The sequence below is a fragment of the Pongo pygmaeus genome, chromosome 20, assembly GCF_028885625.2.
Source record: "Pongo pygmaeus isolate AG05252 chromosome 20, NHGRI_mPonPyg2-v2.0_pri, whole genome shotgun sequence".
NCBI classification, from domain to species: Eukaryota; Metazoa; Chordata; class Mammalia; order Primates; family Hominidae; genus Pongo; species Pongo pygmaeus.
Genome location: NC_072393.2, coordinates 33,850,182 through 33,922,270, shown reverse-complemented (window position 1 = coordinate 33,922,270; position 72,089 = coordinate 33,850,182). Strand labels below are relative to the sequence as shown.

Here is a 72,089-nt window from a genome sequence, read left to right as displayed (position 1 = left end):
CTACACTGTTTCACTAAGGATAATGGCCTCCAACTGCAAAGGACATAATTTCATTATTTTCTATGCTGTGTAGTATTGCATGGTATATATTTACCACATTTTGTTTATCCAGTCCACTATTAATGTGTACCTTGGTTGATTCCCTGTCTCTGCTATGGTGAATGCTGGTGTGGGCATACATTCTGGTAGAACAGTGTATGTTGATTTGGGCATATACCCAACAAGGAGATTGCTGGGTTGACTGGATAAAATTATCTAGTGAAAGAACAGAGACATAAAAGAAGTGAGGCCATCCCTGAAGAACACTAACATTTATGAGTCTGGTAGGCTCTGAGCTTTTCTTACTTTTTCTTTTTAAAAATACTTTTTTTTTTTACAGCAAAATTAAGTGGAGAGTACAGATAGTTCCCTTGTATTAATACATCCTCTGCAGCCTCCCTCATTATCAATATTGTCTGCCAGAGTGGTACGTTTGTTACAACTGAGCCTACATTGCCACATCATTATCACCTAAAGTTTATAATTTATATTAGGGTTCGGTCTTGATGTTGTACATTCTATAGGTTTTGACAAAGGTATACTGTAATGATATGTATCCGGTATTATAGCATCATACAAAAAATTTCACTATAAAAATCCTCTCTACTCTGCCTATTCATCCCACTTTCTGCCCGTAACTCTCAGCAACCACTGATCTTTTTACTGTCTCCATAGTTTTGCCTTTTCCAGAATGACGTATAGTTGGAATTATACAGTATGCACACTCCGTGATTCTACATATATGAAACCTGGTGAAGACAAATTTATAATGATAGCAGATCAATGATTACCAGGGGCTGGAAACAGGGGTTTTAGGAGAAGGCGGCTGACTGGGAAGTGACACAAGGGACTCTTTTGGGATGATGAAAATATTTTATATCTTTGTTGTGGTGATGATTGTACAATTGTATATGTTTGTCAAAACTTTTAAAGTGTACACTTAAAGTGACTGCATTTATGTAAATTATAAGAATAAAGTTGATGTTAAAAAATAATACAGAGATTTCCGCTCACTTTGCGTTGTTTCCTCCAGTTGTAACATTTGAAAACCATAGTATAATATAGTATACATTAATATATACTATACTATAGTGTATATATAATATACTATAATACAGTATAACAGATACTATGTTATAGCATAGTGTTATGCTGCCAAGGATACGGAGAAACTGGATCACTCAAACATTGCAGCTGGAAATGTAAAATGGTACAACTACACTGAAAAGCAGTTTGTCACTTTCTTAAAAACAAATAAAACATATAACTACCATGTGACCCACAACTGTTCTCCTGGGCATTTATCCCTGAGAAATGAAAATTATGCTCATTATACACTATAATATAGTATAATATAGTACCTATTATACCAGGATATTGACATTGATATAATCTACTGACCGTGATCCAATTTCTCTAATTTTGCTGTGCTCATTGTGTGTGTGGATTAAGTGTTATATTATTTTAGAATCTGTATAAATTCATGTCTTCAACACCACAGTTCAGATACTGGTCAGTTCCAGTATCACAAGGATCCCTTATGTTGTCATTTCATAAACACACCCTCCTTCTTCTTCTTCTTCTTATCTACTCCCACCTCTTCCTCCCACTCTGGCTACCACTAATTACTCTTGTATTTCTAAAATTTTGTCATTTCAAAAATGTCATATAAATGGAATTATACAGTACGTAACCTTTTAGAAATGGCTTTTTTGCTGAGCAAAATTCACTGGAGAGTCGCCCAGTTTCTTATGTATAGCAATAGTTTGCTCCTCTTAATTGCTGAATATGGTGTGATGGTCAGTTTTAAGTGTCAATATGATTAAGCCATAGTACCCAGTTATTTAATTAAACACTAATATAGGTGTTGCTGTGAAGGTATTTTGTAGACATGGTTAACATCTATAATGAGTTAATTTTAAGTAAAAGACATTACTCTCAGTAATGTCGTGGGCCTTATATAAATAGTTGAAGGCCTTAATAGAAAAGACTAGTTTTCCAAAGAAAAAGAAATTTTGCCTCAAGACTTCAGCATCCACTCCTACCTGCGTTTTCAGTCTGCCTGTTTGGTCTACAAAGTTTAAAAATGCCAGCTCCTACAATTGTGTGAGCCAATTTCTAAAAATTTCCCCCTTCTCTCTCTCTCTCTCTCTCCCCCTGCCCCCGCTGTATATAACCTTATATTAATTATCTTTCTCTGGAGAAGTCTAATTTATGCACACGGCTTGAAGGCATCACAATTTGTCTGACAGTTCACCTATTGAAGGACGTCTGGGTTGTTTCCAGTTTGGGGCTATTATGACTAATGTTGCTGTAAACATTCATGTACAGGTGATTGTATAAACATAATTTTCATTTCTCAGGGATAAATGCCCAGGAATACAGTTATGTGTCTTATGGTACTTACATGTTTCCATTTTTTTTAGAAAGTGCCAAACTATTTTTCAGAGTGTTTGTACCATTTTACATTTCACCAGCAATGTTTGAGTAATCCAGTTTCTCTGTATCCTTAGCAGCATTATGCTACTTCTGTTAATTTTTATTCTAATCATTCTGATATGTGTGTAGTAATATCTCATTATGGTTTTATTTATTTATTTATTTGAGATAGAATCTCGCTGTGTCACCAAGGCTGGAATGCAATGGCGCGATCTCTGCTCACTGCAACCTCCGCCTCCCGGGTTCAAGTGACTCTCCTGCCTGAGCCTCCTGAGTAGCTGGGATTACAGGCGTGCACCACAATGCCCGGCTAATTTTTTTGTATTTTTATTAGAGATGGGGTTTCCCCCTTGTTGGCCAGGCTGGTCTTGAACTCCTGATCTCAGGTGATCCAGCAGCCTCAGCCTCCCAAAGTGCTGGCATTACAGGCGTGAGCCATCAGGTTTCATTTGTCATTTCCCTTATGTTAATGAAGTTGAACATTTTTCATGTACTTATTTGGCATCCTTATATCCTCTTCAGTGAAATGTCTATTTATGTTTTTTGCCTATTTTGTCTTTCATTGTTTGTTGTTTTCAGAGTTTTGTGAGTGCTTTATATACTTTAGATAGTTGTCTTTGAGGGGTCACCCCTCTGGCTTGTCTGAACTCCATGTCTCCCATCCCTGTGTGAATTGTGGTCATCGTTTAACTCTTGGCTCAGCCCATGCAGTTTCACCCTAGTAACATGTGGCTAAGTATTCAGAATCAGACTAGAGTGGCAACCTTCTAAAGATTTCTCAAGCTCTTTTTGAAATCAGCTCTTTCTCCTGGTACTTCTTTTTAAAAATTCCAGCCATTTCTGTCTCTCCAAACTCTGATCTCTCTTTCCCTAACTCGGTGAGATGTTGTGCTCTGTTCAAACTCCCCCTTCCAGTTCTGCAGTCCAGAGGTGCCTGCAGGCAGAAAGCCAGGGGGATTACAGTACTCACAACTTTTGTTTGTCTTCTCTTAGGGATCACAGCCCCGCCGTGATCATTGTTTAAAAACTGTTGTTTCATATATTTTGTCTGGTTTTCTAGTTGCTTATAGTGGGAAGGTAAATTTAACTTCAGTTCCTCATCATAGCTAGAAGCAGACACATTGACCTGCGTTCTCTCCATAGGCCTAATAAAAACATAAACACTGGGTCGTGCAGGGTGGGTGGTGCCTGAGTCTTGGACTGAGAGGGCAGATCGTTGGGCATTGGCACTTCTCTTCTTAACTTTCTTCAGAATTTTTCAGTTGTATCCTAGACTAGTTTCCTAGGATACATACATTCAGACATATGGAATTAAACACTTGACCTGCTTGTACAGGCTTGCAAAGACTAGAATATGAACATAGTTTTACATGATTTGTACATACATATTTTATATATAGTACTTTACAAAGTGTGCAAGATTTATTTTATTTTGAAAGTTTAAGCTGCCCTCTAGTGGAAATTACATACCAAGATTTGGGCCTGGCTTTTCTTTGGTTTTGTTTTCATTATGAGGAGCCCTAGATACTCAAATCGGTAGCAGTGAGCTAGTATCTCTTCTCTCCCTGAAGCCGATGGGAGTTGTGGGCTACCTTTCTTTCTTATGGAAGGTGCTCAGGCCCACCCTGGGCCCATGTGGAGCTCCATACAGCTGCAGATAGAGAGACAAGCCTTACCCCAATGGGACCCCTCCTACAATCAGGGGCCCTCTTTCCCTTTCTCTACTGTTCAGAATATGTGTTGTCTGTCTGGTCCATATCTGCTCTCTGAAATTCATTCACATGAATGTCCAATAATGACTTACAGTAGTGCTTGTCTCCTAGGGAATCAAAGCCCTTAGCCACGCTCTTAGTTACCACCCGAAAGGCTGTTCCTGTTCTTAGGGAAGCTGTTGAGATCATTTGCAGGCAGAGGAGGGTCACCAATACAATCAGTCTTCACTGACCCTGACTCGGGTAATGATGTCAATGTTGAATCTGCTTGCTGGAAGCATCTGGGCAGAAGCAGCCAGCATGGCCTCAGCCCTGGCTGCTGGACTCTAAACCCAAGTTATTCGGCTAATGACATTGTATTGTTATATATAAAAAGAACCATAGGCAAACCACTATCTGAAAGGTCCACTAGGGGTTAGAGACCATGTTGGTGATGAAAAGAGAATGCAAAGGAAGGAAGGAGGGAAGGAAGGAAGGAAGGGAAAACAAGCAGTAAATTAGAGAATCTGGTAATGATGAAGATGGCAGATGAGAGGCTTTCCACATGCCACAGCCACAGGGAAATAGAAAAATAATGCTTAAAGATCAACTCTGTGAACTTTCACTCAAGAAGGAAGACAGGAATTCACCAGACTAGTGAAGGACACACCAGACTCTGGGGAGGGAAAGATGCACAAGCAGCTTCCATGACAGCATTCGGCTGATCAGTGAGTGAAGCCCTTGTCTGCAAGGGTGGCAGCCTGTCTCCCTCTGTGTCTCACCCTTCTGCTAGGGGTCTGTGCAACCCAGGCCAAGACAGAGCACCCCTTTTTTCTCAAGCCCTGGAGCCAGCTTGGGGGAGGCTGAGAGATGGAGGGAGGGAAGACACTGGGAAAAGCTGCTGGCATTTTCCCAGACTTGGGACTGAGAGGATGATACCATTTTTAATCTGGGCTCATACCAAGGCAGTCATTGTGTGGCAACCTGGCAATAGTGTCTTCTGCAGACATTTTAGTCTCAGGCCAGAGAGTAGAGCATTTGCCCTGGAGCAGGGGAAGGGCCCCCACAGCCAGAATTGAGTGGTGAGTCTGGAGACCACCCCAGGAGTAGGCAGTGAAATTAGACTCTCTTGTTACAGGGGGCTGCCACAGGAGGAGAAGTGCTGAAGAAGAGGTTTCTCCTTAGCAGGAGGACTTGCAGCCAAGGACAGCTTTACGATCTGGAACTAGTCAGTGTGTATCCTTGCTGGGTGCCCCAGTTTGCTCCCTTGATCAGCTGGCAAAGTGTGACCCACCAACTTTGAGGAGTGGAAGGGAGGCGCCCTCCCCCTTTCCTGCCCCGCACACCTGCCCTGGAGACCTAACCCTTGGTGAGCACAGCCTTTAAGGGAAGTAAGAACACAGCCTGTCAAAGCTTCCCTTGGGTCAAAGGAAATGCAAGCGCAGTGCCAACCACTGGAGGGGGTAACACCAAAGCCTACAAACTTGGAGAGGAGGTCGTCTAATTGCCCCTGTCTCTCCTAAGTGCACTGCTGTGGATGCAGCCACAGAACCTATTGGTTCCCGGGAAGCGTGGGCTGAAAGAGGCACTTCTCGAGCTTCTTAAGGGCCTCTACTTCTGCTGAAGAACAGCAGTGCTAGGGGAGGGTGCTCTCATATGTCTCTATTGCCTCTACCCCTGCTGAGGGTGAGCACAGGCAAAGTGAGACCCTCCTGCTGGCTCTTGCCCTGAAGTGCCATCGACTTGACTGCACTCTGAATTATAGCACCAAATGAAAACATTGCTACACCAAGCAGTTTCCAAGAAAGCCACCATATGAATCTGTCTGCAACCAAGGAACCCAGGCCCTCTGATAGCTCTCAGACATAAAGCCAATTGATCATACACAACATAAACCACAGTCAAATCCTCAAATGAAAAAACAATAAGAAATCAAAATGCCCCATCCAAATGATAGCACATTTGAAAAATAAAGCGTCAACTTTCTCAGGTGAGAAGAAATCAGCACAATAACTCCAGTAATACAAAAAGCCAGAGTGTTTTGTCACCTCCAAAGTATCTTACTAGCTCCCAAGAAATGGATTCTAACCAAAAAGAAATGTCTGAAATGACAGAAATATAATTCAGAGTATGGGTGGCAAAGAAACTCAACAAGATCTAAGAGAAAGTTGAAATCCAACACAAAGGAAACAGAAAAGTGATTCAGGATTTGAAAGACAACATAATTATGTTGTGAAATAAACAGAACTTCTGGAATTGAAAATTTTTAAAATTCCCTACAGGAACTTCAAAATACACTGAAAACCTTAGCAAGAGAATAGTCCAAGCAGATGAAAGAATCTCAGAGTTCAAAGATTGGTTCTTTGAATCAACCCTAACAAAAATAAAGACAAAAAATGTTTAATGAACAAAGCTTTTGAGAAACTTGAGATTATGTAAAGCAATAAAAATCTAAGACATATTGGCACTCTTGAGAAAGAAGAGAAAGTAAGCAGCTTGGAGAATATATTTGAGAATATGATTCAGGAAAGTTTCCCCAACTTTTCTATAGAGGTCAACCTGCAGATATAAGAAATCCAGAGAACTCCTGCAAGATAACTATAAAAGACACCTATCCCCAAGGTGCATAGTCAGACTATCCAAGGTCAGTGTGAAAGAAAAAAAATCTTAAAATCAGCTAAAGAAAAGGGTCATTTTAACTATGAGGGGAAACCCAGCAGATGAACAGCAGACTTCTCAGCAAAAAACCTTGCAAGCCAGAATAGATTGAGGCCCATATTTAGCATCCTTAAAGAAAAGAAATGCCAGCCAAGAATTTTATATGCCAACAAACTAAGCTTCATAAAGCAGAAGTAAAGTCTTTCCCAGACAAACAATAGCTGAGGGAATCTATCACCACCAGACCAGGCCTACAAGAGATGCTTAATGAAGTTCTAAACATGGAAATAAAAGAATGATACTACCAAACAAACAACAACAACAACAAACAAACAAAAACAACTACTCACCAAAAAAAGCCCTGGACTACAGCTGAATTCTACCAGACACATAAAAAACAGCTAGTACCAATCCCACTGAAACTATTCAAACAAAATCGAAGAGGAGGGATTGTTTCCTAAAACATTCCATGAAACCAGTATCATCCTGATATCAAAATCTGGCAAAGACACAACCAAAAAATAAAACTACAGGCCAATATCCCTGATGAACATACATTCAAAAGTCCTCAACAAAATAGTAGCAAACTAAATGTAGCAGCACATCAGAAACTTAGTTCACACATGATCAAATGGGCTTTACTTCTGGAATGCAAAGTTAGTTTAATGTATGCAAATTAATAAATGTGATTCAACTTATAAACAGAATTAAAAACAAAAACTATAGGATTATCTAATAGATGCAGAAAAACCATTCGATAAAATTCAGCATTTGTTCATGATAAAAACCCTCAAATAACTAGTCATCAAAGGAACATGCATCAAAATAATAAGAGCCATCTATGATAAAGCAACAGCCAACATCATATTGAATGGCCAAAAGCCGGGACATTTCCCCTAGGAACTGGAACACAACAAGGATATTCAGTTTCACCACTTTTATTCAACACAGTACTGGATGTCCTAGCCAGAGCAATAAGGAAAGATCAAGAAGTAAAAGGCATTAAAACAGGAAAAGAAGTAGTCATGTTTTCTCTCTTTACTGATGATATAATCCTGCACCTAAAAAAGCCTAGACTGCACCAAAATATCTCTAGACCCAATAAATGACTTCAGTAAAGTTTCAGTATACAAAATCAGCATACAAACATCAGTAACATTTCTATACACTAATAATGTTGAAGCCGATTACCAAGTAAAGACTGAAATCTTATTTACAATAGCCACAAAAAAATAAAATACCTAGTAATATATCTAACCAGGAAGGTGAACGAGCTCTACGAGGAGAATTACAAAACATTGCTGAAAGAAAGCATAAATGACACAAACAAATGGAAAACATTCCATACTCATGGATTGGAAAAGTGAATATCATTAAAATAGCCATACTTCCCAAAGCAGCCTACAAATTCAACGCATTCCTATCAAATTACCAACTTCATTTTCCACAAAACTAGGAAAAACTATTCTAAATTTCATGTGGAACCAACAAAGTGCCTGAATACCCAAAGCAATCCTAAGTAAAAAGAACAAGGCCAGAGGCATCGCATCACCTGATTTCAAACTACTACAAGGCTACAGTAACCAAAACAGTATGTTACTGATACTAATGAAACAGAATAGACTAATGAAACAGAATAGATAATTCAGAAATAAAGATGCACACCTACAATCAACTGATCTTCAATAAAGGTAACACCAACAACAACAAAGTAATGGGTAGAGATACCTTATTCAATATATGATGCTGGGAAAACTAACCATAGGTAGAAGAATGAAACTGGACCTCTATCTATTACCACATATAACAATTAGCTAAAGATGTATTAAAGACTAAATGTAAGATCTCAAACTAAAAAATTCCTAGAGAAAACTTTAAAAAACACTCTCTGGACATTGGCCTGGGCAAAGAAATTATGACTGAGACCTCAAAAGCAAATGTAACAAAAACAAAAATTGACAATTGGGACCTAATTAAACTAAAGAGTTTCTGCACAGCAAAATAAACTATTAACCGAGTGTACAGAATGCCTACAGAATGGCAAAAATATTTGTAAACTATGCATCCAACAAAGAACTAGTATCCAGTATCTATAAGGAACTTAAATGAATCAGCAACAACAAATACCACCCCATTGAAAAGTAAGCAAAGGATGTGAACATGAACAGACACTTCTCAAAAGAAGACATACATGTGGCCAACAGCATATGAAAAAAATGCTCAGTATTACTAATCATCAGAAAAATGCAAATCAAAATCACCATGAGAGAACATCTCATTCCAATCAAAATGCTATTAATTAAAAAGTCAAAAAATAACAGATGTTGGCATGGTTGCAAAAAAAAAAAAAAAGAGAGAACATTTATCCACTGTTGGTAGGAATGTTTGTTTGGCCACTTTGGGAAACAGTTTAGAGATTTCTCAAAGGACTAAATATAAAACAATCATTCAACCCAGCAGTCCTATTATTGGGTATATACCAAAAGGAAAAGAAATCATTCTACCTAAAAGACACCTGCACTCGTATGTTCATTGCAGCACTGTTCACAATAGGAAAGACATGGAATCAACCTGGGTGCCTATCAGTGGTGGACTGGATAAAGATAGTGTACTGCATATATACCATGGAATATTACACAGCAATAAAAAAGACTGAAATCGTCCCCTTTGCAGCAGTATGAATGCAGCCAGAGGCCATTATCCTAAGCAAACTAATGCAGAAATAGAAATGCATGTATTGCATGTTCTCACTTATAAGTGGGAGCTAAACATTGGGTTTACATGGACATAAAGATGAGAACAATAGACACTGGTGACTCCAGAAAGTGGAAGAAAAGGAGGAGGGCAAGGGTTGAAAAACTACCCACTGGGTACTGATATGGTTTGGCTCTGTGTCCCCATCCAAATCTCATGTGAAATTGTAATCTCCATGTATCAAGAGAGGGAAGTGGTGGGAGGTGATTGGATCATAGGGGCAGATTTCCCTTTTGCATTCTCATGATGGTGTGTCCTCACAAGATCTGGTTGTTTAAAAGTATGTGCTGCTGCTGGCCTCCTCCTCCTCCTCCTCCTCCTCCACCACCTCCTCCTCCTCCTCCTCCACCTCCTTCACCTCCACCTCCTCCTCATCCTTCTTCTTTCTCCTTCTCCTTCTTTCTCTCTCTCTCCTGCCAAGTAAGATGTGACTTGCTTCCCCTTCGCCTTCCTCCATGATTGTAAGTTTCCTGAGGCCTCCCCAGTCATGCAGAACTGTGAGTCAATTAAACCTCTTTTCTTTATAAATTACCCAGTCTCAAGTGGTTATTTATAGCAGTGTGAAAACTGAAAAATACAGGTACTATGTTCACTATTTGGGTGTCGGGATCAATAGAAACCCAAACCTCAGCATCATGCAAAATGTCCTTGCAAGAATCCCACATCTGTGCCCTTGAATCTAAAATTTAAAAGAAAAAGGACAGACACACACACAGATACAAACAGTATTCATTTAGTTTTTCCCTTTACTAAATCGGTCCTAGTGGTAGGTGCCAGCAACGCAATGAGGAACATGACACGTTGCCTTCAAAGAGTGCACAGCCTCTGTGACAATGCACCATGCAGACTAAGTCTTAGATGTCTCAAACTGGTGGTCTGCAGATAGGTTTTATTTGGCGGGCATACTGTTTGAATTTTTAAAAACTAGATGTTAACATTTTAATATGGAAATTGTCTCATTACATTTAGCTTTATGGCTTCTCTTGGAAGGTCCACGTGGCAACATTGTCTCATTTCCTGCCCACTGGAGAAACAGCAGCACTCACCTCTCTGCTTTGTGTCTTTGGTCTAGACTTTCGATATTGAAGTTTGAGACCCCTAGACCAGGACCAGCAAGAGGAGAGCAGTCAATTCTGAAGGGCTGGGGCAGGTGGAGGCTTGAGTGTGACTTCCTAGATGCTGTCCCAGCAGCCCTAGGGGAGATGGTGGCAGCCCACACAGGCCATGGTCTGGAGTGGGACATGGTGAGAGACATCTAAACTGGAGGATGGGCTGTGCTTAGGCGTGGCTTTGCAGGATTGTGGAGGTGGAGGTGAACCACAGGTAAGAACCCCAGGTCAAGTTTTCCAGCAGGAATATGAAAATTAAACAGCCTCAGGAGAGACATGAGTTCTGATGGCCTTTGCATCAAATGTGAATGATGTCACTTGGGGACTGTGGAACTTGTCGAACACAGATTCTGATCCAGCAGCTCTGGGGGATGGGTTGGGGAGGGAGGGAGGGGCTCTGTATTTCTAACAAGCTCCTGGTCCCTGGACTACATTTTCAGTAGTTGGAGCTTGGAACAGAAATTGCAATCTGGTGGGCCATGGGCCAATTTGGCCCAGGAAGTAAAGTTTTTCTGGCTTACATGGTATTTAATTTTTTAAAAAATTAGTTGCTAACAGTTTAAAATCAAGTGTTTTGCATAAAATCTGAATTTGTTCCTCCTTCATTTTTTGTCACATCATTGAATTTTCTTTTATTTTTTGCATTTTTTATAATTGAAATTTGCTTGTGAATTCATTTTTTTTTTTTAGTTTTTCATCATGTGCAGGCTGGGACATTGGGTGTCTTATTTGCCCTGTTACCCTAGAAGGTAGAACAATGTCTGACACACAGTCTATTCTATATATATATTTATTATTTGACAAATAAATGAGCAAATCTACTTTCTTGCATGAATCACCATAACCTGCACTAGGCCTTCTGTAGCATATGCCCCTGGGAATCACCTAGGTTTAGAGAATCTGAGAGACAGGAAGAAAAACAAAGGCAAGAAAGAGTACAGTAGTGCCCCCTTATCCTTGGGGACACTACTGTACTCTCACTGTGCTGTTCCAAGACCCCCAGTGAATGCCTGAAATTACAAATAGTAGCAAACCCACCAAACCCTATATATACTGTACTATGCTTTTTTGATCTGATAATTGAGATGGCCACTGAGTGATATTGGGGCCCAGAAACTGATACCCCAAACCACAGTGCTGTGTCATGGTGAGCTGAAGAAGCAGCCTCAAGGTCTCTCTGACCTTCACTATCCTGTCTTCCAATCCTCTGTCTCTCACAAAGCACAGATGAAGTTCTCTGAAGTTCCCTTTTCTGCCTAAAGCCTGAACCACCAAAGAAGGAAACAATTACCTTGGGTTTCTTCCCTGAATTTTAATTAACTGAATTTATATTGCAGGAAGAAAGACGGGAGTTTTTCAATACCCCTGGACGGACTTTTGTCATAAACCATTGTCTGCTCTGTGGGCTCAACAGACTTTGTCCCAGGTCATTGTATGTTCTTTAAGCCCATGGAATTCTCCCCCCATACCCCTCAATCATCCACACTTCCTCACCTCCCTTTGCCCTAAGAAGAATGGTGTACAACCACCTCTACCCCACTGCCTGGTGCGGTCATCCTGTGTGATATCCCCAACCCCGTGCATGTGAATACATTTGTATGCCTTTTCTCATATTAATCTGCCTTTTGTTGGTTGATTTTCAGCAAACCTTCAAGGGTGAAGGAGAAGTTTTCCTTTGGCCTTGACAGTGACTACCAGATGCGTAGCGTATACAGTGTGGGCACTTGTGGACGAAGGAATGAGTCTTGCTACTCAGAACAGCTCACAATTTGAAACTTATAATTTATTTCTGGAATTTTCATTCAATCCTTTCAGACCACAGTTTGACTCAGGTACTGTAGTCAGAGAACTAGAATGGAGATGAAGAGAGAGGATGCAGAGGGTAAGGAAGGAAAGAGCACAGGTGGTTGGTCAGCCAGGTCAGTGCTGTGGGGTGGAGGTCGGGGGCCTCAGGAGGGGCTGCTGGCCTTCAAGAAAGCAGGAGAGGGAGGCACTGTACTGAAAAGTCTGGGGCTACCAAGAAGGGAAGCAAAAGGGCAGTTTCTCAGGGTTGAAGTTGGGCTTTGGGAAGGTTTTAGGGGGAGCGCAGATATTTGTGAGCCTATGTTTAAACAGAGTAAGGACCCAGTAGTGATAAAAAGAGCAAAGATATAAAAAAGACGGAATAGCAGTAGGTGATGTCCACCTTAGGGTGAGTAGAAGGTTGTGATAGGCTACAAGGGAAGAGATTGAAAAGGAGGAAGAAGAAAAATCCTTTCTTTAGGATATGGAGGGGCAGGGAAAGAAAACTCCCAAGAAATATGTGCTTCTAACAGGTCTCCACTCAGGGAGAGACTCTAAAAACCTCTGACAGAATCTGAACAAGTAGGGAATATGTGGCGACACCGGTTTGGAAATGAGAAGGGCTGTGTCTAGCAAATGTATCCCATGTAATCAATAGTTTCTCCTTAATGGAGTTTGCAATAGCATTGGTATTTTGTCTGACCCTGTTGCCTCCTGTTTCTTTCAAATAATTTTCTAGAAGCACTGGTTTGAGTCATATCTTGATGTTTGAAGAAATATTTGGTAATTGAATAAGAAGAGAGCTCTGTTCGCTCCAGTGATGATGAAAATGGTTAAGGAGAAATGCTGCCACTTGTGAGGTTTATGGGCGGGAGGGTTAAACGGGAAAATTATGAAAAAGCTACCTTAGTCCTCAAGGCCCGTTGTTAGTCCTAATTTTATTGTTTTCTGTGTTTTCACCTTATGGTGCACAATAAATATTTGTTCAGTGAACAAATAAATGTAAGGTCGGACTCTGCACAGAAGTCAAAGAAATCTTGTTTCCTGGCAAAGCTAGCTGAATTAAGTGCAGGTTTCCACAATCACCTCTCCTGGCTCCGTTTTATTTCAGCTGTAGGGGATCTGAGAGACTGTAGCCCAGGTTTTCCATCAAACCAGTAAGTGGAAATATTTCCCTACGAGAAGGCTGCACTGGGTGTCATGTCCAGGCTCCTGGCCTCCTGTGGACTCACCCCGCCTGGTGTCCTGTTGACCTGGGCTATCTCAGGTTGCTCTCATCAGCCTGGCAGTGAGGGCCTGACAGAGGCACTAAAGGGTTTCTTCTGGAGTCTGGCTGATTTCCCCTCCTGGCTTTGCCTAGTTGGATCGGAGAAGTCACTTCACTTCCCGTTGACTCCATTAGTTCTCTGTAAAATGGGTATAATAATAGTTCCTCTCTCACGGGATGGTTTTTGAAGATTAAATAAGATAATTCAGGTAAAGCATGCAGGAGGGTGTCTCGCACACAGGTACTCGGTAAATGTTAGCCATTATTATTGGAAGATTATTGGAAGCTGTAGCCTTTGATCAATAATAAAAAAAAATACTACATTTGACATTCTTTGAAAATACACCGTGCGTGTGCGTGTGTGTGCTGAGGAGAGAGAGAGACTGGTTTGGTGGTGGAATTTTCTGGCCATGGGGGGGCCAGCATCCTGACACAGGTGAGGTGCACCTGAAATGGGAAATGATTTGCCCAAGGCAGTGCCCCTAGGAATAGCCGAAGTCCGTCTAAACACCATGTCTTCTGACTCTCAATCCAGTGTCTTTCCCACTCCCCCTCATTTTCAGCCATGGCTTGCTCGTTTTTCAAAAATCATCTCCAAGGATGTCCCAGTTCAACTTCGCCCCAGTTGCTCCAGCGCAGCCCCACGCCAGAGCTTGAGCGAGAGCAGCAGTCCGCCTGCCGGGAGGGGGCGCTCGGCGGGGCGGCGGCGCGGCGGGGCGGGGCTCTCACGGGTACGAGCTCCACCGCCCGTCCAATCAGAGGCGCCGCGCCGTCGCGTTTCTGTCCCGGGGACCGTCCGCGGGAATTTGAAGTGCCTGACTGGGCGGCCGGGAGACGGAGTCTCGGGGTCGCGTGCACCTGGGCGGCCGGGGCGGCGCCAGTGCCCGGGAGGAAGGTGAGCGCCCGCCGGGCCGGGCCAGGAAGCGCTCCCGAGTGAGGCCTGGACGTCCAGACCCTCGGGGGTCGCCCGGGCCGGGGCCTCGGGACCCGGCGGGCCAGGACGTCGGGGTCGGGAAGGACCCGGGGCGGGGCTTCCCTCTCTGCCTCAGCTTCCCCGAGACTGCAGGGAGCTGGGCTGCGCCAGGGGCTCCCCACCTGTGTGGGCTTCAAGGAACTTCCGCGAGCTGTGGAGCGAGGGCTCCGCTTTTCCAGCTCCATCTCCACGGAGATCTGAGCCATTCGCTCTCCCGAAGAAAAAGGCAGCTGGAACCCTGGGCCCACGCAGCTGTCCTGATCGCCCAGGGCAGAGCGACCCCAAGTCGGGCGAGCAGCCTGCGGACGGGGTCCAGAAATGGAACCGGGTCCCCTCGTTCTTTCTGCTTCCTCACTCCTCAGGCAGATTCCTTACCCTCCCCGTTCCCCCCGCCCCCGACATTTTAAACTGGGTCACGTTTTTACTTTAACACGTTCAGTTGTATCGTGTAAAGAGCTGCCGCGAAGTGAGAAGGCATAAGTGTGACTTAATTCCACCACTGACCCACCTTTCCAACTAGCAAAAGTCTCTGGGCCGCAGTTTTCCCATCTGAAGACTGAGCCAGTGGCTGTCCTTGTGGTGAAGACGCAGTGAAACACTGTGCGAAGGGGAATATTTTTAAAATGGCTGTAAAGAAAGAAAAATTCTAAATAATATCACCTATGTGGAAAATAAAGCAGAACTGAGAGAAAAAGAGCAGCGCGGTGGTTGCTAGGGGCTGCAAGTGGGAGAAATGGGGAAGATGTGGGTCAAAGGGTACAAAGTTGAGTAAGTTCTGGTGATCTAGCGTGCAGCTTGGTAACTAGTTAATGACACTACTGTGTACTTGAAATTTGCCGAGAGTGAAACGTGTTCTTAGCGCACAGATGCGAGGTGATGGAAATGTTAATTTGCTTTATGGTGGCAATCATTTCATAATGTATATCAAAACATCACGTACACCTTAGATTATACAATATTTTTATTTACTTCAGTAAAGCTGGAAAAACAAAATAGCTGTAAAGAGTGGTGCTGAAGTAAGGTATATTTAACAAATATACATATATACTGTGTAATTGGCACTGTAGTAAATGGTTAACAAGTAATTTATTTAATTCTCTTAATTGAAGTAGGCGTACTATTTTTATCTTCTCTTTATAGGCAAGAAAACTGAGGCACAGAGAGATTGTCACACAGCCAGTAAGGTGTTGATGCCCTCTAAGGCTCATGCGTGTCGGTGTTTGTGAACAGTAGTAGACCCTTGCCTGCTTTGATCATCTCATCTGTGGAATCAAGTAATTCTGGGGGCCTGAGCCGGGACAAAGGAATGGAAGGAAGGAGAAAGGGAAAGGAGAAAATCAAAGGTGATGGGGGAAGAAAGACTGCTGCTAATTACCGTCTCAGACACCTTACTTGAAACCACCTTCGGAAACTACTCTGCCAGTCTAAGTGCTACCCTCAGCATTGCTTATTTAGTAGTCATTTCGTTTTTGTTTGTTTGTTTGTTTTTTTTTTGAGACGGAGTCTGGCTCTGTCGCCCAGGCTGGAGTGCAGTGGCACGATCTCGGCTCATTGCAAGCTCCACCTCCCGGATTCACGCCATTCTCCTGCCTCAGCCTCCCGAGTAGCTGGGGCTACAGGCGCCTGCCACCACGCCCAGCTAATTTTTTGTATTTTTAGTAGAGGCGGGGTTTCACTGTGTTAGCCAGGATGGTCTCGATCTCCTGACCTCGTGATCCGCCTGCCTCGGCCTCCCAAAGTGCTGGGATTACAGGCGTGAGCCACCGTGCCCGGCCGTCATTTCGTTTTTTAAAAACATCTTATTACACAGAATTAGATATGCCACTGGCTGAATCATGCCTTATGAAACATAATTACATACAGCCCAAACCTAATGTGATTTGCATTTTCTGATCTTTTCCTTAGACACAGTCATTGAAATTAATGAGGAGGAACCTAGTAGTCTTAGTGAAGTAAACCTTATGCATTATTAAGAATCTCTCATCCCTTTTTATTGAGGAGCCATTGGCAGACTGATATTATAGAAAATAAAGAGAGGCTTCAACCCGTTGGAGAGGGAGTATAGGAAATCAACTCTCTCTTTTAATGGTGCTTTATGGAAGTGTTTGGGAGAAAAAAAATAACAGATACTTGACTATTATAACTTGCTAACTATAGTAAAGATAGTTACTTCTAGGGAGAAGAACTTAGGTGGTGTCCACTGGATTAAAAAACAACCTTATTTCTCTGCTTTCACCCAAATCACCACATAACAACAAAAACCTAACTTGTGAAAGATCTTAAGCTCTTACTGTTTTTAAGTAGAACTTGGATTTTCAGATATTTTTTAAGTTTGTAAAGCTGTTTCTTCTGACAATAATAGAGATAAGTAGAGCATTCATACTCAAATCCTTGTTGGTTTGGAATTTCAAGCAAGGATGTGAAGACAGAAGCACTCTACCAGCACTGGAAGTATCTGGGATACTTGTGCCTGCTTATTGTTTTTGTTTTTTTAGGTTGCTTTCAAAATGAAGGTTCACGCAGTGATTCTAACTGTCTTGATAAGCCAGGTTCTAGTTTACAAAGTTTTATTCCAGAAGGAAAAAAGCCACTTCACCTAGAAATTTTGCAAACAAATCAACTTTTACTCTGTGAGTAATCCAGGGCCTATCAAGACTACATTTTAGGTGAGTAGGTTCTCTTTTTTGTTTCTTTTCTGCTTTTTTTTTTTTTTGGTGATAGAGTCTTGCTCTGTCACCAAGGCTGGAGGGCAGTGGCACGATCTTGGCTCACTGCAACCTCTGCTGCTTGGCTCAAGCCATCCTCCCACCTCAGCCTCTTGAGCAGCTGGGACTACAGGCATGCACCACTACACCTGGCTAATTTTTGTATTTTTTCTAAAGAGAGGGTTTTGCCATGTTGCCCAGGCTGGTCTTGAACTCCTGAGCTCTAGTGATCTGCCCACCTTGGCCTCCCAAAGTGCTGGATTACAGACGTGAGCCACTGTGCCTGGCCTTTTTTGCTCCTTTTATCTTTTTAGTTTATAAGTAGATTGTCTATCTCAGTCCCTCAGATTGCCAGTTGTTGGTTCAGAGAAAATGGATCTAAGTGGATTTATTAACTTCCCTCTGCTTTATGCATTCTCACTTCTTCCTGTGTTTTGTTTGTAGCTGACTGCAAGGCCTCTGAGGCACGGGAATTCACAGCTGAGTTCTTGGAGAAGGTCCTTGAGCCATCTGGATGGTGGGCAGTCTGGCACATAATGTGCTCAAGGTGCTGCTTGAGGTAAAGTTAATTTTGTTGTTAAGACATTTGTCTCAAGCTATAAGCACTCTACTTCAGACTCTTAGAGCCAAAGTGCTTATTTTTAATTAAAGTTTATGAGCTGATTGAAATAGCATGTTTTTCACATCTAATTGCCATGGTGTAGGAAGTGTTCCGCAAATTTTAAAGGCAACTGAGGAGGAGCTACCAGGGAATTAAAGTGGCTTAAGTTTCAGCGTCCTTTGACAAGGGGAACTGGATTATAAACCTATGAAGTGGAGGAAGTATTTGAGATCGTTTAAAAAATGAGGAGGCCTAATTATGAAGTCAACAGTTTCCATTAATTTTTTACCTTCTTAGTTGTAGCCCATTAAGTAGCTCAAACCAAAGAGGCATTTTAAAACTATCCCATTTTTGCCTAGTAAATTTGTAGATATGTGGTTAATCTTTTGATAATATGTCTCATTGCAGAAAGTAAGAACAATCTTATTTTTCAACTGACTGGGCCTTTTACATTAAATTTGCACTCCAATTACAGCTGTGAATTTTTCTCAGTGTTTGTTAACTGAACCACAAAAAGTCCTGTTAAGCTAAAATGTTAAACCAGGGGGTGTGAATACAAGTTGTTGCTGCAGCTCCTTTAGAAAATGGCATTGCATACTGCAGTGATTGTGAATGAGGCAGTGGGTTGCAGCTGTTCCTTGTGAGTTTTTAAGTTTTGGATTATGCTGATATCTTCAGTTGAAGTTCAGGCCTTTTCATTGGGTTATGATAGTGCCTGCCCCTCCTGCCCCCATCATTTCTCTAAAAGCAGTCAAAGTCATTGTTTTAAAAGAGAAGTGTGCAATTTCACTGCTTAAAACTACTAATGCATTGCATTTACCAAGGGCCCCGTGTTGGCTTTATGGCTTCTCATTGTGCTGGAGAACATGTAAAATCCAAGCGCCTGATGCTGTATATGTCCTGATGTTTTTGCCTTTCTCTCCTACCTCATCACTTACTGTTTCTCCCCCACTCCCAGTTTCCTCCCTTTGGCTCTAGCAAGAAGGACTGCCTTTCTGCTCTTTCAGTGGCCAAGCCCATCTCGACCACAGGCCTTTTGCGTCTTCCCTGCTCTTTGAATGGCTGCTTCCTTTTCATTCTCAGCTCAGAGGTGACTTCCCCTGGCCATCCCAGCAAAACCAGATCACCACCCCTGCTAGTTACTCTCTGTCACCTACTCATCACTATCTTGTTTATTTACCCCCTTGATTACAATGTAAGTTCCACGAGCTAAAAGCCAGGCCTCTCGTGTTGATCCTTTATGGAAGGATAGAATTCCATAATGGAAGAAGCATCCCTGCCCCTATTGCATGCTTTAAAAAAATCAGGCTGTCAGTAGTGTTTTGTACGTGGAGCTTAATTTTCATTTCCATGTGTTAAGTCACATTATTTTACATTTTAGGTCATAGATGTGGACATTTCAGCCTTGAAGGCAGTGGTGCAGCTTGCTGAGCCATACCTCTGTGAATCTTGAGTGAGCACTTTCACCTTGGAGTGTATGAAAGAGCTCCTCGAGCTGAAGGAACATCAGTTGCCCCTGCAGGAGCTGGGTGGTGTTTGATGATTCTGGAGTGTTTGACCAGACAGCACTTGTAACTGAGCATGTCAGGTAGGAAGGTAAGTTGATAAAAATAACTTTGTGGCCAGAAACTTTGGATGAATTGAAGTAATTCTGGTCTGTGTTAGACCCAGCTTTAAAATTCAAACTGTAAACTTGGTCTTGGCAATATTTTAAAATATTCAATGATAGGATAATCTTTTTAAATTAAAAAAAAGTTTTAAATCATTTGGGATAATTTCAAACTCACAGAAAAGTTAACAAAAATAGTACAGTACAAAGCATTCCTGTTTGTCTTTTACCTAGTATCCCCAAATGTTAACAAAAGGTAGGGGATTCTTAATTTGGTTTGTGTATATTTAGAAACTGACTTAAAAGTTATGGATGCTAAGGCTTATGTTTGGTATATTTGAGTCTAAAAGGACAGAAAGAGGAAAGGAAAGAAAGCAAAGAAGTTTGTATGCCATGATGATGATGTACGCACTGATTAAACTAATACACATTTTCTTCAAGGAGGTATCTGGTCAGAGAAGGTGTTTTCTGAGGCTGCTTCCTGGATCCCTAGGGGTTGTGTTCCTGCCATTCAGCCTATTTGGCAGTTATTTTCACCTGTACAAGCAGACCCTTTGTCCCTTACATGAGAAAGAAAGCCCACACCTGGATTCATATTAATAGGTATGATTTAAAATTTTTTTCAGATAAATATTCTATCAGATAGTGCCTGATACAGATAGTTCTTTTGGATTTTCTATATAAGTATATTCACTGAAGAAGTCTACTTTTAGCCATGTAAAAATGGACTTATATTCCTCTAGTAAGTGGAAGACTGGCTAATGCAATGATCATAATGTTAATAATGTTGCTTGGTGTTTTGTAGTTTTGAAAGTACTTTCCTGTTTCTATACCATTAGTCAGTTAACCTGGTTTTGCCAAGCTTAGTTTAAATATTCAGTAAAGAAGCAGAGTGCCTCAGATGCCGCTTCCGACATCTTATGGACAATCTCTAATTGCATGCAAGAACATTTAACCCTGGGTATTCAGTATTACGCCAAGCAATATAAATCTAAAGAACTGATTTCTGTCCAGGACCAAAATAACTCTGTTATGTTTCTCTTGCTTTAAAATAGTCTGTCAGTTGAAGCATTTGAAGGTGAAGGGATAACTGATGAGTTTAGGAAATTAGGAGAGAGGGTGCCAATCTCTATGGGTATAGAAGTTGGTAGAAAGACAAGTACCCGGAACTGGTAAGAGTTCCTGTTAAGGAAGAGGAGCCTGGTTACATTTACTCTCCATGTTGAGGACTCAGATTCTGGTCAGTGCCTAGAGAAGGTCAAATTATGAGGGTTTTCATTTGCCCATTGATTCAATAAGTGTGGAGTGCTGGGTTCTCAGTTGAGGGTGGGGTATGACTGGTGCACAAAACCAACACCCTCGTCAGGGAGCTGCCAGTCTAAAGGTGGGAGGTGAAGCTTTATGGAATAGTCACATAAGGATGCAGATGTGATTGGAAGCGGCCGTGAGCACCGTGAAGAATTGCAGAGTGTCCTAAGACTGGGTCAGGTTGCTGTTCTGTGCTTATTTCCTGAGGAAATGACATTCGAATTTGGGTGTAAAAGGTGAAAGGAGTGGCAGGTGAAAGGGGTGGCAGAGATGGGGGAACAGGTTCAGGAACTCAGTGGGTTTAAGGAGTTGCAAGGTCAATGTGGCCAGAACACAGTGCTGGGAGAGTCCTGTGGACTCTCAACCAGGGTAGAGAGGTTGGCAGGGCTCAGACGGTGCAGGGCTCTGTCAACCAGTGAATCATTTTGTAAGAGCATGAAAAGCCATTGAGGGATTTTTATTCTGGGGTCAATATGACTTGCTTTGTGTTTTAAAAGGTTCATTCTGGCTGTTGTGTGGAAAACAAATGGAGGGAGATGGAATAGGGAGGTGGGGATATGGAGGGGTCTAGAGTGGGAATATAGAGGGGTCTAGAATGGGGTTATGGAGAGATCTAGAGTGGTGGATATGGAGAGGTCTAGAGTTGGGATATGGAGAGCACTAGAGTGGGGGATATGGAGGGATCTAGAGTGGGGATATGGAGGGGTATAGAGTGGGGATATGGAGGGGTCTAGAGTGGGGATATATGGAGGGGTCTAGAGTGAGGATATGGAGGGGTCTAGAGTGGGGGATATGGAGGGGTCTAGAGTGGGGATATGGAGGGATCTAGAGTGGGGATATGGAGGGGTCTAGAGTGGGGATATGGGGGGGTCTAGAGTGGGGATATGGAGGGGTCTAGAGTGGGGATATGGAGGGGTCTAGAGTGGGGATATGGAGGGATCTAGAATGAATATATGGAGGGGGATGTGGCAGATATGGAGAGGTCCAGAGTGGGGATATGGAGAGGTCCAGAGTGGGGATATGGAGAGGTCTAGAATGGGGATATGGAGAGGTCTAGAATGGGGACACGGAGGGGTCTAGAGTGGGGATATGGGGGGGTCTAGAGTGGGGACATGGAGGGGTCTAGAGTGAGGATATAGAGGGGTCTAGAGTGGGGTTGGAGGCTTATTGAGAAAGTAGAATAGCTGGGCCTTGGTTGTCGAGCAGTTATGGGGATGAGACGAGTGGATGTGGAAGTCAAGGCTGATACTCATGTTTCTGGCTTAAAGGAATAAAGACTGGGGAGTTGCAGATGTGAATGATGTGTAAGTGCCTGGCATGGTACTGGTGAGGAGGATATCTGAGCTGAGTCATGGGATGTAAATACAGGCTTACCAGGTGGAGAAGGAAGACACTTCTGGCAGTCTGACCAACATGTTACACGGAGGTTAGAAAGAGCTTGTGAAATTGACAGTTTACCCACAAGGGCTCTCAGGCAAGGGAGGTAGTTGGAGTTAAATTATGAATCCATGTTGTATTACCACGTTTAGGACTTCGTTTTGAGGGCAGCAAAGAACTGGCAGAGGTTTTTTTGAATTGAGTAAAGGCATGCTTAGATTCATTAAAAAAAAAAAAAATAGACTCTAGAGGGTGAAGAGACTGACAGCCCAATCCATAAGAATTAAAAGATGGCTGGCTTCATTTTTAGTGCTCCTTTCTTTTCACACAGAACTTTTTGAAAGAGTTATATATAGTCACAGACAGACAGTCTGTACTTCTTGGCATCCCAGTAGCACTACCACTCCGACTTCACCATGAAAATTGTGCTCAAGATTATCAAGGACTTGCATGTTCTCAAATCCAGTTGACACTTCTCTGATCTCATCCTGCTTGACCTCTTGACTGTATTCTAGGTATTTGATCATTTCTATTTTTTTATTTTTTTATTTTTAATTTTTGTGGGTACTTAATAGGTTTATATATTTATGGGTTACATGAGATGTTTTGATACAGGCATGCAATGTGAAATAATCACATCATGGAGAATGGTGTATCCTTCCTTCAAGTGCTTATCCTTTGTGTTATAAACAATCCAATTAGACTCTTTTCGTTCTTTTAAAATGTACAATTATGTTATTATTGACTATAGTCACTCTGTTATACTGTCAACTAATAGGTTCTATTCATTCTTTCTAATTAACCATCCCTACCTTCCCCTCATCCCCCAGCTACTCTTTTAGCATGTAGTAACCATCCTTCTACCTTCTCTCTCCATAAGCTTAATTGTTTTGATTATTAGATCCCACAAATAAGTGAGAACATGCATGTTTGTGTTTCTGTGCCTGGCTTATTTCACTTAACATAATGATCGCCAGTTTGATCCATGTTGTTGCAAATGATTCATTCTTTTTTATGGCTGAATAGTATTCCATTGTGTAGAAGTCCTACATTTTCTTTATCCATTCATCTGTTGATGGACACTTAGATTGCTGCCAGATCCCAGCTGTTGTAAACAGTGCTGCAAATAAATGTAGGAGTGCAGGTATCTTTTCAGTATACTTATTTTCCTTCTTTTGGATATATACCCAGGAGTGGGATTGCTGGATGGTATGGTAGCTCCATTTTTAGTTTTTTGAGGAACTGCCAAACTGTTCTCCATAGTTATTTTACTAATTTACATTCTCACCAACAGTGTAGGATGGTTCCCTTTTCTTTTTCTTTTTTTCTTTTTTTTTGAGATGGAGTTTCCTTCCTGTTGCCCAGGCTGTAGTGCAATGGCGCGATCTCTGTTCACCACAACCTCCGCCTTCCAGGTTCAAGTGATTCTCCTGCCTCAGCCTCCCAAGTAGCTAGGATTACAGGCATGCGCCACTATGCCCAGCTAATTTTGTATTTTTAGTAGAGACGGGGTTTCTCCATGTTGGTCAGGCTGGTCTCGAACTTCCAACCTCCAGTGATCCACCCGCCTTGGCCTCCTAAAGTGGTGGGATTACAGGCATGAGGCACTGTGCCTGGCCTGGTTCCCTTTTCTTAACATCTTCGCCAGCATTTGTTATCGCCTGTCTTTTGGATATAAGCCATTTTAACTGGGGTGAGATGATATCTCATTGTAGTCTTAATTTGCATTGCTCTGGTGAGCAATGACGTTGAGCACCTTTTCATATGCCTGTTTGCCATTCGTATGTCTTGTTTTGAGAAATGGCTATTCAAATCTTTTGCCCATTTTTTGATTATTAGATTTTTTCCTATAGAGTTGTTTGCAGCCCCGTGTATATTCTGGTTATTAATTTCTTGTCAGATGGGTAGTTTGCAAATATTTTCTCCCATTCCATGGGTTGTCTCTTCACTTTGTTGATTGTGTCGTTTACTATGCAGAAGCTTTTTAACTTGATGTGATCCCATCTGTCCATTTCTGCTTTGGTTGCCTGTGCTTGTAGGGTATTACTCAATAAGTTTTTGCCCAGACCAATGTTCTAGGGAAAACCCTAATGTTTTCTTTTTTTTTTTTTTTTAATTAATTAATTTATTATTATTATACTAATGTTTTCTTGTAGTAGTTTTATAGTTTAAGGGTTTTTTTTTAAATAATTTAAGGTTTTAGATTTAAGTCTTCATTTTGATTTGATTTGTGTGTATAGTGAGAGATAGGAGTCTAGTTTCTTTCTTCTGCATATAGATAACCAGTTTTCCCAGCACCAGTTATTGAAGAAGCTGTCTTTTTCCCAGTGTATGTTCTTGGCACCTTTGTGGAAAATGAGTTCACTATATGTGTGGGGATTTGTTTTTTGGTTCTGTATTCTTCATCATTGGTTTATGTGTCTGTTTTTATGCCCGTCCCTGAAGTTTGGTTACTATAGCTCTGTAATATAATCACGAGGTCAGGAGATCGAGACCATCCTGGCTAACACGGTGAAACCCCCTATCTACTAAAAATACAAAAAATTATCTGGGCACGGTGGCGGGTGCCTGTAGTCCCAGCTACTCGGGAGGCTAAGGCAGGAGAATGGCGCGAACCCAGGAGGCGGAGCTTGCAGTGAGCCGAGATTGGGCCACTGCACTCCAGCCTGGGCGACAGAGCGAGACTCCATCTCAAAAAAAAATAAATAAATAAAATTAAAGTCAGGTAATGTGATTCTTCCAGTTTTGTTCTTTTTCCTTATGATAGCACTGAATCTGTAGATTGCTTTGGGTAGTATGGACATTTTAACAGAATTGCTTCTTCCATTCCATGAACATGGAATATTTTTCCTTTTTTTGGTGTTCTCTTTCTTTCATCAGTGTTTTATAGTTTTCATTATAATCTTTCACTTCTTTGGGTAGTTCCTAGGTATTTAATTTTATGTGTAACTATTTTAAATGGGGTTACTTAAATTTTTTTCAGATTGTTCACTGTTGGCATATTAAAATGCTACTGATTTTTATATATTGATTTTGTATTCTGTGACTTGACTGAATTTATCACTTCTAGTAGTTTTTGGGTGGAATCTTTAGGTTTTTTTTCGAATATAAGATCATATCACCTGCAAACAAGGTAATTGACTTCTTCCATTCCAATTTGGATGCCCTTTATATCCTCTTGTCTGATTACTGTAGCTAGGACTTATAGTACTGTGGTAAATAACAGTGGTGAAAGTGGGCATCCTTGTGTTCCAAATCTTAGAGGAAAGACTTTCAGTTCTCCACATTCAGTATGATAAGAGCTATGGGTCTGCTGTATATGGCTTTTATTATGTTGAGATATGTTCCTTCTATACCCAGCTTTTTGAGAGTTTTTATCATGAAGGGATGTTGAATTTTATGAAATGCCTTTTCAGCATCAATTGAAATGATCATATGGTTTTTATCCTTCATTCTGTTGATATGATATGTCACATTGATTTGTATATGTTGAACCATGCTTGCATCATGGGGATAAATTACATTTGGTCATGATGAATGATCTAATATATTAGCGAATTTGGTTTGGTAATGTTGAGAATTTTTCAATCAGTATTCATCAGAGATATTGGCCTGTAGTTTTCTTTCTTTTTTTTCTTTTCTTTTCTTTTCTTTTTTTTGATGTGTCTTTGTCTGATTTTGATATCAGGGTAATACTGGTCTTGTAGAATGAGTTTGGAAGTATTCCCTCCTCCTCTATTTTTTGGAATAGTTTGAGGAGGATTGGTAAAACTCAGCAGTGAAGCCATCAGTCCCGAGCTTTTCTTTACTGGGAGATTTTTTATTATAGCTTCGATATTGTTACTTGTTATTGGTCCATTCAGGTTTTAGATTTCTTCCTGATTGAATCTTGATTGGTTGTATATATCTAGGAATTTGTCCATTTCTTCTGTGTTTTCTGATTTATTGGTATATAGTTGCCTATACTATCCAACAATGATACTAGGAATCAAATTCTTTGAATTTCTGCGATATCAGTTGTAATGTCTCCTTTTTCATTTTTGATTTTATTTATTCGTATCTTTTTTTTTTTTTTAGTTTGGCTATGTCAATTTTGTGTAACTTTTTAAAAAACAACCTTTTGTTTCATTGATGTTTTGTATTTTCATTTCAGTTTTATTTGTGTCTGCGCTGATCTTTATTATTTATTTTCTTCTAATTTTGGGTTTGGTTTGCTCTTGCTTTTCTAGTTCTTTAAGATGCATTGTTAGATTATTTATGTGGAGTTCTTCCTCTTTTTGATGTAGGCACTTATAGCTATAAACTTTCCTTTGAGTACTGCTTTTACTGTATCCCACAGGTTTTGCTATATTGTATTTCCATTATGATTTGTTTCAAGAAATTGTTCAATTTTCTTCTTAATTTCTTCATTAACTCACTGGTCATTTAGGCGCATATTGTTTAATTTCCATGTATTTGCATAGTTTCCAAAATTCCTCGTTTTTGATTTCTAGTTTTATTCTATTGTGGTCAGAGAAGATGCTTGATATTATCTCAGTTTTTTTGAATGTTTGAAGACTTGTTTTGATACCTAACATATGACCTATCCTTAAGAAGGATTTGAATAAACTTGCAACCCCCATTTCTTTCCCTACCTGTGCTTTAAGACCAATAACTCTTAGAATTACCCTTTTGAAGCTATTTTCTACATCCTGTAGACATGCTTCGTTGTTTATTCTTTCTTCTCCTCTGACTGTGTATTTTCAAATAGCTTGTATTCAAGCTCACTATTCTTTCTTCTGCTTGATCAATTCTGGTAGTAATGGACTCTGTTGCATTCTTCAGTATGCCAATTGCATTTTTCAAATCCATAATTTCTGCTCAATTCTTTTTAATTATTTCAGTCTCTTTGTTAAATTTATCTGATAGAATTCTGCATTTCTTTTCTGTGTTGCCTTGAATTTTCTTGAGTTTTCTCAAAACAGCTATTTTGAATTCTCTGTTTGAAAGGTCATGTATCGCTGTTTTTTCAGGAAGAGCCCTGGTGTGTTATTTAGTTCATTTGGTGAGGTTTTTTTTTTTCTGGAATGTCTTGATTCTTGTAGGTGTTCATCTGTGTCTGGGCATTGAAGAGTTAGGTACTTAATTGTAGTCTTCACTGTCTGGATTTGTTTGTACTCGTCTTTCTTGGGAAGGCTTTCCAGATATTTCAAGAGACTTGAGTGTTTTGATCTAAGCTGTACCTGCTTTAGGGGGTACTCCAAGTCCAGTAACACTATGGTTCTTGAAGACTCATAGAAGTACTGCCTTCATGGTCTTGGGCAAGATCTGGGAGAATTCTCTGGATTACCAGGCAGAGACTCTTGTTCTCTTCCCTTACTTTCTCCCAAGCAGAGTTTCTCTTCTGAGTCACCTAAAGTTGGGGGTGGAGTGACACAACCACCCCTGTGGCCACCACCACTGTGACCGCACTGGGTCAGACCTGAAGCCAGCACAGCACTGCGTCTCACCCAAGGCCTACTGTAATGACATCCTGGCTACTGCCTATGTTTGCCCAAGAACCTGGGGCTTAACAGTCAGCAAGTGATGAAGCCAGCCAGGTCTGTGTCCTTCCCTTCAGGGTGATGAGGTCCCCCAGGCTCCAGGTGGATCCAGAGGTGTCGTCTTGAAGTCAAGGACTAGAATCAAAGCCTTAGACGTCTACCTGGTGTTCTGTTGTACTGTGGCTGAGCTGACACTCAAACCACAAGATGCAGTCCTTCCCACTCTTCTGTCCGCTTTCCAAAAGCAGAGGAGCCTCACCCTGTAGCTACCACCATCCCAGGCCATAAGGACTACTGCCAGACTATTGCTGATGTTCCCGTAAGGCCCCAGGTCTCTCGACTCAGTTGGTGGTGAATGCTGCCTGGCCTGGGACTCACCCTTCAGGGCAGTGGGCTTCCCTCCCTCTGACCCAGGACAGGTCCAGAAATGCCATTCAAGAATCAAGTCCCAGAATTAGGGACACTAATAGCCCGCTGGGTACTCTACCCTGCTGTGGCTGTGCTAGTACCTAAGGTGCAAGACGAAGTCCCCTTTACTTTTCCCTCTGCTTTTCTCAAGCTGAAGGAAACTTGGCCTGTGGCCCACCACAGCTGGGAATGTGCTGAGTCTCCCCTGAAGCCAGCAAGTCTCAGTGGCTCACCAAGGCCCTTGACGTAGTACCTGGGTATAGCTGCTGGTTATTCAGGGTCCAAGGGGTCTTCAGTTGGCAGGCGATGAATGCTGGCAGGACTGGGTCCTTTCCTTCAAAGCTGTGGGTTCCTTGCAACCCAGGATGTGTCTAGAAATGTCATTGGGGGTTGGGAGTTAGGGCCTGGAATGCAGGGTGGGGAAGCCTCACAACTCTGGCTGGTGACCCATCCTGCTGTGGCTGAGCTGGTATCCAAGATGGAAGATGAAGACCTCCCCACTCTTCCCCCTCCTCTTCTCAAGTGGAGGGAAGGGGTCTCCTTTAGAGCTGTGAGCTATGCAGTCTGGGTTTAGGGGAGGGGTGATGCCAGCACTCCTGTAGACACCCCAGCTGATGTCTCAGTAGGTTGTGTGCCCCCACCAAGTCCACTGTGTCTCTGCGTCTCTGGGCCCAGTTCAGCCCTAGGACTCACCTAAGAGTCGCAGTCCTTATGGCCTAGTGTGCCTGTCAAGTTTACTTAGAGACACAAAGTGCTTTAGCCCTCAGTGGCAAGGTTTGCAGGATCTCAAGTTTGGACTGCTGGGATGAGTGATTCCACTCTGGCTAGGGCTGGTTTAAATGCCGCATCCATAGGTGAGCGTCAGCTGAGTTTGGTCTAGTTTTCCTTTCTGCTGTAGCAGGACAGTTCAGTTTAATGCCTCACAATTGCAGTGCTCTCCCTGCTGCAGCACCCAGATATGCTCTCTGTACCACACAGGATGGTGGGTGAGGGGTGGCATTGGTGATTCAAGACTGTTTTTTCTATCTCTTCCATGCATCTTTTCAGTGATATAAAGTTAAAACCAGGTGCTATAGGTGCTCACGTGATTTTTAGTTCTTACCAAGTTGTTTTTCTGTGTGGATAGTTGTTAAATTGGTGTCCTTGCACAGAGGATGATCAGAGGAGCCTTCTTTTCCAGTACCTTGCTCCGTCTCCTCCATTCCCATCTTAACACACTCTCCTCTCAGCCTCTATGACAGCACTGTTCATTTGGTGTCTCACCGGCTTGGTTTTCTAATCATCTTGCCTAGCTCTTCTCTCATGCTCTAACTTTTTAGAGTGTTCGAGTTACCAAGGGATCAATCCTATTACTCTTCTTTTTCTAATCTACTCTACCTTGGAAGCACATTATAATAACTTGGGGATTTTCCTTATAGACACATCCAACCACTACATGAAGAAGGAATGATAGAATATCCATATTTTGTAACCACTAATGAAATAAAGGTTGTAGGCAGTGATCCTCAATGACTGCTATAATCTTTAGGTGAAAAACTAATAGAGAACTTTATAGTGAATGAATCAGGCTGAAAACACCTGAATCCATTGATCAGTCTTAACCTCACAAAAAGAGATGGCTAGGCGTTATAGAAGTCTTCACTTACTGTTGTCGACAGGTTCTTGGAAACTTCAACTTTAAGCGAAATTACAAAACCAATGTTACCACAGGCTAATAGATACAAACAAAAGTTAAAGTTCCTATGGCCTATTTCTGGTCACAAAAACATCACCAGACTTCTAAATAAAGACCAAAAACAATTTTAATCTTGAACATTGAAATAAATGTGAATCCTGTATACATGTAAGAAAGATTAATAAAAACAAAATAATTATTTACCCAATTTTTGGTGAATCAGTGAGTCACGGCCGTCATGGTGGTGGTTGGTCAAATTGAGGAATAAATGTCGGCAAAGTAAAAATTTTAAGGAGTACCCTTACCACCACGTGGTTCAAACCGTCACCAACTTGATGGACTCGCTGAGCGATTTTATACTGCATTGTTTATTGTTGTGCATTTGTATGATTATTGTCTAATTTAAGATTTTTTATTTGACAATAATTCATATTCTTTCATTTTCCAACCTGCTTATTCCAGTTCAGGGATGCAGGTGGCCAAAACCTATCATGGCAGCTTAGGGTGCAAGATAGAAACCAGCATGAGACACAATGCCATTTCATCCCAGGGTGCACTCACACCCACACTCAGACTGGGACGATGTCAACACACCAGTTCAGCTAGCATGCTCACCTTTCGTATGCACATCTTTATGATGTGGGAAGCCAGGGTACCTGTAGAAAACCCATGCAGACATAGGAAAAACATGAAGACTCCACACAGACTGTGACTATGGCCAGGAATTGATGTTTATTCCCTTACATAGTGTAAGGCATTGAATGAAAGGCTGCCATTAGAGGACATGCTGTATGTGCTTCCTGACGCAAGTACATCATACCTCACTTGAAGTATTCCTGCCAAAAAATCTTTCCTGAAGCCCATCAAGCTCTAGATCTTACTATCAGTTTACTAGAAAGAAAAGAAACAGAAAAACATGTTAAATGACCCTGTGGATAAGTAATCAACAAAATTCAGTGTGTGTGAAACTATTAAATAAATTACAAAGGTAAAAAGAGCAAGGGGTAATGTATAGAATAAAAGTGATTTAGGAGACACATCTATTAAGGGCCACAGCTGGCCTTGCTTGGATCCTAATTTGAACAAGTCAACTGTAAAATAACAACAGCAAAAGAGAAAATTAGGAAAATTTGAGTACTGACTGGATATTTGGTAATATTAAGAAATTAAAACTTTTTTAGCATAAAGATTTATTTTAGAGCTACACACTAAAAATTTGTGAATGATTTGATATATCTGAGATTTGCTTCAAAATAAGCCAAGGTCAGGATGGTGAGAGGAGAGGAGCAGAGGGTAGGTTGGTGAGGTAGAGATGAAATAAGATTGCTCCTAATTCTTGAAGTTGGCTGATGGATACATGATATTCATGATACTATTTTATCTGTTGTATGTTTAGGATTTTTTGTAATAAAAATTTGTTAAAGTGCTTAGAGAGCTTTAAAAAACATGTGGATGCTAACCCCCTTCCCTCCACAGATATCTGATTTATTGGTCTGGGATAGGGAATCAATTTTTTAAAGTATCCCGGGGGACCCTAATGTGCAACCAGGGTTGAGAACTGCTGCTTTATATTATGTCCCTAGATGATCTCATTTACTGCTTTAAAACTATTAATATGCTGACACCTCCCAGATTTATGTCTCTAGCCCTGACCTTTCCCTGGATCTCTGGGCTTGTATATTCCTCTGACACTTGACATCATTACTGGGAGGTCAGGTAGGCACCTCAGCCTGAACAGGGCAAAGACACAACTCTTCATTTTCAACCCCAAACCTGTTTCTCTCCCAGTGTTTTCTATCTCAACAAATGGAACTACTATCTGCCCAGTTACAGACGGTCAATAAATACTACTTCTGATAAAAAGAAAGTTTTAAAAAAATGAATGTTATAGAAAACCCCTCTAGCTGATCCAAAGAAGGTCTTTGTCTTGTGTGACTCAACTGATAACCATAGCAAATATGCAGCATTCTCTGAGATACGAGAATTGCTTTGATTTATTCTTTAGCTCTCATCCCTCCAGAATCCTAACATTTGGAGCCAGTGATTAAATTTGAATGATATTAAGTTATTTTTCAGGTTTTTCTACCAGAACATTTGGAAGTGTTGGGATGAAGAAAAGGATGATGCATATGATTGTTTTGTCAGATGTGTTGAACCTCAATTGAGATTGTGTTTATTACTGACCTTGTACATATTGAAAAAATAGTTACCATGGCTTAATTTTACCTTTGTGAGACACACATGCGCATGCACGCACACACACACACACACCACACACACACACACACATGCACATGCACATACTCTTACTCCAAGGGCCTATAGACAGAAATAGACCAATATACAAATAGTGCAACCCCTTTTCAAGTTATTAAATGAAACGAACAAGTGCAGAGAAACCTGCTCTAACTGTTTATAAACTGAGCCTAAAATCAGGAGGTTTGTGAACATCTATTTAATGACAATTGTTTGAAAAACAATGAACTTATTTGAATTATAGAGACTTTTGCTTTAAACTTTTAAATAATACTTTTTTTTAAAGTATATGGCTTTACTCTAAGTTCCTATAGTAAAACATACTAGGTTAAACTAACAGATGAATCCAAAATACCTAAACGCATTCTTCTAATTTATCATATTTTGACAAGGAAAAGCTTTTCCGTTCAAAAATACCAAAATTAATCGTGCAAGCTAAATTAAGTAGTTGTTCTATGCTGATCTTGTTACATGCGACACTTATCTTTCCACTAGATGGTGCTGTAAGACCAGTAATTTTCTCCTGTATTCATGAGCAGTAAATTAATAGGCAATGCTGCAATAAAATTAGAACTCACACTAAAAAGAATTGTAGAAGGTAATTTGTTTTTCCTATGTGAAAGATGATTTGACATTATGTAAGACAAGGCCTTTACATTTTCATGCAGTTTGATTTGATTTAGTAAGTTTCTCTTGGTTTAAATAGTAAATAATAACAAAATTTAAAAAAAATGAAAATCTGGTTAATGGTTCTACCTGGTTTACAATTATGTATGTCTGATTTCAGATTTCATAAGTTGACTGTGATTTCTACCTTTCTAATTTTTCTATTGTGCATTTCCTATTTTTCTATAGTGTGTTCAGTACAATCCCAGAACATCAAAAAGCTTGAATATTTTCTGTTTGATACACTTGCTCTTAAAGAGCAGTGATTGGTTTTGATCGAAATGGAATGTAATGGTAGGTGAATATAATGCATATCTGGCAAATTTGATCTGTATGTGAACAAAAAAAATTGTATTCTGATTTGAGAGCCTTGCATGTGTGGACAAGTAATGATCTCCATACATGCCTTGTACATCACTGGCAGATGGGACAGCATAAGGGAGGGATTGTCTTTAGTTACGGAGAAGAAACTGTGGCACTTGATGGAGAGACTGGAATGTTATCACATGTAGGCAGACTCTAAAAAGGTTCCTGGGCTAAGATAGGAGTAGAGCTATCAGCAGGCGAGATCAAATCACTGTCTTGATTTTGCACCATGTGGCAAATATTTTTCCTTTCTAATTCAAAACACACTACTTCAGAACTTAGGGGTCTGAAGATGAAGTTGATTCACTGGTTCTAGACTATAAAGTATCAATCTAATGAGAAGAAATAAGCTAACTTGCATGGATATTGGAAATGCTAAGAAACTTATTTTAAAATTTTAGTCTTAATCTTCACAACTTAATAGACCAGTGGTTTGGTTCATAATTTCTTATTTGCAAAGTAGATTTCTAGAATATCTTTAAATGAGTGTGGATAACCAAAGTAGACAAAATCCTTACTTTTTCAAGCTTTACCCAATCCATTTACTTGGAAAAGCAAGAAAATAAAATCTGTTCATTTTAAATATTGAGTGTTCACCATAATTTGATATGAATTAGGATTTTGTTCTGCTTTCCGCCCCCCCCCCCCCCATCTTCTTAAGAGCATGACTAAGTTAAAAAAATAATAATCTAAGACAGTAGTTCTCAACCTTGGCTACACATTACATCCCTAGGGAACTTTAAAAAATGCCTCTCCACTTTCAGAGACCAGTTTTTATTGCTCTGGATGTTGGCCTGAGCATCTGTATTTTTGAAAGATACTAAGTGATTCTAATATTCATCAGAATTGAGAAGCTCTAACCTAAGGCACAGCTAGTTGATATACATTTAACTGAAAAAGCAATTATTTTAAAACTACAGGTAATGGCAATATTTTATTTTATTGTTAAACCCATTAGTTTAATATCTATTGACTGTACATTTATAAATTATTTTATTACATTGAGACATACTTTTTGTTCTGTCATTATGTTTGAGAATTTATGTAAATGAATAAATTTCAAGTGCCAGTAAGGTTGTCCAGTACAAGGTTATTTTGTATTAATCATTCTCTAATAATGACAGCATTTTTTTCCCCTCAGAATCTCAAAGGTTTATTTTTTTGAAATCCCCTGATCTTTCTCTGGGAATATTCAACATAATTTTGTGCCTATATAGTGCTTTAAATGTAAGGAAGGACTAGACAATTTGAGTCATTTCTAATTTTTGATCCTATAAATATGGTAATCTTTTAAAACATTTTTAAATCACATTCAGATCTCTGAAAAACATGGCAGTCTTAACCATTGTGAAACAATTTACTTCCCTCTATACCCCTACTCCCCAGTTGGCCCTTGCCACCCACTCCTTGTTAAGATTTTGAATCTAATATATGAGAAGAAAATAACTTTTTATTAAATAATGATTACAAATTGTACAGTATGAACTTTAGGTAATTCTAAAGCACAAATGTTTGGATCTAAGAAAAAACAATTCCTCGAAAGAAGAAAAATTATTGACTTTAATGAAGTGGTGTTTCAAACTTTCAACAGCTACCACTTAGAGTACTATTCAGAGAGACTTAACATGTACCTGAGTTATAAAGCACTTTTCTTAGTGGGTCTTTGAGGACTCCATGGGCTTTCTTAATGAGAAAAAATGTGTCTGAAAGGCAATGGATTTCAGTTTGCTTTTAAACTCTCAGGCATTATGACATTCTTGAAAACTGAGTTCCTTCAGGACATGACTACCACAATCTGTTGTCTCAATGTGAGGAGAGTTACAGCAAATTTTTTAATCTGAGAAGCAGTTTCTCAAATTGTAGCTCTGAGCAGGAAAATATCTCCATGATTGAAGGGTTAAAATTGTATTCAGAGATTGAACAGGTGAAGCAAAAGCTAAAACTCATGGAGAATCCTTTGTTGAGGTATGTGTGCCTTCGTAATTCTTAGCTAGTTAGCATCTTTTCTTCCTCGCTATCTTACTGAGAACTGATAGGTCTGTTTGGTTTCTTCATGGTATGTGTTTGGTTATCAGAATTCTAACATCTAAGCAAAGGGTGTCCATCCAGTGGTCAGATTTCCACCCATGAGATCTCCTCCACCATGATGACTGGTCTGCTGTGGACCCTACTCACAGACAGGCCTTGCCAGGTGCCTTGGGGGAAGAGATAGAAATACAGGTAAAAGGAGAGTTTCTTGCTGCAAGTGGCTTTTTTCCTTCTGATTCACCATATGTTTTCATGAATTCTACACGGAGCTTCCCAGAGATGGTTTTCTGTTAAATAGGAAGTAGTGAGAACCCTGCCTTTCATCAGCAGTAGCCATTTACCAGGTGTGCATTAGGTTCAGTCCACTACCAAAGGAGATGCTTCAGTGTGCAGTGTTGGCTCCATTTTCAGAGTGACACATGAAAGCACTTGGAATAATACTCGAGTTGCTTTGTGGGGGTGTATATTTATCACTTTGTGCACTGCCTATAAATACCTAAAACTGGGTAATTTATAAAGAAAAGAGGTTTAATTGGCTCACAGTTCTGCAGGTTATAAGGACACATGGCACGGGAGGCCTCAGGAAACTTACAGTCATGGCGGAAGGTGAAGGGGAAGCAGGCATGGCTTAAATGGCTGGAGCAGGAGGAAGAGAGAGAACGAGAGTAGGTGCTACATACTTTTAAACAACCAGATCTCGTGAGAACTCTATCATGAGACAGCACTAGGGGGATGGTACTAAACTATTAGAAACTGTCCCCATGACCCAGTCACCTCCCACTAGGCCCCACATCCAACATTGGGGATTACAATTGAACATGAGACTTGGGTGGGGACACAGATCCAAACCATATGAGAGTGTATATTTGCAAATATGTTGTTGTTTTCTAGTTCTGTAGTGATCCATTATCTGTTATAAATGCCTGCTATGAAGGTGACACTGTTATCGTTTGTCCTGGCCATTTTGTGGTACATGGCATAATGGAGTGCAGTGTTGACTCCATTGAGTTGGAAGGTGGGTATGGAAGACACAACCAAACTCTCAAGTATGACATGATTAAGTAAACAATAAATGACTGTTCTTGTCAGAGCTCCAAGAATGTGATTTCAACCTATTTGATTTCAAATGAATTATTGAATTGCCTTGAAACATTAAAGGCATTGGAAGCTTAAAAGGAGTTGACCCAGTTTTTGAGTAAGTGGACTTGTGGTTCTTTGTAGCAGTGTATATGTTGGGAAGATACTTACAGGCCTATATAGAAAAAAGACCATGAGGAAGAAGCAAACTTTACAGATTGTAGGTGATTTATGGAAAGGATGTCAAATTTCTAGAATTAAAAAATTCCCAACAATTTTTTTTTAATTTCAGTATTTTTTGGTTTGTTGCTTGCTCTTATCTCATAGATATTGTGATATCTTAGTGCGTGGCTGTTTGTTTTTTGTTTTAAATTTAGCCTATTTTTGTGAGAGGTATGGTGAAGGGTGTTTTACTTGAAATTGGTATCAAAAATTACCTTAATTCTCTAAAAGTTTGCTCAGTGTCACAAATGCTACACTTTGTGTCTTGACACAGTATACTTTTGAAAACATTAATGTTGAAAGATTAGTATTAAAATAAATATATAATAGTTAATAGATAACTATTATCTGCTTTAATAGATATCTTTAATATCTATTAAAATAAATTTTCCAATTATAATCTTTTTGTTCATTTGGAGTAATTCCTAAGTTTAGGTTACTTTACAATTGTTCATCTTGGTCCTGTATATTTCCATAATGTGTCAAATTTAGTTGTACCTGTTCAGCTATTTACCAAAACTGCTACAAGTTAGCAATGAAGCTTGTAATGCAAAAAAATCATATATCATTTTGGGACTTGTGCAGCTGTTCACTAACTGCCTAAGCTGTGTTCTTGATCTTTATCTTGTCAGAACTTCTTAATGGAAGCAAGGCTGGGAGTTTAATTTCCTGCTCTTCACTTGTACATTATCTCACTCCCTTTTTTGTTTTATGTTTGTTAATTTTGTTCTTTCTCCTCTCCAATACTTGATTTATAATAGATGTGTATGTATAAGTAACACATCTGCAGGATAAATCACTGCAATAAAAACACTTTATTTTTTGGCAGAGTAAAAATAACATTGATATTATAAATTGTATAGTAGATAAGAGTTCTTCTTAGATTGGTGAGGAAATTACAATGTAATTGCCAGAGTGTTATAAATAACCTATCGAATTCTGATAGTTGAGTGTAAAAATGACTGTAAATTTGCTAACAGAGGACATTTCTGAGAATTGAGGAATCAAATGGTATCTCTGGTGTGAATATATGGAGCACTTGCTTATAAGTAAATTAAAGCTTATCTGATAGTAATCTATAGCTAACAAAACTAGAGATATATTGAGTACCTATTATGTGCAGGGTATTAATAGTACTTATGGTTGGGCTTCTCTTTCTTTAGAAAATCTGTTCACTTTAGGTAATGGCTTTATGTTTTAAATTGGTAAGAATACATAATTTGTGGAAAAATCTGTTTTTTCTTCAATATGCAATTCTTTTTCTATTTTTAATTTTTCTAATGGTAAAAAAATGGTTATTGTAGAAAATATTCAAAGTACAGGCAGACACATACAGAATCAGAAACACAATTACTCGCTGTTCAGTCATTTCTAGTCCACCCCGGTAGCATTCTAGTGTATGGAGTCGTCCTGCCTTCTCCAGTGCCCCCAAAGGCTTGTCTGTACCCCTTCAAGTATGGGTAAGTTCAGTGGCTTTGACTGTTTACTGCAGTTACTGCTTTCATGTACTCAAGGACTTATTACAATGAGGTCTGTCTTTCTTACAGCTTTGTCTATGTGTTTGTCTTCTGTTTTGTAATGAAAGTCAAGCGAGTTCTTTAGTTTTCTGATATTGCAGGTTTTTGTAAGCCCACTCCGAGGCTTGGCCTGTATTACTGATTTGATTAAGATTTATAGAGATCTAATGGTTTTTGTTGATTAATGAGATAGACTGTTTTTTCCTGTAGCTAAACTGTCTTAAGTCAGTTTGTCAGATTTTAAGTCATTCTTCGAGAATATAAAATTAGGTAATCTTGAGAACTGCTTAGGTTTATTCAAATGTAATTTATATTAGAATCATAGAATCTCAGATACTTAAGATTCCTTCTATAGCACCCATGCAGTTAGAAAAAAGCTTAAGAGAGCTGAATGCTTTAAAGCCCTTTGACCCAGCTGTAGGTCCTTAGGATTATTTTTTAACTTTCATGGAAGCTTTGTATGTGAATTTTGTGCTGGGCTGGTCTGAGATGGCTGATAGAGTAGTCTTGCTAATATGGGGACACATTGGGAAGTTGTTATTGTTAAAAATGTGATGCCCTGGTTTAAATAGGATATGTGGGGAGATCGACTTTATTTAAATGCATCTGGGTTGACTAGTCTCATTATCATTTGAAACCCCTTGCACTAGAGAATGTGTTCTACATTTTTGTGTTTGGACATTTCCCCTCACCCACCTTAAATGTTTCTGTTCTCTTCCTTAGGATATGGTCTACCAATTGATATTGTGATAGAAAAGAGGGAAAAAGGTGACACTTCTGTGGACTGCATGAATGAGGATATTAACATCTCAGGCATAAGATTTGTTCAGCATGGTGTTGTAAAAGGAATCTTAAATAAGTGTCTGACTGTTTGGTATATTTACTCATTCTAGGCTTTGAAGGAAAACTTTACTTTCTATGGAAGATAGAATTTAATGAAATGCCGCTGTTGAGTACAGGAATACCTTGTTGTATAGTGCTTCGCAGATATTGAATGTTTTATACATTGAAGGTTTGTGGTAACCCTGCTTTGAGTAAGTCTACTTGGCCTCATTTTTCCAATAACTGGTGCTCACTTTATGCCTTTGTGTGACATTTTGGTAATTCTCACAATATTTCAAACATTTTTATTATTATTATATTTGTTATGCTAATCTGTGACCGGTAGTCTTTGATATTAGCACTGTAATTGTTTTGGGGTGACGTGAACTGCATCACCATAGAAAATGGTGAACTTAGTAAGTGGTGTGTGTGTTCTGACTGTTGCAACAATCAGCCATGCTCCCTTCTCTCTCCCTCTTCTTGGGCTTCTCTATTCTGAGACAAAGCAATATAGAAAGGAGACGAATTAATAACCCTACAGTGGCATCTGTGTGTTCAAGTGAAAGGAAGAGTTGCATGTCCCTCACATTAAACAAAGTCTAGAAATGATTAAGCCTAGTGAGAAAGGCACATCAAAAGCCAAACACATGAATAAGAAAGCAAAACAGCCTTATTACTAATATGGAGAAAGTTTTAGTTGTCAGGATAGAAGATTAAATCAACTACAACATTCCCTTAAGCATAAGCCTACACAGTAAGGTCCTAACTCTTTTTAATTCTATGAAGGCTGAGAGAGTCAAGGGAGCTACAGAACAAAAAGTTGGCTAGCAGAGGTTGGTTCATGAGGTTTAAGGCAAGAAGCCATCTCTGTAACATGAAAGTGCAAGGTGAAGCAGTAGTTTCTATTGTAGAAGCTGCGGAAAGCTATCCAGAAGAGCTAGCTGAAATCACTGATGAAGGTGGCTACACTAAACAGCAGATTTTCATTGTAGATGAAATGGCCTTCTATTGGAAGAAGATGCATCTAGGACTTTTCATAACTAGAGAAAAGTCATTAGTTGGCTTCAAAGCTTCAAAAGACAGGCCAACTCTCTTATTGGTGACTTTAAGTTGAATCAGTGGTCATTTACAATTCTGAAAATCTTAGGGCCCTTAAGAATTATGCTGTGTCTATTCTGCCTGTGCTCTAGAAATGGAACAACAAAGCCTGGGTGGTAGCAAATCCGTTTATTGCATTGTTTGCTGAATATTTCAAGCCCACTGTTGAGACGCAGTGCTCAGAAAAAAAAAAAAAAAATCGTTCCAAAATATTATTGCTTACCGAACAATGCACCTGGTCACCTGAGAGCTCTGACGGAAATGTACAAGGAGATTAATGTTCTTTTCATGCTAACACAACATCCATTCTGCAGCCCATGAATCAAGGAGTAATTTCGACTTTCAAGTCTTAATAGTTAAGAAATAGACTTCATAAACTATAGCTTCAATTGATAGTGATTTCTCTGATGGATCTGGGCAAAGTCAATTGAAAACCTTCTGGGAAGGATTCACCACTTAGATGTCATTAAGAATATTCAAGACTCATGAGAGGAGGTCAGAATGTCAACATTAACATGAGTTTGGGAGAAGTTGATTCCAACACTCCCAAACTCTTTGAGGGTCAAGACGTCAGTGGAGGAAGTAACTGCAGATGAGTGGAAATAGTAAGAGAACCAGAATTAGAAGTGGAGCCTGGTGATGGGACTGAGTTGCTACAATCTTATGACAAAACTTGAACAGGTGAGGAGTTGCTTCTTACGGAGGAGCAAAGAAGATGATTTTTTGAGATGTAATCTACTCCTGGTAAAGAGAATGAATATTGTTGAAATGACAACAAAGGATTTAGAATAGTACATCAAGGTAGTTGATAAAGCAGAGGAGGGCTTTACGATGATCAACTCATATTTTGAAAAACATTCTTCTATAAGTAAAATGCTGTCATAACATTGTATTACATGCTACTGAGAAATCTTTTACGAAAGGAGGGGTCAATGTGGCAAACTGTTTGTCTTATTTTAAGAAATTGCCACAGCCACCCCAACCTTCAGCAACCACTATCCTGATAAGTCAGCAGCCGTCAACATTGAGGCAAGACCCTCCACCAGCAAAAAAGATTATGATTTTCTGAAGGTCAGATGATCCTTAGTATGTTTTAGCAAAATAAAGTATTTTTAAATTAAGGTTTGTACTTTTTTTTTTTTAAAACATAGTGCTTTTGTACACTTAGACTGCAATATTATATAAACATAACTTTTTTTTTTTTTTTTTTTTTTTGAGAGACAGGGTCTCGCTCTGTCAACCAGGCTGGAGAGCAGTGGTACAGTCCTAGCTCACTACAGCCTCAATCTCCTGGGGTCAAGTGATCCTTCTGCCTCAGCCTTTTGAGTGGCTGAGACTACAGGCATGTACCACCACACCAGGCTAATATTTTTATTTCTTTCTAGAGATAGGGTCTCACTATGTAGCCAGGCTGGTCTCAAACTCCTGGGCTTAAGTGATCCTCCTGCCTTGTTCTCTCTTAAAAATAATTTTTATGTGCATTAAGAAACCAAAAAATTGGTGTGACTCATTCTATTGCAATATTTGCTTTATTGCAGTGGTCTGGAAACTACACTGCAGTATCTCCAAGGTATGCCTGTACATGGAAGGCTGATTATTTATTTATGTACGCAGCATGACAACTTAGGAATCTTACCCTGAAGTGAAAAATAGTTCAGCCTATTCTTGAAAATGTGTTAGTTTAATATTAATTTCTTCTTGGTGCAGTCATCTTTTTCTTTTGATACTTTCCAACGTGGTGGTCTGTATTCATTGTTTTCAATTTAGCACTAGACTGAAACTAGCTATCTTCACATTGCAGTAGTATTTGTTTCCTAAGATCTGTGTCTTCTTTCTTGAATAAGATCTTTTTTCCCCAAGATACTGAGCAAAGTTGCTCTCTGATATTCTTTTGTGGTAATGAAAAGTGCTTTTGCATTTCTGAGGTCAAGTCATTCTTTTTTAAGAATGTTGCTTTTAGATTTTAGAAAATAACTCAAAGTGGTCATTGTTTTGTATTTTATGAATTTCAAATTCAAGTTTAAGTGGAAGCTATTAAATATTTAGACTATATCTAGTGTCAGCTCCAGGCTGTCCCTGATACTGGAAAAGGTACATTACTTCTTAAAGCAGTCAGCTGTATGTTTTCATCACAGGCACTCACCATAAGGAGACTCCATCAGAAAATTGTGCTGCCACATGAAGTAGCATGAGGCACAGCACGCACATCAGTAGAATTTTTAAGGAAGAATTTGGACTTACACGGTGACAAGATATGATGAGCTCTTTTTGGGAAATAGTTTGAGTTTAAGCTGTAAATAAATATATAAAATATGAGACCAAGATGTAAGTGCAGACTCCTATTCTCTTTCTTCAAAGAATTTCAGACATTTATATCTGCTAAGTCATGCAAGCCCAATTGTACAAGGTTCTTATGTAACATTTTCAAAACATAGATTAGTAAGAAAAATAATAAATCTCACAATTTACTGTAACTTACAGAGAATTTTAGACTCTTAAAATTATAACTTTGTAAACAATTTTGTAACAGTCAAAGCTCAGTTGCTTTTAATTACTTTTTATTTTGAGGTAATTATAGATTCACTACTGTTGTAAGAGATAACACAGAGAGATCCTGTATGTACACTCTTTACCAGTTTGGTCCAGTGGTGACATCTTATGAAACCACAGTATCGTAGCACAGCCAGAATGCTGACATTCAGTTAGGCTGAGGAGCACGTCCATCACCACAGTGATTCCTCTGGTTGCCCTTTTATAGCCACACTCACTTACTTTCCTCTCCCATCGGTCTCTTCCTTAACTGTTGGCAAACCTTAATCCGTTTTCCATTTCTATTATTTCATCATTTCAGAAACGTTTTAAAAATGAAATCACATTCCTTTTGGGATATGACCTTGTGGGATTGGCATTTTTCACTTAACACAATTCTCTGGAGCCTCATCCCGGTTGCTGTATGTACCAGTAATTTGTTCCTTTTTATTGTTGGGTAGTAGTCCAATGTGTGGTGGTTCTATAGTTTGTTTATTCACCCATTGGAGGACATCTAGATTATTTTCAGTTTTTGCCTATTGTCACTAAAGCTGCTATAAGCATTTGTGTACAGATTTTGCTGAGAATATACTTTTTATTTCTTAGGGGTAAATGCCCAGGAATACAATTGTAGGTCCTATGGCAGTTGCATGTTTAGTTTTTTAAGGAAACTGCCAGACTGTTCTCCAGAGTGGTTGTACAATTTTCGATTCCCACTAGCAATGTTTGAGTGATGCAGTTTCTTCATATCCTGAAAGCATTTGGTGTTTTCACTATTTTTTGTTTTAGCTATTATGGTAGGTGTGTAGTACTGTCTAACTGTGGTTTTAATTATTTCCGTAGTGGTTAACGATGTTGAACATTTTTTCATAGGCTTATTTGCCATTCTTCTATCCTCTTTAGTGAGATGTCTATTTGTGACTTTTGCCTATTTTCTAATTGGATTGTTTGTCCTTTTTTACTGTAGTTTTGAGAGTTCTATATATATATTCTAGATACTAGTCCTTTGTCAGGTATGTGGTTTGCGGATACTTTCTGCTGCGCTGTAGCTAGTCTGTTTGTCTTCTTTATATGGGCTTTTACAGAGCAAAGTTTTTATTTTTGATGAAGTCCAGTTCATCAATTTTTCCTTTTATGGACTGAGCATTTCAGTGTTAAGTTTAAGAAATTTTTGCCTAGCTGTAGATTTCCAAGTATTTTCTCCTATATTTTTCTAAAATTTTTATAGTTTTACATTTTATATAAAGTTGTAATCCAGTTCTTAGTTAATTTTGCTGTAAGATGTGAGGTTTAGGTCAAGGTTCATTTTTTTGCCTTTGGATGTCCAGTTGCTCCTTTACCATTTCTTGAAAAGACTGTCCTTCCTCCAATAAATTGGTTTTACATTTTTTTCAAATATTGTTTGGGCATATTTGTATAGGTCTATTTCTGTGTTCTCTGTTCTGTTTCACTGATCAGTGTCCTATTTCTTCACTAATACCTGTAGCTGTATTTACGTCTTGAAATCAAATAGAGTGATTTCTCCCACTTGGTCTCTATGAAAATTGTTTCAGCTACCCAAGTTCTTTGCCTTTCAATATAAATTTTAGAATAATTTTATATCCACAAGAAATCATGCTGAAATTTTGAAAGGAATTTTAATAAACTCGTATATAATTGGGAAGAATTGACATCTTTATTATGTTGAGTCTTCCAATCTGTGAACATATTTCTCTGTTTATTTAGATCTTTGATTTCTTTCATCAACGTTATGTAGTCTTCAGCATACAATTGTTGTTTGTGTTTTGTTTTTTTTTTTCAACTTTTATTTTAGATTCATGAGGTACATGCGCAGGTTCATTACATGGGTAAATTGTATGTCACTGGGGTTTGATGTGCAAATGATTTAGCCGTTCAAGTAGTGAGCATAGTACCCAATAGGTAGTTTTTTGACCTTTATTCACCTCCCACTCTCCCCGCTAAAGTAGGTTCTGTTGTCTGTTGTTCTCGTCTTTGTATCCATGTGTACTGAGTACTTAGCTCCCATCTATAAGTGAGAACATGCAGTATTTGGTTTTCTGTTTCAGTGTAAATTTGCTTAGGATAATGACCTCCATTTGCATCCATGTTGCTTCAAGGGACATGATTTTTTAATGTCTGCCTAGTATTCCACGGTATATATTTACCACATTTTCTTTATCCAGTCCACCCTTGATGGGCATCTAGGTTGTTTCCATGTCTTTGCTATTGTGACTAGTGCTGCAATGAACATACGAGTTTGTGTGTGTTTTTGGTAGAATGATTTATATTCCTTTGGGTATATATCCAGTAATAAGATTGTTGTGTTTTAATAATAAGATTGTTGGTAGTTGCGTTTTAAGTTCACTGAAAAATCTTGAAACTGCTTTCCATAATGACTGAATTAATTTACAGTACCACCAAGAGTGTTTAAGCATGCCCTTTTCTGTAACTTCACCAACATCTGCTATTTTTTTACTTTAATTATGACCATTCTGACTGCTGTGAGATGGTATCTCATTGTGGCTTTTATTTGCATTTCTCTAATGATTACTGATATTGAGCATTTTTTCATATGCTTGTTGGCCGTGTGTATATCTTCTTTTCAGAAGTGTGTGTTTATGTCCGTTGCCCATTTTTAAATGGGTTTGTTTGTTTTTTGCCTGTTTTTTTTTCTTATAGATTCTAGCCATTAAGACTTTTGTCAGATGCATAGCTTACAAATATTTACTCTCATTCTGTAGGTTGTTTACTCTGCTGATACTCTGCAGTAGCTCTTTAGTTTTTCTTCTAGGGTTTTTATACTTTTGGATCTTACTTTTAAGTCTTTAATCCATTTTCAGTTGATTTTTTAATATGGTGAAAGGAAGGGGTTCAGTTTCAATCTTCTGCATATGGCTAGCCAGTTATCCCAGCACCACTTATTGAATAGGGAGTTTTTTCTCCATTGCTTGTTATTATTAGATTGTCATACTATATTTTTAAGTTGAATGTTCATATGTTTATTGCTAGTATATAGAAATATAATTGATTTCTGTATGTTCATTTTATATTTTGTGACCTTGCTGAATGTTACCTATTAGTTATAAAAGTGTTTTTGTAGATTCCTTGGGATTTTCTATGTAGACAATCATGTTATCTGTAAGTATCAAAAGTTGTGTTTTTTTTTTTCTGATTAGTATGCTTTTTCTTTTTTTTTTTTTTTTTTTTTAATTTCTTGCCTTATTGCCCTGGCTAGAACTTCTAGCACTATTTTGAATAAGAGTAGATATCTTAACTTTATTTTTCACGTTATGGGGAGTGTATTCAATATTTCATCATTAAGAATGAGGTTAACTAGGTTTTTAATGAATATTCTTTATCAAGTTTTTTTAATGGATATTCTTTATCAAGTTCTTTATCAAATATTTTTCTGCATTTCCTGAGATGATCACTTGATTTTTATTATTAGAAAAAAAAAATAATGATGGGTTATACTGGTTGACTTTCAAATTTTAAACCAGCCTTGCCTCAATGGCATAAATACCACTTTGCCATAGTGTATAATCTTTTTATATTTTGCGGAATTGTACTTGCTAATGTTTTGTGAGGAAATTTTGCATCTATATTCATAAAGAATATTCGTCTGCAGTTTTGTTTTTTTGTACTCCTGTCTTTGTCTGGTCTGGGTTTCACTAATATTAGCTTCATAAAATGAACTCTGAGGTTTTTTTTTTCTCTTTTATTTTCTAGAAGAGATTTTGTAGAATTACTGTTAATTCTTTAAATGTTTAATAGATTTCTCCAATGAAACCATCTGGGCCAGGAGATTCATCTTTTGGAATTTTTAAAATTATGAATTCAATTTTCTTAATAGGTAAAGAGCTATTCAAATGACCTATTTTATATAGAGTAAATTTTGGTAGTTTTTGCTTTTAGCAGTATTGGACCATTTCTTCTAAGTTGTCAAATTTACATATATCGAATTTTTTGTAGTATTTGCTTATTCTTTTGATGTCGGCAGGGTCTGTAGTGATAATCTCTGTTTCGTAATCTATACTGGTAGTTCATTTGTTCTAAGAACCAACCCTGTTTCATTGATGTTTAAAAATTGTTCTGTTTTCAATTTCCTTGGTTTTTGTTGTTTTTATGATTTCATTCCTTCTGCTTGTTTTGGGTTTGTTTTGCTTTTTCTGTTTTCCACATGAAAGCATAGGTTATTGATCTGAGACTTTTCCTCTTTTCTAATGTGCACACTTAATGTTAACAAACTTCCCTCTTGGCATTACTTTAGCTGTGTTCCACAAATTTTTATATTTTGTATTTTCATTCTTTGACCCATGCAGAATTTAGAAGTGTTAGTTTCTAAGTATTGGGAGTTTTACTGTTATCTTTTTGCTGATTCCTAGTTTGATTCCATAGTTGTAAGAAAACACTATGTATGATTTCAACTCTTTGAAATTTGTTGAGGTTTGTTTCATGGCCCAAGATGTGGTCTGTCTTGTTATGTGTAAAGTGGCCCTATGAAAAGAATATGTATTCTGCTGTTGTTGGGTATTTCATTCTATAAATGTCAACTAGATCAAATTGGTTGGTGGTATTGAGTTTTTCTGTATTCTTTCTGATTTTCTGTTTAGTAATTCTGTCAATTTTTTAGATAGGGTTGCTAAAATCTCTAAGCACAAGTATGGATATGTTTGTCTTTTCAGTTCCGTTTTTGCTTCACGTATCTTGCAGTTCTGTTATTTGTTGTATGCCCATTTAGGATTGCTATGTTGTCATTTTGGTGAAACATATTTCTCATTATATAATGTTATTATCTGTCTCTGGTAATTTTTTTTGCTCCAAAGTCTACCTTATCTGACATCAATATAACCACACTTGCCTTCCCTTGATGAATGTTTGCATGATATATCTTTTTCCACTATTTTACTTTCAACTTGCCTATATTATTCTGTTTAAATTTGGTTGTAGACAGCATATAGTTGAGTTTTGTTTTTAATCCACTCTGCCAATCTGTGTCTTTTAATATCTTTAGACCATTTACATTTAATTATTGATGTTTAGTCATTAGTCTATTTTATTTGTTGTTTTCTGTTTGTTCTGCTTTTTATTTCTTGATTTGCATTTTTCTGCCATCCTGTGGATTACCTGAGCAGTTTTCATAGTTTCATTTGTTTCTGAATATATCTTTTTGTATAGCTATTTTTTTAGTGATTGCTTCAGGTAATATATGTACACAGCCTCACAGTTTACTGGTGTCTTCATTCACCAGTTCAAGTGAAGTAGAGAAACTCTGCTTTTTTTTTACATCTCTTGTGGAGCACCCGATTCTGTCGCTGATCGGGGCACCACTATGTAACCCGCACGGACCTAGGGGGACCAAACAAAGCTGGGTGAATGTGGGAATAAAAGACAAGAGACAAAAGAGTATATTTGGAAGAAGGGGTCAGGGGGCACCTTGCCTCTAATGGACAAGGGCCCTGAGCTTTACACAGTCTTCCGTATTTATTAGGCAAAAGAGATAGTGAGAAGGGGGATGTAAGAAGGGGGTCAGCTGCCTGGTCCAGAGTAGGCTTGCAAGAATGCGGTCCTTGAACAACAGGCTGTAGATGTCACAGTAGATAACCTCAGCACCAGGGAGTGATTGCCTCCAGCAAAGCTTCTGTCAGCAGGAGCAGTCGTGAGTTTGCCCACATCCTGCATTCATGAAAAACAGTTTGTTATTTGATCATATAGCCTCCAGTGGAATGCTGAGTTGGTCACGTCCCATGAGCCTTCGGCTCCCTGCAATTTCTTTTTCTTCTTTTTATAATCGTCTTAAATATCTCCTTTATGTACATCTAGAACCACATTAGATGATACTAATATTTTCATTTCAAATTTCAAACACAATTTAAACTCAAGAGGAGAAGGAAAGCCTATTTACTGGTATTTTTGCTTGCTTTTGCCCCTTTTTCCTTTCTGATGTTCCAAGATTCCCTCTTTTATTATTTCTCTTTTGTTCAGAGAACTTTCTTTACCCATTCCATTAGAGTAGATCTGCTGGTTGCTAATTATCTTAGTTTCTCCTCTTCTTAGAATGTTTTGATTTCTTAATTCCTGAAGAATATCTTTATCGGGTATAGGATTCTGGATTGACAGTTCTTTTCTTTCCACCCTTAAATAATACTGGGCCTCTTTTGTCTGGCATCCATGGTTTCTGATGCTGTCAATCACAATTTCTCTCCAATGGCTGAGGTGTAAAATTTTCACTGATGCTTTCAATATTTTTTTTTGTTTTTGCCATTAGCTTTCAGTAATTTAATTATGATATATCTTTTCATGGATTTATTTGAGTTTATCTTGTGTGGAGTTTGCTCAGCTTCTTGACTCTATGGTCTTATTGTGTTTTACCAAATGTGGGAGCTTTTAGTCATTATTTCCTCAATTACCTTTTTAGCCTCACCTTCTTTTTCCTCTCCTTCCAGGTCTGTAATGACACAAATATTGGATCTTTTCTTATAGTCCAATAGGTCCCTGAAGCTCTGTTTACGTTTATTTTTCAGTTTAATTTCTCTCTATTGTTCAGATAGGGTAATTTTTATCGTTCTATCTTTCCATGCACTGTTTCTTTTCTCTGTTCTTTTCATTCTGCTGTTGAACTTATCATTGAGCTATTTATTTTAATTATTTTTCAGTTCTAAAATTTTTATGTTTGTGTGTTTTATATATATATACACACACACACACACACACACGTATACACACACCATGAAATACTACTCAGAAAATAATGAACTATGAAAAATAAATAATGTCTTTTGCAGCAACTTAGGTCAAACTGGAGGCCATTATTCTACAGGAAGTAACTCAGGAGTGGAAAATCAAATACTACATGTTGTCACTTACAAGTGGGAGCTAAACTTTAGGTGTACAGAGGCTTACAGACTGGTATCACCAACATTGGAGGCTCAGAATAGGCAAGGTTGGAAGGAGGGTAAAGGAAGAAAAACTGCCTGTTGGGTACAATGTGTATTATTTGGGTGATGGATATTCTAAAATCCCAGACTCTCCACCACTCTATAATTCATCCTGTAACCAAAAAGCATGTGTACTCTGTATTAGGATGTTCTTGCACTGCTATAAAGACTGGGTAGTTTATAGGAATAGGGCTTTAATTGGCTAATGGTTCTGCAGGCTATATAGGAAGCATAGTGGCATCTGCTTCTAGGGAGGTCTCAGGAAGCTTACTATTATGGCAGAAGGCAGAGGGGGAGCTGGCACATTGCAACTCCTGGCTGGACCAGGAGCAAGAGAGATAGAGGGGCTGCAGGTGTCATATACTTTTAAATGACCAGATCTCACAAGATCTCACTCACTATCATGAAGACAGCATCAGGCCATGAGGGAACTGCCCCCACGATCCAAAAGCTTCCCACCAGGCCCCACCTTCAGCATTGGGGATTACAATTCAACATGAGATTTGGGCAGGGAAAAATGTATATCCAAACTATGTCATTCTGCCCCGGACCCTCCGAAATCTCACGTCTCTCTCACACTGCAAAATACAATCATGCCTTCCTGATAGTCCCCTAAAGTCTTAACTTATTCCAGCATTAATTCAAAAGTTTAAGGTTCAAAATCTCATCTGAGTCTCATCTGAACAAGGCAAGTCAAAAGGAAGTTATGTACTTCCAAGATAGAATGGAGCTATGGCATTGGGTAAACATTCCCATTCCACAAGGGAGGAACCAGCCAAAAGAAGGAGGTTACAGGCCTCATACAGGTTTAAAACCCAGCAGGGAAGTCATGAAATCTTAAAGCTCCAAAATAATCTCCATTGACTCCGTGTCCCACACCCAGGTTACACTGATGGAAGGGGTGAGCTCCTGAGGTGTTGGGCAGCTCTTCCCCTGTGCCTTTCCAGAGTTCAGCTCCTGCAGCTGCTCTTGCTGGCTGTTGAGTGCCTGTGGTTTTTCCAGGCTCAGGGTGCAAGCTGATGGTGGATCTACCATTCTCAGATCTGGAGTTTGGCCACCTGCTTCTCACAGCTCCACTAGGCAGTGCTCCAGTGGGGACTCTAGGGGTTCCATCCCCACATTTCCTCAAGGCACTGCCTTAGTAGAGGTTCTCCACGAGGGCTCTTCCCCTACAGCAGGCTTCTGTCTGGACACCCAGGCTTTTCTGTATGTCCTCTGAAATCTATGTAGAGTACCAAGCCTCATTCACTCTTACGCTGTGTGCACTCACAGGCTTAACACCATGTGGAAGCTGCCAAAGGCTATGGTGGCTTACCCACTCTGGATTGGTGGCACAAGCAGTATCTGCAACTCTTTGAGCCACAGCTGGAGCCAGAGCAGCCAGAATGTGGGGAGCACTGTCCTGAGGTTGTGCAGGCTTTGGGAACCTTGTCCTGGCCGCCCAAACAATTCTTGCCTTCTAGGCCTTTGGGCTTGTGATAGGAGGGGCTGCTGAGAAGAGCTCTGAAATGCCTTCAAGACCTTTTTCCCAGTGTTTTGGATATTAGCACTTGTATCCCTTTTAGTTACACAAGTATCTAACAAGTAGTTGTTCCACAGCCTGCTTGAATTCTTCTCCCCGAGAAAGCTTTTTCTTTCTCTGCCACATGGCCAGGCTGCAAATTTTCTGAACTTTTATGCTCTGCTCCCCCTTTAAAGCTCCAAGTTAAAGTCATTCCTTTGCTCTTGCATCTGGGCATAGATTGTTAGAAGCAGCAGCCAGGCCACTTTTTGAGTGCTTTGCGGCTTAGCAATTTCTTCTGCCAGATACTCTAAGTCATTGCTCTGTAGTGCAAACTTCCACAGATCCCTAGGGCATGAATAGAATGCAGCCAAGCTCTTTGCCAAGGCATAACACACATGACCTTTTCTCCAGTTTTGAGTAAGTTTCTCATGTTCATCTGAGGCTGGGCTTCATTGTCCATATCACTATCAGCATTTTGGTCACAACCATTTAACCAGTCTCTAAGAAATTCCAAACTTTTTCTCATCTTCTTGTCTTTTTCGGAGCCCTCCACACTTTTTCTAACCTCTGTTATTACCCAGTTCCAAAGCTGCCTCCACATTTTCAGGTGTTTTTAAAGCAATGCCCCACTCCTCGGTACCAGTTTTCTGTATTAGGTTGTTCTTGCATTGCTATAATGAAATGCCTGATACTGGGTAATTTAAAAAGAAAAGAGGTTTAATTGGCTCATGGTTCTGCAGGCTTTAGAGGAAGCGTGATGCTGGCATTTGTTTAGCTCCTAGGGAGGCCTCAGGGAGCTTACAATCATGGTGGAAGGCAAAGAGGGAGCAGGTACCTCACATGGCAAAAGCAGGAGCAAGTGAAAGCGGGTAGGAGGGGGCACACTCTTAAATGACCACATCTCACAAGAACTCACTTGTTATTGAAAAGACAGAACCAAGCCAAGAGAGGTTTGCCCCCATGACTCAAACACCACCCACCAAACCCTACCCTCAGCATTGGCGATTACAATTCAATATGAGATTTGGGTGGGGACAAATATCCAAACTATATTATACTCCTAAAGCCATTGAAATAAAAAATTAAAATTTTAATTGGGTTCTTTCTATGTTCTGTTTCTTTGCTGAGACTCATTTTTTGTTTGTTTGAAGTATGTTCATAATTGCTTGTTGAAGCATTTTTATCCTAGCTGCTTTCAAATTATTGTCAGCTAATTCTGTCATCTCTGACATCTTGGTTTTGGCATCTGTTGATTGTCTTATTCAATTTGACACCTTCTTGGTTCTTGGTATGACAAGTAATTTTCATTTGAATCCTGGACATTTTTTGTATTACATTATGAAAGTCTCGATCTTCTCTAACTTCTCTGACATTCCTGCAGGAAGATAAAAGATGGGGGTAGATGGCCATCACCTTGTTGAGGTAGAAGTCATAGTTTCCCCTTAGCCTCTGTTGATACTCAAGCTGGGTGGAGGAGCTCCTTGTTGCTGCTGGGTAAGAGTGGGAATTCTAGCTTCCCATTTGGTCTCCACTGACACTGTGGTATATGGGGCTGGTCTTCTTACCACTGGCCAGTTGTGAAAGTTGTAATCTCCACTAGGCTTGCTCTGACACCACCCCAGTGGGGAGGGGGCAAGCATTTGTTGCTGCTAGGTGGGGGTACAAGCCCAGGCTCCTCAGTCTTCACTGATACTGCTGCAGAGAGGGCCTTATAACCAGTTAGTGGGGATGAAAGTCCTGGCTCCCTGTTTTGTTTTCACTGATTCCACCCCAGTGGAAGTGCTGGGATACCTGGTTACAGCCTTCAGTGGGCAAAAGTCCAGGTTCCTCTCGACCTTGGCTGGTATGATGGGAATGGGGTCGCTCTTTTATTTTGTGCTGTTTGGCTGGAATGGAGGTATTATTGTCTGTTTTCTGTCTTTCTAGGTTGCCTAGTCCGTTGACTAGACAAAGCAGTATTTTGGGGGCTTTTTTGGTCTTTGTCTGTTTGTGTACTGGATTGCCAGCTACATAAGCTCCAAGTCTGGGGATTATGAAGTGAAAAGAAAACCCTAGGAACTTCCCACTGTGTTGGTGTTCTTTCTTGGGTCTTGAGGTCTGTTGCTGGTCTGCCACCTTCTCTCCATTTTTCAATTATCTTATGTTTATTTTATATGTAATGCCCATGGTTTTTGGTTATACCTAGCAGAAAAAATAGAGACATGTCTATTGTTTCACAAGTGGCAGTTACTTTTTAATTGCCAAATTATTTGTTCATCTTTATAACTAAGTTTGAATATGATCATATCATTTGCCAGATAGCTGCTGTTCCCATTCTTTTTAAATTTTATATGATTCCTGATAGTTTGATATTTAACTATTTGTATATGCATTTTTAATATAATCACTCCTGTGTCTTTTTTGCACATAACCCCGAGCTGAAAATTTTTTAGCTGAAGTCCCAGTTAGCAGATTTTTAAAAACATCTCTACAGAAGAGATAAGTTAGTGTGTACATATATGGTTCAGGCGTATGCAAAGGGAAAAGTAATAATAAATGTTTTCTCATGGTATATGACTGCTCTTAGAAAAGTAACATACCTGCAGTAGATGTGTCATGAGTAGTTATACCAGGTTTTCTTCACCTATGATTTTGTGTATTAAATTCTTCCTAAGTGGTTTCCTAAATAACTATAGAGGTTTGAGTGACTCATTTTGCTTTTTAAAGTGCCTTGCATAACATTAGGAAATAAATTATTCCTATTACTGTTTCTTTTTTGTTGGTGCCATGTGGTGTGAGGAGACAGTGTGAGAGAATCGGACCAGGTTTGAATCTTTCTGGTTACTCTATATAAATTACACTTGAACTAGTTGTTAATTTTAACCTGTGTAGCAGTGAAGGCCATTGCTTAATTCATAGAAGTGATTTTTAAGTTGGATTGGGGTATCTTATAACTGAAATTTTTTAAATATAGGGCCTTGTTTCTAGTCTCAAATTATAATATTTCACTAAACTCAAATACTGTTCTTCACTAATTGAGTAAATGAGAGAATGGTCATTTTGATTAAGTGCATCTTTCAACAAAATTGTTAAAGAATTTCTACTTTTGGCAGAATCTGAAAATCGATTTATGTAGAATGAAAGACAGTGGAACAGGAATTGAATGTTGACACTCAGCCTGTATGTTGGGGTGGGGTGGGGGTGGTTTGAAAATGATACATGCTAATGACTTGCTAATCTGGAACAAATGAAGTGTTGGTTTAAAATACCTAATAAAGCCTATCTGTAAAACACTTTATCTTTGTGCTTTACATTTGCACTGTGTAAAAGGGTAAAAAGTGATTGTAATAAAATTCTTGCTGCCTTTTTGAAACTGATTGTTATTATCTCAAATTGTAACTTGCAGGGTGCTGGCATAGAAATACATCCTGGGAGTAAGTTCGGGTTCCCTGAGTGAGAATGGACCTGCTGTTGCAAGGAAGGGCTCCTCATTAAGCTGAGCATCGGCCGAGACACTTGCTTTCTAAAGGTTGGAATGATTTCACCTAAAAAATTATGCTTTATTACATTCCCATGTTGGGTCCTATTGTTTTCTGACTTTGAAAGGCCTAAATAGTGTATAAATTCTAATAATATCAGTAGCTAATGATTGAAAGTCTTTTGCAAGAATACTTTGTTGCCTATAGATCTGCAGAAATGACAGAGGAATGTTGCATCACACTGTGCTACAGCATGTGAATCAGCATAGCTTTTCTGCTTTATTTTTAGAATAGTGTGAAAAAAGGCAAGATTTTTTAAGCAGGCAGTGAAGACAGTTCCTTGAAACATTTGTTTTCAGTGTCACCGGTCTTCTTAGATGAGCATTATGACATTCCCAAAATATCCTTGGTGAGTAATATCATAAAATGAAGGTTATGGTGTTTTCTTGGTGAAAGCTACAGTTTTCTCTAACCTCCAAGAAAGTGTCCAAGATGAAACTGAAGGTATGCGATATTTAGGAATTTTAGATAGAAAAATCAGACATAATTTACTTTTTTTTTCTGCATTAAAATCCGATTAAGGATCTCAGTCTTCCTGCTTTTTTTTTTTTTTTAAAGATTGCCAGAATATGTTTGGGCATGGAGAAAGAGAAGTTTTGGTAAAGCTATAACATTATAGAATCTGAGGGAGAAAGGAAGTTTCAAAGTCAACTAGTTCAACTGTTCATTCAAAACCTTGACATTGTGGTTTCTGTGGTCCTGCAGTTCCCTTCTTACTGTGCTTGGCTTTCTATAAACGTATAGAATGAGGATGGGTGTGTGATAGCGGTGGTGGCTCCGGCTGGCATCTGTTGAGGTTGGAGGTGGGGAAATCCATGTGCCAGGTTGAGGGCTGTGTTTACCGGAGCCAATAGTGGAGTTTGCCTCCATTTTTTTATTGGTAGAAGGAAGTGCCTCCCTGTCATCTGCCTTTCTTGGCAGCAAAGGTGAGCTAACTCACTGGATATTTATGAACTTCAAAGTGATGACATAGATCTCAGTCTACTAAATCTCAGTCATAGAGAAGAATTAAGCATTGACCGAGTTAAGGAAAGTTTAAAGCAGTTTCAAGAGTACTCCTTGTCATCCTTCAGGGTCCACTCCTGAAGAGCAAGTTCTTTATTTCTTCACAGGTCTGAAGGGTGAAGTCAAGGTGTCAGCTAAACAGTGCTCTGGTTTGAAAGCTCAGTTGGGGCTGGATGCAGTGGCTCTTGCCTGTAATCCCAGCACTTTGGGAGGCCGAGGCGGGCGGATCACCTGAGGTCAGGAGTTTGAGAGCAGCCTGACCAACATGGAGAAACCCCATCTTTACTAAAAGTACAAAATTAGCCGGGTGTGGTGGCACATGCCTGTAATCCCAGCTACTCATGAGGCTGAGGCAAGAGAATCGCTTGAACCCGGGAGGCAGAGGTTGCAGTGAGCCGACATCATGCCATTGCATTCCAGCCTGGGCAACAAGAATGAAACTCCATCTCAAAAAAAAAAAAAAAAAAAAGAAAAGAAAAGAAAAGCTCAGTTGGAAGAACCTGCTTCCAAATACATTCATGTCATTCATCAACAGAATTCATTTCTGTAGGTTGTAGGACTGAGGTCTCTGTTTTGTTGTTGGCTATTTGCTGGGGCTCGCACTTAGCTTCTAGAGGCTGCTCTCAGATTCTTGCCGCATGGTCCCCTCTATCTTGGCAGAAGAGAACCTCCCTCAAGGCAAACCTTTCATGCTTTGAATCTCTCTGACTTCCTCTTTTCCTCTTTTGCAACCAGCTGGAGAAAACTGATTAGGAACCTTAATTACATTGCAAATTGTAGTGCAAACTCCTTTTGCCATTTAATCGTCATGAAAATAATACCAGGGGCTGGGATCATGGGGCTCATCTAGATTGAGAGTTAAAGGAGTTAAAGGAAAGTAGCACTGTCTTACCAATCTGCATCCTAGTTCCTAACACAATGCTTAACAGATAGTAAATATCCAATAAATATCTGTTGAGTGGGGAAGATTCTAGGATGAAAAGGGTAGACAAATAGTTCAAAATTTGTGATCCTGTATGAAGATCAGGAAACCTTGGCATAAAGAGCAAGACAGTCACTCATTGAGATTCTTTTTTTTTCTTTTTTTTATTATTATTATTATACTTTAAGTTCTAGGGTACATGTGCACAAGGTGCAGGTTTGTTACATATGTATGCATGTGCCATGTTGGTGTGCTGCAACCATTAACTCCTCACTTACATTAGGTATATCTCCTAATCCTATCCCTCCCCCTCCCCCCACCCCACAACAGGCCCCGGTGTGTGATGTTCCCCTTCCTGTGTCTAAGTGTTCTCATTGTTCATTTCCCACCTATGAGTGAGAACATGGGGTGTTTGGTTTTTTGTCCTTGCAATAGTTTGCTGAGAATGATGGTTTCCAGCTTCATCCATGTCCCTACAAAGGACATGAACTCATCCTTTTTTATGGCTGTATAGTATTCCATGGTGTATATGTGCCACATTTTCTTAATCCAGTCTATCATTGATGGACATTTGGGTTGGTTCCAAGTCTTTGCTATGGTGAATAGTGCCACAATAAACATATGTGTGCATGTGTCTTCATAGCAGCATGATTTATAATCCTTTGGATATATACCCAGTAATGGGATGGCTGGGTCAAATGGTATTTCTAGTTCTAGATCCTTGAGGAATCACCACACTGACTTCCACAATGGTTGAACTAGTTTACAGTCCCACCAACAGTATAAAAGTGTTCCTCTTTCTCCACATCCTCTCCAGCACCTGTTGTTTCCTGAGTTTTTAATGATCGCCATTCTAACTGGTGTGAGATGGTATCTCATTGTGGTTTTGATTTGCATTTCTCTGATGGCCAGTGATGATGAGCATTTTTTCATGTGTCTGTTGGCTGCATAAATGTCTTCTTTTGAGAAGTGTCTGTTCATATCCTTCGCTCACTTTTTGATGGAGTTGTTTGTTTTTTTCTTGTAAATTTGTTTGAGTTCTTTGTAGATTCTGGATATTAGCCCTTTGTCAGATGAGTAGATTGGAAAAATGTTCTCCCATTCTGTAGGTTGCCTGTTCGCTCGGATGGTAGTTTCTTTTGCTGTGCAGAAGCTCTTTAGTTTAATTAGATCCCATTTGTCTATTTTGGCTTTTGTTGCCATTGGTTTTGGTGTTTTAGACATGAAGTCCTAGCCCATGCCTATGTCCTGAATGGTATTTCCTAGGTTTTCTTCTGGGGTTTTTATGGTTTTAGGTCTAACATTTAAGTCTTTAATCCATCTCAAATTAATTTTTGTATAAGGTGTAAGGAAGGGATCCAGTTTCAGCTTTCTCCATATGGCTAGCCAGTTTTCCCAGCACCATTTATTAAATAGGGAGTCCTTTCCCTATTTCTTGTTTTTGTCAGGTTTGTCAAACATCAGATGGTTGTAGATGTGTGGTATTATTTCTGAGGGCTCTATTCTGTTCCATTGGTCTATATCTCTGTTTTGGTACCAGTACCATGCTGTTTTGGTTACTGTAGCCCTTTAGTATAGTTTGAAGTCAGGTAGTGTGATGCCTCCAGCTTTGTTCTTTTGGCTTAGGATTGTCTTAGCAATGCAGACTCTTTTTTGGTTCCATATGAACTTTCACCACTCCTGTTCAACATAGTGTTGGAAGTTCTGGCCAGGGCCATCAGGCAGGAGAAAGAAATAAAGGGTATTCAATTAGGAAAAGAGGAAGTCAAATTGTCCCTGTTTGCAAATGTGACATGATTGTATATTTAGAAAACCTCATCGTCTCAGCCCAAAATCTCCTTAAGCTGATAAACAACTTCAGCGAAGTCTCAGGATACAAAATCAATGTGCAAAAATCACAAGCATTCTTATACACCAATAACAGACAAACAGAGAGCCAAATCATGAGTGAACTCCCATTCACAACTGCTTCAAAGAGAATAAAATACCTAGGAATCCAACTTACAAGGGATGTGAAGGACCTCTTCAAGGAGGACTACAAACCACTGCTCAGTGAAATAAAAGAGGATACAAACAAATGGAAGAACATTCCATGCTCATGGATAGGAAGAATCAATATTGTGAAAATGGTCATACTGCCCAAGGTAATTTATAGATTCAATGCCATCCCCATCAAGCTACCAATGACTTTCTTCACAGAATTGGAAAAAACTACTCATTGAGATTCTTATGGCAAGGAATTTGTAAACTCCAGTTAGATGACAGTAGGAATACTTGGCAGAAAACACTTGAAAGCTCTAACAAACTGTGTAGAAATATGTATGTTTTAGTTGGGCTAGCTTGCATACTGAACTTTGTCATAGTTTGTTTATCCAGAAAATAAAGCACTTAAAATTCAGACAAGTAGAAAGGCAGATGTAGCTGAAAGAGTAGATCCAGAGGAGCTGATTCAATGTGCACCTGCTAAAATGGAGCTTTATGCAAGATCTGACCTTTCTGAGCAAGTTGAGGGAAATTGTAAATGAACTGGTTTCTGCCTTTACACAAAAAGGCCAGATGAAGAAGAAAAGGTTAAGTGAACTGGGGATCATGCAAGCTGATGACAACCTAATGTCACAAGTGATGTTTATTGGAATTATGGGGATCCAGTTCAAGTGGAATGAGTGTTTTGGCACATTTCTTTTCTGATCACAATGATATTAGATAGCAAAATACTGTATTTTGCACATGCTGCCCCAAGAATCACTTGCCGTTGTAGTTTGCTTTATGTCTGTATTTTATATTTGATTATTCTACTGGGCTTGAGTGTAGATTTATTTCTGTTAGCAGGCGTTGCACATCAAACACTCCTTCTTTATAAGAAAGATTGTAAAAACATATAACAGAAAATTTTGGAGATTTCTTATCTGAAAGCCTCGCTTTCTTAAACATGTAGTTCTCTTGTAATAAGCCCATTTGTAACTCTCTAGTGTAATTATACTTTAATCTGGTGCTTCAAAGAGGAGGAAGAAAGGAAGAGAATGCAAGACGAGTGCACAAAATGCAGTAAGTGTCACATGTACAGCCTTCTTCTCAGAGTGTCTTCTTATCCCAATTACAGTGAGTCCGATTTCCACCCTAGATTTGCATAATAGTTGTCCTAAAATAAAAGCTTTTACGATTGGAAAGTTATCTGCCTAATTAGACTTATTACTGAGAATCTTAATGGGACGCATTTTCATGTTGAACTGTGTAATCACCAAAACAGCAATAGATGGCACAGCAGGTCTGAAAGAGAGATGAAGTGTGTTCTTCAGAGCCACCGTGTACCTAGAGCATTTTCACTATTGCCGAATGAGAATGATTAAAAAGAAGGTATTTTCCTTTATTGTAACAGTATCCTGATCATATTTTTTCACAGTCAAAATGATTAGCTATACAACCTGTATCAGCTGTGTGTTTTGGTATCATATTGTTGAGACATAACTTCTAAAAATATATATTAAAAAAGTATATGTGACATTAATATGCCTAATGATTAAGATTATAGTGATGAAATAATAAAATCAAATCTTGTTATCTTTTCATTTATGGACCGTAGTGCCAATGTAGCATATGTAATTATCTTAAGAACCCACAGTATTTTATCTTTTTGGTGTTTCAGAAAGAGTATTACTTTTTTTTCCCTAAGTGTGGTTATGTTTGTTTCTTAAATTTGAAAAAAAAAAAAAACTCTTATTTTTAAGATGCTACTAAATGTAGAAGGATATATGTTAGATTTATTGTTTGATCATTGAAAGGTTTCTTTTTTACTTCTTTTTAAACATTCTGTTGCAAAGAGTTTTAAAATGTAATACTGATTAATTCTACATCAGCTTCAGCCAAATACTGATTTAAAAACCTTTCTTTTTTCTTTTTCCCTCTAGATATGGTGCCTCAAGATAAAGCCATTTATTCATCTTAAAGAATCATGTTGGTTTTTCAATTGAATTTTCACTGTATCTTGGAGTTTAGATTTTGTATATTCTTTTGTACCTTTCTAGAGTGTCAAGACAATACACAGATAGGTCAGTGAAGTTAATACCATCCTTGTTCCTGTTTATAGCATGATAGTTTTTCAGAGTTTATTTTGATTTTAGTTTAAATCTAAGCTAATATTAATTTTTATTCATGTAATTAGTTATTAGTGAATAGGCCTTATGTGTTCTTGTTTAAGTTACAGAGAGTAGTTTTTTTCTCAGTCATGGGGAGTCACACATCTCAGCATAGTGTAGGGAGTACTGAGAGCACCCTGGAGTGGTATGGATTTGGCATTTTAGATGAAAACACTAATGTGGAAAAAGGATAGTCTTCTGTGTTGATTGAGTTACCCTGTGTCCTGTCCTTCTGGTCTTCCCTTAGTGTGACCTGGATATAGCAGGTAGCAAAATTCTGTACCTTAATTGACTACATTTGAGCTTCACAAGTATCACCTTTCCTAGGTTTCTTGTTCTGTCATTGCAACATAGATGTAAACATGAATGTATTTTTAAAAACTGCCCAGACATCATTTGACCTCAAGTGTATCCCCCTTTCCTGGAGTTGTAGAAGGATGTTGAAATATTTATTTTCTGGATTTGGCTTTCCAGAGGGAGATGAAGAAAGTTATATATCAAACACTGATGACCTCATGGGAGCAATACCAGTTTTGTTTCTTTATAATTCAGTTTGCTGCTGCTATTTCTTCTCCTTTCTAGGAAAAATATTCCATGGGCTTCTTTGGAAATTAAGGTAAATTTGATGACTGGGCTTTGATGCAAATTTTATGCATGATGTTTTATTTTATTGTGTGATTTTAAAAATGTGTATAAATAATATTTTTCAAGGTCTTTTATGTGTTAGTGTTAAAGTGAATATTCTCCTCTTTTGCCAGCACTCAGTATTAACAGAAAAATATATATCTTTTAAAAACAACAAACCAGGCATAATATAATAATGCTCTGAAAATTGCTATTGCTGTTTTCCCTTAACACCTTGTGGAAAATTATGTCTGTACATAAATATCCACCTCATCCCTGTGTATTTGTGTTCTACTCCATTGCCAGAGTTCTTTCAGTTATAAGTTACAGAAACTCAACTCAAGCAGGCCTTATGAGGATCGGTCCTGGAACTAGGAAGTCTGAGGACAAGAGCTGATTTTAGGCATGGTTGGTGGATCCATCTTTTTAATTCTGTCTTTTCTGGTGTGGCTGTCACTCTCAGGTTGGCTTTGTTCGATGTGGTGCCAAAGATGGTCCCAGTTTTTATGGACTCAGAGAGAGAGACTCCTTTCTTCTAGCATCTGCTTGGGTCTGGCCATATTTTCTGCTTGTTTTTTGACCACTCACTATACAACCAGAGAAATGGAGTCATCTGTTCCCATTAAATCACGTTTCTATCCTGATAGAGAGCGGGTAGAGCCTCGTGAATGATACCTTCCAGGTGATGGAAGGGCAGTTTCTAGGGGAAAGGGGGTGGTTCTGTTGCTAGAAGAAGGTGGAAGAACTGCTTTGCAGGCAAAAACATTGATGTCTGCTGTGGATGGATGAGTCATTACTTAACCTATTCCCCGGTATTGATGGGTATTCAAATTTCCAGTTTTTCGTTATTACAAATAGATACATAAAAAGGATTCAAAATGCAACACTTTGTGTCTTCTCTAAGGTAGTCTATGTTTAGATTATTGGATGAAAACTTTTTGGGTTGAGGGTTGTGGATTTAAAATTTTGATAGCTTTTGCCAGAGTGTCTTGAGCAACAGAGCACTGGTTTATACTCTTGCCCACAGTATGTGGGAGTGACAGTTTGACATGCTTTCATAACACTGAATATTAGCAATTTTAAAAAATGCTTCTCTGATGAATGAAAAAAATTGTAATTTGTATTTATTTGATTACTGTTATTTGATTTGATTATCTCATCATTTACTATCTTTTCACAGGTTTATTTTTCTGAAAATTGCCGGTTCATCTTTTGCCTGTTCTATTGGATTTGAGTTTTTAAATTGATTTATAGGTATTGTATATAGTGTGGCTTTTAATCGTTTAGTATTTAAACAAATGCATCATATATATAAGTATATATATATAAGTAACCTATATTCATATTTATAGAAATGTTTATACTTTCATGTATGAAGTATCTCTTGGGCTGTCTGAGCTTGTGAACTTGGTTTACGGTATTTTATTTAAGTTTTAATTGTAGTCAGATCTACTCTTCTGGGTCTTGTGACTTGTTTACATAGGCCTTATCTATCACAAGATTTTAAAACTTTAATATTATCTTCTAGTGACTTTATAATCTTGTTTAAATTTACATTTGTATTCCATCTGTAATTTGATTTTGTGTACTGTATGATATGGAACTATTTTTCTCTAAATGCCTCAGGAGTTCTTACGATACTGAAGATATTGAAGAGTTGATTCTTTCCCCATTTACTGGGAATAATACTAAATTCCCATGTGTGCCTACTGTTAACCCTGTGGCCTAGATACTCCCAACCAGTATTTTAGTTAAATGTATATTCTGCTACAAGGACCCAAAGCACTAGCACCCTACCAAATTTGATCAGAAAGACTGTTTCCCGGACATCCTGAATGTAGCAAGTTGTTTTTCCTACTAATGATTAGGGGAAAATGTAGTCTCACTCTTACTCCGTTCTTATTTCTAAAGCCTTCCTGGCTATTTTTGTTTTAAATCAGCTTATATCATCTTTTTTGATACAATAAAAAAAATCACCAATTTTATTTTTTTTATTTTTTTATTTTTATTTTTTATTATTATTAAACTTTAGGTTTTATGGTACATGTGCGCAATGTGCAGGTTAGTTACATATGTATACATGTGCCATGCTGGTGCGCTGCACCCACTAACTTGTCATCTAGCATTAGGTATATCTCCCAGTGCTCTCCCTCCCCCCTCCCACCACCCCACAACAGTCCCTGAAGTGTGATGTTCCCCTTCCTGTGTCCATGTGTTCTCATTGTTCAATTCCCACCTATGAGTGAGAATATGCGGTGTTTGGTTTTTTGTTCTTGAGATAGTTTACTGAGAATGATGATTTCCAATTTCATCCATGTCCCTACAAAGGACGTGAACTCATCATTTTTTATGGCTGCATAGTATTCCATGGTGTATATGTGCCACATTTTCTTAATCCAGTCTATCATTGTTGGACATTTCGGTTGGTTCCAAGTCTTTGCTATTGTGAATAATGCCACAATAAACATACGTGTGCATGTGTCTTTATAGCAGGATGATTTATAGTCCTTTGGGTATATACCCAGTAATGGGATGGCTGGGTCAAATGGAATTTCTAGTTCTAGATCCCTGAGGAATCGCCACACTGACTTCCACAATGGTTGAACTAGTTTACAGTCCCACCAACAGTGTAAAAGTGTTCCTATTTCTCCACATCCTCTCTAGCACCTGTTGTTTCCTGACTTTTTAATGATTGCCATTCTAACTGGTGTGAGATGGTATCTCATTGTGGTTTTGATTTGCATTTCTCTGATGGCCAGTGATGGTGAGCATTTTTTCATGTGTTTTTTGGCTGCATAAATGTCTTCTTTTGAGAAGTGTCTGTTCACGTACTTCGCCCACTTTTTGATGGGGTTGTTTGTTTTTTTCTTGTAAATTTGTTTGCGTTCATTGTAGATTCTGGATATTAGCCCTTTGTCAGATGAGTAGGTTGTGAAAATTTTCTCCCATTTTGTAGGTGGCCTGTTCACTCTGATGGTAGTTTCTTTTGCTGTGCAGAAGCTCTTGAGTTTAATTAGATCCCATTTGTCTATTTTGGCTTTTGTTGCCATTGCTTTTGGTGTTTTAGACATGAAGTCCTTGCCCATGCCTATGTCCTGAATGGTAATGCCTAGGTTTTCTTCTAGGATTTTTATGGCTTCAGGTCTAACGTTTAAGTCTTTAATCCGTCTTGAATTGATTTTTGTATAAGGTGTAAGGAAGGGATCCAGTTTCAGCTTTCTCCATATGGCTAGCCAGTTTTCCCAGCACCATTTATTAAATAGGGAATCCTTTCCCCATTTCTTGTTTTTCTCAGGTTTGTCAAAGATCAGATAGTTGTAGATATGTGGCATTATTTCTGACGGCTCTGTTCTGTTCCATTGATCTATATCTCTGTTTTGGTACCAGTACCATGCTGTTTTGGTTACTGTAGCCTTGTAGTATAGTTTGAAGTCAGGTAATGTGATGCCTCCAGCTTGGTTCTTTTGGCTTAGGATTGACTTGGCGATGTGGGCTCTTTTTTGGTTCCATATGAACTTTAAAGTAGTTTTTTCCAATTCTGTGAAGAAAGTCATTGGTAGCTTGATGGGGATAGCATTGAATCTGTAAATTACCTTGGGTAGTATGGCCATTTTCACGATATTGATTCTTCCTACCCATGAGCATGGAATGTTCTTCCATTTGTTTGTATCCTCTTTTATTTCCTTGAGCAGTGGTTTGTAGTTCTCCTTGAAGAGGTCCTTCACATCCCTTGTAAGTTGGATTCCTAGGTATTTTATTCTCTTTGAAGCAATTGTGAATGGGAGTTCACTCATGATTTGGCTCTCTGTTTGTCTGTTATTGGTGTATAAGAATGCTTGTGATTTTTGTACATTGATTTTGTATCCTGAGACTTTGCTGAAGTTGCTTATCAGCTTAAGGAGATTTTGGGCTGAGACAATGGGGTTTTCTAGATATACAATCATGTCATCTGCAAACAGGGACAATTTGACTTCCTCTTTTCCTAATTGAATACCTTTATTTCCTTCTCCTGCCTAATTGCCCAGGCCAGAACTTCCAACACTATGTTGGATAGAAGTGGTGAGAGAGGGCATCCCTGTCTTGTGCCAGTTTTCAAAGGGAATGCTTCCAGTTTTTGCCCATTTGGTATGATATTGGCTGTGGGTTTGTCATAGATAGCTCTTATTATTTTGAGATACGTCCCATCAATACCTAATTTATTGAGAGTTTTTAGCATGAAGGGTTGTTGAATTTTGTCAAAGGCCTTTTCTGCATCTATTGAGATAATCATGTGGTTTTTGTCTTTGGTTCTGTTTATATGCTGGATTACATTTATTGATTTGCATATATTGAACCAGCCTTGCATCCCAGGGATGAAGCCCACTTGATCATGGTGGATAAGCTTTTTGATGTGCTGTTGGATTTTGTTTGCCAATATTTTACTGAGGATTTTTGCATCAATGTTCATCAAGGATATTGGTCTAAAATTCTCTTTTTTGGTTGTGTCTCTGCCCGGCTTTGGTATCAGGATGATGCTGGCCTCATAAAATGAGTTAGGGAGGATTCCCTCTTTTTCTATTGATTGGAATAGTTTCAGAAGGAATGGTACCAGTTCCTCCTTGTACCTCTGGTAGAATTCGGCTGTGAACCCATCTGGTCCTGGACTTTTTTTGGTTGGTAAGCTATTGATTATTGCCACAATTTCAGCTCCTGTTATTGGTCTATTCAGAGATTCAACTTCTTCCTGGTTTAGTCTTGGGAGGGTGTATGTGTTGAGGAATTTATCCATTTCTTCTAGATTTTCTAGTTTATTTGAGTAGAGGTGTTTGTAGTATTCTCTGATGGTAGTTTGTATTTCTGTGGGATCAGTGGTGATATCCCGTTTATCATTTTTTATTGCATCTATTTGATTCTTCTCTCTTTTTTTCTTTATTAATCTTGCTAGCGGTCTATCAATTTTGTTGATCCTTTCAAAAAACCAGCTCCTGGATTCATTAATTTTTTGAAGGGTTTTTTGTGTCTCTGTTTCCTTCAGTTCTGCTCTGATTTTAGTTATTTCTTGCCTTCTGCTAGCTTTTGAATGTGTTTGCTCTTGCTTTTCTAGTTCTTTTAATTGTGATGTTAGGGTGTCAATTTTGGATCTTTCCTGCTTCCTCTTATGGGCATTTAGTGCTATAAATTTCCCTCTACACACTGCTTTGAATGCATCCCAGAGATTCTGGTATGTTGTGTCTTGGTTCTCGTTGGTTTCAAAGAACATCTTTATTTCTGCCTTCATTTCGTTATGTACCCAGTAGTCATTCAGGAGCAGGTTGTTCAGTTTCCATGTAGTTGAGCGGTTTTGAGTGAGATTCTTAATCCTGAGTTGTAGCTTGATTGCACTGTGATCTGAGAGATAGTTTGTTATAATTTCTGTTCTTTTACATTTACTGAGGAGAGCTTTACTTCCAAGTATGTGGTCAATTTTGGAATAGGTGTGGTGTGGTGCTGAAAAAAATGTATATTCTGTTGATTTGGGGTGGAGAGTTCTGTAGATGTCTATTAGGTCCACTTGGTGCAGAGCTGAGTTCAATTCCTGGGTATCCTTGTTGACTTTCTGTCTCGTTGATCTGTCTAATGTTGACAGTGGGGTGTTAAAGTCTCCCATTATTAATGTGTGGGAGTCTAAGTCTCTTTGTAGGTCACTCAGGACTTGCTTTATGAATCTGGGTGCTCTTGTATTGGGTGCATATATATTTAGGATAGTTAGCTCTTCTTGTTGAATTAATCCCTTTACCATTATGTAATGGCCTTGTCTCTTTTGATCTTTGTTGGTTTAAAGTCTGTTTTATCAGACACTAGGATTGCAACCTCTGCCTTTTTTTGTTTTCCATTTGCTTGGTAGATCTTCCTCCATCCTTTTATTTTGAGCCTATGTGTGTCTCTGCACATGAGATGGGTTTCCTCAATACAGCACACTGATGGGTCTTGAGTCTTTATCCAATTTGCCAGTCTGTGTCTTTTAACTGGAGCATTTAGTCCATTTACATTTAAAGTTAATATTGTTATGTGTGAATTTGATCCTGTCATTATGATGTTAGCTGGTTATTTTGCTCGTTAGTTGATGCAGTCTCTTCCTACTCTCGATGGTCTTTATATTTTGGCATGATTTTGCAGTGGCTGGTACCGGTTGTGCCTTTCCATGTTTAGCGCTTCCTTCAGGAGCTCTTTTAGGGCAGGCCTGGTGGTGACAAAATCTCTCAGCATTTGCTTGTCTGTAAAGTATTTTATTTCTCCTTCACTTATGAAGCTTAGTTTGGCTGGATATGAAATTCTGGGTTGAAAATTCTTTTCTTTAAGAATGTTGAATATTGGCCCCCACTCTCTTCTGGCTTGTAGGGTTTCTGCCAAGAGATCCGCTGTTAGTCTGATGGGCTTCCCTTTGTGGGTAACCCGACCTTTCTCTCTGGCTGCCTTAACATTTTTTCCTTCATTTCAACTTTGGTGAATCTGACAATTATGTGTCTTGGAGTTGCTCTTCTCGAGGAGTATCTTTGTGGCGTTCTCTGTATTTCCTGAATCTGAATGTTGGCCTGCCTTGCTAGATTGGGGAAGTTCTCCTGGATAATATCCTGCAGATTCCAACTTGGTTCCATTCTCCCCGTCACTTTCAGGTACACCAATCAGACGTAGATTTGGTCTTTTCACATAGTCCCACATTTCTTGGAGGCTTTGCTTGTTTCTTTTTATTCTTTTTTCTCTAAACTTCCCTTCTTGCTTTACTTCATTCATTTCATCTTCCATGGCTGATACCCTTTCTTCCATTTGATCACATTGGCTCCTGAGGCTTCTGCATTCTTCACGTAGTTCTCGAGCCTTGGTTTTCAGCTCCATCAGCTCCTTTAAGCACTTCTCCGTATTGGTTATTCTAGTTATACATTCTTCTAAATTTTTTTCAAAGTTTTCAACTTCTTTGCCTTTGGTTTGAATATCCTTCCGTAGCTCGGAGTAATTTGATCGTCTGAAGCCTTCTTCTCTCAGCTCGTCAAAGTCATTCTCCGTCCAGCTTTGTTCCGTTGCTGGTGAGGAACTGCGTTCCTTTGGAGGAGGAGAGGCACTCTGCTTTTTAGAGTTTCCAGTTTTTCTGCTCTGTATTTTCCCCATCTTTGTGGTTTTATCTACTTTTTGTCTTTGATGATGGTGATGTACAGATGGGTTTTTGGTGTGGATGTCCTTTCTGTTAGTTTTCCTTCTAACAGAGAGGACCCTCAGCTGCACGTCTGTTGGAGTACCTGGCCAGCCGTGTCACCAATTTTAAATGATTCTCTGGGTCTTGACAAATATATGCAGTTGTGTAACTATGACAATCATAATACTGAATGTTTGTATCACCTCCAAAAGTCCCCTCATTTTCTTTTGCAGGCAAGTTCCTCTGCCCATACTTCGACCTGGCAACCATCAATGTACTTTCTGTCACTATAGTTTTGCCTCTTCTTGAATTACATAGGAAAGAAATGAGTCAGTATATAGTCTTTGCTGTTGCTCTTACACTTTGCATAATACCCTTAAAATGAATTCATCTGTTGTTTCCTGTATCAGTAGTTTGTTTCTTTCTATTTGTCTGTTCATTTACCAGTTGATGGACCACTTGGTTTGTTCATGCTCTTTGGTTATCATGGATAAAGTTGCTAAGAATATTTGGGCAACAATTTTTGCCTGAACATATACTTATTTCTCTTTGGGTAAATACTTATGAGATTGCTGGGCTATATAGTGAGTGCACATTTATTTCATTGTAAAGTTTCAAATTGTTTTCCGAAGTGGCTGTCCCATTTTGTAGTCTTACCAGCCATGCCTGAGAGTTCTAGTTGCTCCTCATCTTTGTCAGCACTTGCTATTGTCCGTCTCTTAAATCTTCAGTGTTCTGTGGATGTGTCGTGGTAGTTCATTTTGGTTTTAATTTGGATTTCTCTTATTAATGATATTTAATATATTTTCATATGCATATTTGCCATTTATATCTCTGGTAAAGTGTCTATTTAAATCTTTTGCCTTCTTTTTATATTGTCTCCAAATCAGGTTTGTCTTGAGTCATATATATATATATATATATATATATATATATATATATATATATTTTTTTTTTTTTTTTTTTGGGCGGTGGAGGAAAGCTAGTACTTTATCAAATGTGTGTTTTGCAGATATTTTCCTTCTGTCTGTGGCTTGGTTTTTTATTTTTTTAGCAGTGTCTTTTGAGGAGCAGAAGTTTAAATTTTGATCAAGTCTAATTTATCAATATTTTTTCTGTGGTTTATACTTATGCCTTATCTGAAAAATCTTTTTTCTTTTTCTGACTTCTTTTGGAATGAGAGTTTAAAATTTTTTTTTGAGGAATTCATTTTATTTCTACTACTGGCTCATCAGCTCTACCTTTATTTATTTATTTATTTGTTTATTTTTTTGAGATGGAGTCTCACTGTGCTGGCCAGGGTGGAGTGCAGTGGTGCAATCTTGGCTCACTGCAACCTCTACCTCCTGGTTTCAAGTGATTCTCCTGCCTCATCATCCCAAGTAGCTGGAACTACAGGCAGGTGCCACCATGCCCAGTTAATTTTTGTATTTTTAGTAGAGACGGAGTTTTAACCATGTTGACCAGGCTTGTCTTGAACTCCTGACCTCAGGTGATCCACCCTCCTTGGCCTCCAGAAGTGCTGGGATTACAGGCGTGAGCCACCATGCCTGGCCCAGCTCTACCTCTTTTTTATTTAAAAAAAAAAAAAAATAGGTGTACTCTAGTGCAGTAGTTCTCAACTGCAGTCAGGTTTCTCTGTCACCCCCAGGACGTTTGTCAGTGTCTGGAAACATATTTGATTGTCACTACTGGGGGTGGGTGTTCATGGCATCTATTAGGTAGAGGCCAGGGGTCCCACTAAACACCTTACAGTGCACAGGACAACCCCCACAACAAGGGATTATCTGGCTCAAAATGTCAGTAGCGCCAAGGTAGAGAAATTTTATTCTAGGACAGGGCTTAGCAACTTTTTCTGTAAAGAACCAGGTAGCAAATATTTTAGATTTTGTGTGACGTAGATGGTTTCACATTTCCTTTCCCTCCCACCTCTTCCAAAATGTAAAAACCATTCTTAGCTTCTGAACTATACAAAAATATCAGGCTGGATTTAGCCTGTGCCAGAGTTTGCTGACCCCTGCTTCAGGGTTTACAACATGCACGTACTACCTGCAAGTAATATTTTCTCCCCTTCTGTGTAAGGTCCATTTCCCACCTATCGTTTGTGCTGTTGTCATACATTGTACTCTTTACATATGTTTATAAACTTCTCAAGATGTCGTTATTTTTGTTTGAAACTATTATCCTTTAAAAAGATTTAAAATTTTTTAATAGTGTTAATATAACGACCACTTCCAGTGCTCTTTATTTTTTTGTAAAGGCTCAAATTTTTATTTAGTATCTTATGCATTTCTTTTGCTTAAGTTCTGCTGACAACTGAATTCTCCCAGCTTTAATTTGAAAAATGTCTTTAATTTTGAAAGATGACTTTTACTGGTTAGAGAATCCTGAATTGACAGTTTATTTCAGTACTTTAAGGACGTTCCTCCACTGTCATTTGGCTCGCATAATTTCTGACAGTGCTGCTGTCATGTATCTTTTTCTCTTGGATGTTTTTTCAGATTTTCATTTTATTACTGGTCAACAATTTCATTATCGTGTCTTTGTGTGGTTTTCTTCATTTTTATTCTGCAAGGAGTTTATTGTACTTCATCATATGAGTTTATTTCTTCATATTTTTTTTCTATTCCACCTTCTCTTTTTTCTACTTCCTTGACTGTAATTGCATGCGTGTTACTTCTTTCATTTTGTCCCACAGGTCACTGGTGCTTTATTCATTCTTCTGTCGTTTTTTTCTTTTTGGATAATGTCTGGTACCATGTTTTCAAGTTTCCTCATCTTTTCCTCGGCACTGTTTATACCACTGTTAATCCCATTCAGCGAATTTTTTATTTCAGATGTTGTATTTTTCATTTCTAAATGGTTTTTACTCTCTTTCTCTCTTCATCATGATGATGTTTTTCTCTCCTGACCATATTGAATATATTTATAATAGCCATTTTAGTATATTTATTTGCCCTTTTTATTACCTCTCTTGCCTCTGTCTCTGTTTCTATTGATTACTTTTTCTCTTGGATATGGGTCATATTTTTCCATTTCTTTGCTGTCTTGTTTCTGACTGGGTGATGAATACGAAGAATTTCATATTATTGCTGTGATTGGTTTTATTTCTTTAAGTAATGTGGCTTATTTGTGGAGTAGTTATTTGGGATTAGTTGGATCCTTTCAGTGCTTGCTTGTAAGCTTCATTTGGGCACATGCAGAGCAGTCTCTGGCTAATTTAGGCCCTCCTTTCCCTTTTATTCATTTTTATTTTTATTTATGTTTAAATTTTATTTTTAATTGTGGTTATAAACCCATAAAGTTAAATTTGCCACCTTAACTATTTTTATGTGTACAGTTCAGTAATGTTAGTATATTTACATTGTTGTGCAACAGGTTTCCAGAGCTTCATCTTGCAGAACTGGAACTCTATGCCCCTTAGACACTAATTCTGTCTCCTCTCAACAATCCCAGCGACCATCTTCCAACCTCTGTTTCTATGATTTTGACTTATTTAGATACCTCATGTGATTCCCCTTTGTTTTAAAGAAATCTGTCTGGTCCCTCATGTATGATGTGGTCTTTTCACTCTGACTGGTAGGAGTGAGATTTTTCCTGCTTATTCCTTTCTGGTGGCTCTTTCCCAGCCCTGAGTATTATCTTCTCACACCATACAGATTGGAACTCAAGTAATCCTTGAAGGGACCCTCTGCAGGTTTCTGGTGCTCTCTGGCTCTGCATTTCCCTCATCTCCTGTGCTCTGCCTTACAAATTCTGGCTACCTTGTCTTCTGAACTCTGACTCTGTCTCCCTGAATT

At 38.9% G+C, this 72,089-nt stretch overlaps 1 pseudogene; it reads left to right on the top strand.

Annotated features, from left to right (window-relative positions):
* Positions 1 to 15,445: 15,445 nt before the first annotated feature.
* LOC129021049 (SHC SH2 domain-binding protein 1-like) lies at positions 15,446 to 59,211 on the top strand (annotated as a pseudogene).
* Positions 59,212 to 72,089: the final 12,878 nt, after the last annotated feature.